Source organism: Xyrauchen texanus, chromosome 45, assembly GCF_025860055.1.
Source record: "Xyrauchen texanus isolate HMW12.3.18 chromosome 45, RBS_HiC_50CHRs, whole genome shotgun sequence".
Taxonomy (NCBI): Eukaryota; Metazoa; Chordata; class Actinopteri; order Cypriniformes; family Catostomidae; genus Xyrauchen; species Xyrauchen texanus.
In genome coordinates this window covers 26437593-26509681 of record NC_068320.1, presented here as the reverse complement: position 1 = coordinate 26509681, position 72089 = coordinate 26437593, and the positions used below count along the sequence as shown (strand labels likewise).

The 72089-nt window shown below is 40.1% G+C and overlaps 1 protein-coding gene across 2 annotated transcripts; it reads right to left on the bottom strand.

Moving 5' to 3' along the window:
• Window positions 1-15423: 15423 nt before the first annotated feature.
• On the bottom strand, window positions 15424-68799 carry LOC127637466 (potassium voltage-gated channel subfamily C member 2-like). Of its 2 annotated transcripts, XM_052118553.1 has the most exons (5): window positions 68035-68799; window positions 28903-29833; window positions 24630-24800; window positions 19677-19769; window positions 16785-16889 (listed from the first exon to the last, which is right to left on the bottom strand). In XM_052118553.1, exons 1-4 carry the CDS (start codon window positions 68590-68592, stop codon window positions 19708-19710), a joined length of 1722 nt encoding a protein of 573 aa, XP_051974513.1. In that variant the 5' UTR covers window positions 68593-68799; the 3' UTR covers window positions 16785-16889; window positions 19677-19707. The 2 variants fall into 2 exon arrangements, with proteins under 2 accessions (XP_051974512.1, XP_051974513.1); XM_052118552.1 differs by lacking the exon at window positions 19677-19769 and having other exon boundaries at window positions 15424-16889.
• Window positions 68800-72089: the final 3290 nt, after the last annotated feature.

Below are 72089 nucleotides of genomic sequence, written 5' to 3'. Positions count from 1 at the left end.
TGACTTATGACGGTGTGAAATAATTAATTATAGAAATATAGATATTAAATTTAAAGCTCCAATCTCCTCAGTCCTCCGAAGATCCCGAAAAAAAGTCAGTTGGTGCTTCAGTGACTACTTCGCTCAGAGAACCTGTCAATCACAGCTGTCAATCATGATGTCACAGCACCGTTTTTATAGCATCAAATAACTAAAATCAAACTTATTTTGAAAACAAACACTTGAAATGACATCAACGTGATAGAAACGACAGTAAATGACAGAAACTATCTTTGGAAAAAAGATATGTGAAGTGTAATTTAATTGTTTAGTTGGTCTCACGTCCCGTTGAATAACATGGGGAGGCGGGGTTTATGACCTATACTAGGACCAGTCACCAGGGGGTGATCGAGACGTTTTGGCTTCACTTTTGAGGGCTTGTGCGGCACACTTGGTATGTACATGTATCACAGGAGTTTTTCCTGCACCTCTCAAATTCTATATTGTGTTTAATTTAATTCTGTGCTGGAAATTACATTTTTAAATGTGCAATCAGTAATCTTTTCCTCATTAAAAGGTTTAACACCTAAAGACATGAATTATAATTTTGCAATATATGTAGGAAATCATGAGTACTCACATTAAAATGAAGACTCCAGTCATATCAGTAAACATATAAAAGCTGTTTAATTCTACACGGAGAGGGTCCACACATGGGGGCAGCCATGTTAGAATCACATGACTAGCCGAATCACTTAATCTCAGTAACCGTCCTGTTACTGGACACTTTCTCCATACCTGCCAACAGACTGCGTAATATGCATATAGGGATATTAAAATGGTTTATGGTTATTTGACTCTTTGATTAGATTATCACGGTTTGAATCATGTAATAGTATGTATTTTAATAATGGATTTTCATAGTTTAATATCGAAAGTCTGGGTCTGAGACAGTCAAATATATACATAAAAGGCATTTAAAAGTATCAACTGAAAGGAGGGAACGAGTTCCTGCGGCCTCCAGTTTATATACCTGCGATGATGCTGCATGGGCTGAAGCGGCAAGTGTCACCAGCCAATCTGGCTCCCATAGCATCAGCTCCTGACGCAGCGTCGAAGTTACCGACTTGAAATATATCTAATGATAAGAGTAAAATGTAGAAAAGTTCAATGAATATTTAGAGTGAACTTTAAAGGTTATCTTATAGTCAGTGCAAATGGAAAGTCAAAGGTTAACTCATGTGCGCTGAGATAAGAGTTCATGGAGTGATTGGTTTTGATTAGATATGTGTGATTAGATAGGTCTTATCTTGCATGCATTGGAAGGGTTTGTTACATGTCAAACATGCAAAACAAACAAACTCTCGACTCGAACACACACTGATCTTCATGGTGTCTGACAGTGGATTCTCCCTATCGAGTGTTCAGGTGCTGACAGGTGCTGAGGTGTGTGTCCTCTGGGGTTGGTTAAGACTTGGCAGGGTGCTGGTGGTATCCCCATCACCTTAATACAGCATGACACACACTTCAGGATGAGTTATGAGCTGAAATGTTTTACTGAAATGCTTGTTAAAATCCTTAAGCGCCTAAGTATGAACTCTGTTTGCACAGAGAAACGTGCAAGAGGTTTGGGCGCTATAAACTCATCTGCCTCCGATTCTCTCCGCCATAAAAGGTGTTAATGACAGCGAGAGAGGAGGCGGGGCTGATTGCATCATCCTTATGTGCGGCTCCTCTGTATTGGACTGTTAAAAATTGGGTTACCTGTTAGGATGGCATCAATAGAGGAGCTGAGAGGAGACCAACATAGTGACAATATATAGCTACATACTGACTTCAGTGAAGATCTGATGACCGATCAGAAGATTGGATATTTTATGCTAATAGTATGACTACTCATTAAACACACAAATCTCTCTCTGATATAAGAACAGGCCAGCATGACCTTGTAGCACCTAGTTTATAGGTCATAATATTTATTAATAATAATTTGTGTTTGCCTACCTAAATGTACATGTAAGATGGACATGTGCATTTTAATATTCTATGGATATGCAAATGCCGCTCATGAATATGCACAACCTGTTGCTAATAGCCTGAAAATGGAAAGCCGAGGGATGAAAGGGTGTCCTTGTGTGGACTCGTGACAAACACATTAAGAGTCATTTAACAGTGTTCTTTTCATGCACATTTGTATTTATATATTTATTTGTTGTCCTTTTACCAGATTAATCTTATGAAAAGACATCCGGGTCATATTTCACCCCCCAAATCAAGTTTCAAGTTTCTTTCTTGAGCCATTTTACCTGCAGAAATAGGTCAGTGATCTCAGACTGTCATTTGGCAGCACTCATCCAGTTTTACTTATTTTGTCACAGTGCCAAAAGTCGGGAAAGAATGGCATATAAAAGAGGGTACATAAATAAATAAATGTAAAAAATGCCCCTGTGTGTTTACCTCCCTGTGTCAGTGTGATGGATGCAGGTCTCGTGTGAAGACCTCGCAGACGTCTGCTTGAGAATTCTGCGGGAAAGGATGAACACATATTTGCAGTCTGTGAGAGTACAGTCAATGAACGGCTGCTGTTATTTCTCTCTTTGAATCTCACACATCTACAGCGAGCAGGAGAGCCAGTTAAAGTATTCAAGAAGCTCTTCTAAAACTCTCACATGTTGAGAGAGCAGAAGTGAGTTCTGCTCTTTACTGTAACAGACATTAGTAAATGTAGAGATGATGCGAGTTCTGTTCTTAAACCTAGTGAGCTGCCTACCTAGACAGCATTTTAAGTCATCATAAGCACGCTCCCCCAAAATATGAAGCGAAGATGTTTTATTGAAAAATGAACCCCACAATTATGCAACAGAGTCGCAATTGGGAAAAAAAAACAGTTGCAATTCTGAGTTATAAACTCACAATTCTGAGAAATAAAGTTGCAATTGCAAGATATAAATGCGCAATTAATGAGAAATGAAGTTGCACATATGAAAAATAAAGTTGCAATATAAAATCACAATTATGAAAACTAAATCGCAACTGCGAGATATAGACGCATGTAAAGCGGACCAAGGAAGGGACGGAAACAGACGTCAGCTTAAGGGGTAAGCTTTATTTTCTGTCAATTAATTTAATTTTCTTCACACACACACGTATTCCGTGTTGTCAGCCTCTCGATGCTCTGTGGCTGCTGGCTTTTATCCGCTCTCCTCACGCTACTGCAATTAGAGACAGGTGTTAGACATAATTTAGCTCAGGTGTGAGCGCCCTTACCGCTTTTCTCTCCCGGACGGGCGCTTGACCACGACCCCACAGCCACAACGCACGAAATAATGTCGCGAGAAATAATATATGCTGTATTCTCTTTATCTTTATGTAAAGATAACAGGCACAGAAATAAACATCAAATCATATTCTGATGGATGATTGGAAAGATAGACAGACAGACGGACGGATACTGTAGACACACAGACAGACGGACGGATACTGTAGATAGACAGACAGACAGACAGACAGACAGACGGACGGATACTGTAGACAGACAGACGGATACTGTAGATAGACAGACAGACAGACAGACAGACGGACAGTCGAACGGATACTGTAGATAGACAGACAGAAAGACAGACAGACAGACAGATGGAAGGGCAGACCGACGGATACTGTAGCTAAACAGACAGACAGACAGACGGATACTGTAGATAGACAGACAGACAGACAGACGGACGGATACTGTAGACAGACAGACGGATACTGTAGATAGATAGACAGAAAGACAGACAGACAGACGGAAGGACAGACGGACGGATACTGTAAATAAACAGACAGACGGACGGATACTGTAGATAAACAGACAGACAGACGGACGGATACTGTAGATAGACAGACAGATAGACGGATACTGTAGACAGACAGACGGATGGACGGATACTGTAGACAGACAGACAGAAATACGGGTGGATACTGTAGACAGAGAGAGACAGACAGACAGACAGATGGACGGACAGACAGACGGATACTGTAGATAAACAGACAGACAGACGGACGGATACTGTAGATAGACAGACAGAAAGACAGACAGACAGACAGACGGATACTGTAGACAGACAGACGGACAGACAGACGGATACGGTAGATAGAGAGACAGACAGACGGACGGATACTGTAGACAGACAGACAGATGGACAGACAGACAGATACTGTAGATAGAGAGACAGACAGACAGACGGACGGATACTGTAGACAGACAGACAGATGGACAGACGGACAGATACTGTAGATAGAGAGACAGACAGACGGACAGACAGATCGGACAGATACTGTAGATAGAGAGACAGACAGACAGACGGACGGATACTGTAGACAGACAGACAGATGGACAGATGGACAGATACTGTAGATAGAGAGACAGACAGACGGACGGACGGACGGACGGACAGATACTATATATAGATCTATCCATCCATTTATTAGAGAGTAATGCTTTGGTGTTCATCTTGACTGAAGGGTTTTTCATGGAGAAACTGAGCATCTATAGGCCTGAAGCTACTATTCGACATTTATATATCTCTTTCTCTTTTTCTCATTCTTTCTCTCCCTTTCTCTCTCTCTCCCTCTCTCTCTCTCTCTCTCTCTCTCTCTCTCTCTCACACTTTCTTTCACTGCTGTAGGTGATTGTGGTGAGATAGGATCTTAAATAGCACTTAGTTCAGGATTTGCCAAGACTGTGAAAAGAAAACGCTGGCTGAAACTCTCAAGCTGTGATTAGATACACTTTTATCCACTGGCCAGAGACTCAACAGCTGTCAATGGTACTAAAAATGCAATATCTCCCATCTGTATCAGCCAACCTTATATTAAACACATTAATTTAGATTCAGTCAGGCTTAAATGTGACTTTTGGCCAACCCGGCATCTCAGGGAGACCGTTTTGTCCCGTTTTGATGCCCAGAAGTCGTTTCACAGGCAAGATATTCAAGCTTATGTTGAAATATCTCTGTTTTTATTTGAATAACGTCTAGCGTGATGGTGGCAGGGACGAGGAGGTCATGTGTGCAGCCCACTGTGTAATTGCACCTGGAATAATAAAGCGATAAATGCTGATAAAACGAATGAATCTGCGCAATCAGAGCAGCTGAACAAAGCTAAGTCGTTACCCAGAAGGCTGGTCATGGCAGAGAACAAACGGCACAAATTTCTACCCAATCTAAATACAGATTCAGTCCACTTCGAGTCCACCAAAAGACTTCCAGAAAGGAAGGACGTCCCTCTAAAATCCTTAATGAACAGTGGGGATTTCTTTAAGACTGCAAGGGAAGCTCAGCTTCCCCTATAATGTCAAAAAAATAATGGTCAAATATGTACTATTGTGTAAACAATTTATTGACTAAAAATGCGTTAGAACACGTTCATCTCGAAGACGAGTTCGTTCAGAATCAGCTACATTACATATAGCAGGTCGGCTGACTCGATTTACTTCTCATACATTCCCGTAGCGTCAGTGCATTTCCCTGTTGAAGCCGAGCGTCCATTGACTTCAATGGGGCTGCTCTGAACAGTTTTTTCAGTGCTCCGAAAATAGACGGTCATTGGATAAATGCTGCGATTATGTCCCGCCCACGGACGCTCGGCGTCTCTGGGGGTGAATGAGGAGTGGGCTGGCCCGGACTCCGGGCTTCCGCGTGATGATTGGAGGATCTGTCGAAAGACTGCATCTCCTTTTGATTGACAGCGAATCTGTACTATAAGAAGTCACTGAAGCTATTTCACGCTCAGTCCCATCGCGGATTTCTCAAGTGTAGTCGAAAGACAAACTGCTGCAACCTATTTCTTTATATTTGTTTGGCGAAATTGCTAGTCAATTTGCATAATACATTTCACACAATTATACACCACATTCCTTGTTTCAGTTTTACCAAGTTTAATATATTTTGTTTTAGAGCCGTTCGCTCGTTCGTTCGTTCGTTCATTCATTCATTCATACAGTAGGCTAGGCTAGCGTCGTACGGGTGAAACTGCGCACGATGGCAGACGGTGCTAATATTGTCGACCTGATTTTGGCAAAGCCATTTGAAAGTCTTCCTTACGAGGAAAAAATTAGAATTAAACAGCAGGGCAGATCAACACCTAAGATTGATTTAGTGCAAAAAATAGGGTAAATAAGTTTATAATGTAGGCCGAAAATGAGCTTCCCCTCTTTGAAAGACCAGCAGCCGCCACTGTTAATGAATGACCTTGGAATGGGCCTGTAAGCCGATTGGCCACTTGACTTTCATGTGGTTTGTGTGTTGACTTCAGGATTCAGTATTTCATTTCAACATTTCAGACTGTTTACTACAAAACATTGGGGTTAATGAACTGCTGTAAAATCTATTTAAACTGGAACGATTAAATACATTCTTTAGTGATGTCATAATCAGGTATAATGGAGCAGATTAGCTGGCTTTTCATCACCTAATTCAAACAATACAACTGTCATAATGACATAAACACATTAGCAGCTTGATGCTAGTTTACGTCTTCATGCAATTTTCTATCTTCTGAAAACACAGCCAGTAAACATCAGTTGCCTGCAGTGGTCAGCGCACAGACAGATGGCTAACTGACAGACTGCTAATGTGGCCGGTGTTTTCAGCTACTCGAGATGGAGCATAAACAAGCAGAGCCATTTTGAGATCAACAGAAGGTTTGGACAGATTTGATTCTCTCTCTGTTTTCTGAGACTTGTCTGGGAAACGTTCAGCTGCTGACAGATACGAGCTCACCAAATCTGTTACATGACAGACAGATTTTAGACCTGACGTCCTCTGGCACAATCTCTGAAAATGATACATGCCTCTTCACTGTACTCTTACTGGTCACCTGTTTAAAGGGATAGTTATCATAGGAAGCTACAGTATCAAAGCATCTATCCCGACACTGGGTTGAATTTTAAGATTTAAGTCGCAACTACGACTTTATATCTGGATATTCCAACTTTTTATCTTGTAACTTCGTAACTGCGACTTTATATCTGGCAATTCCGACTTTTTAACTTGTAACTTCGTAACTGCGACATTATATCTGGCAATTCCGACTTTTTATCTCGCAACTACGACTTTATATCTGGCAATTCCGACTTTTTATCTCGTAACTTCGTAACTGCAACATTATATCTGGCAATTCGACTTTTATCTCGACTACGACTTTATATCTGAAATTCGACTTTTATCTCAGAATCGTAACTGCAACATTATATCTGGCAATTCCGACTTTTTATCTCGCAACTACGACTTTATAACTGGCAATTCCAACTTTTTATCTTGTAACTTCGTAACTGCGACATTATATCTGGCAATTCCGACTTTTTATCTCGCAACTACGACTTTATAACTGGCAATTCCGACTTTTTATCTCGTAACTGAGACTTTATATCTGGATATTCCGACTTTTTATCTCGCAACTGCGACTTTATATCTGGCAATTCCGACTTTTTATCTCGTAACTGCGACTTTATATCTGGCAATTCCGACTTTTTATCTCGCAACTACGACTTTATATCTGGCAATTCCGACTTTTTATCTCGCAACTGCGACTTTATATCTGGCAATTCCGACTTTTTATCTCGCAACTACGACTTTATATCTGGCAATTCCGACTTTTTATCTCGCAACTGCGACTTTATATCTGGCAATTCCGACTTTTCATCTCACAACTGCGACTTTATATCTGGCAATTCCGACTTTTTAACTTGTAACTTCGTAACTGCGACATTATATCTGGCAATTCCGACTTTTTATCTCGTAACTGCGACTTTACATCTGGCAATTCTGACTTTTTATCTCGCAACTGCGACTTTATATCTGGCAATTCTGACTTTTTATCTCGTAACTGCGACTTTATATCTGGCAATTCTGACTTTTTATCTCGCAACTACGACTTTATATCTGGCAATTCCGACTTTTTATCTCGCAACTAAGACTTTATAGCTGGCAATTCCGACTTTTATCTCGCAACTACGACTTTATATCTGGCAATTCTGACTTTTTATCTCGCAACTGCGACTTTATATCTGGCAATTCTGACTTTTATCTCGCAACTGCGACTTTATATCTGGCAATTCCGACTTTTATCTCGCAACTGCGACTTTATATCTGGCAATTCCGACTTTTATCTCGCAACTGCGACTTTATATCTGGCAATTCTGACTTTTTATCTCGCAACTACGACTTTATATCTGGATATTCCGACTTTTTATCTCGCAACTACGACTTTATATCTGGCAATTCCGACTTTTCATCTCGCAACTGCGACTTTATATCTGGCAATTCCGACTTTTTATCTTGTAACTACGACTTTATATCTGGCAATTCCGACTTTTTATCACGCAACTACGACTTTATATCTGGCAATTCCGACTTTTTATCTCGTAACTGCGACTTTATATCTGGATATTCCGACTTTTTATCTCGCAACTACGACTTTATATCTGGCAATTCTTTATTATTCGTGACTTTATTATTCATAATTGCAACTTTAAACAGTATAGTCGCAATTGCGAGTTTATATCTTGCAATTACTAAAAATTAAGTTGCTATTGTGAGATATAAAGTCAGATTTCCCTTTTTATTTTAAAAATAAAGGCAGCACACTAAACAGAATTCACCAAACTAAATGAATGAAAGAAGGTAGGCGCATAAACATTCAAGTCTCAGCATTGTAAGCAAATATTTCCGCAAGACTATTTAGCCTTAATGCACAATTAATAAGCCACATTAACCATGGTGCTGTTATCTCCCCATTGCATACTGGCGCTCAATTACAGATTGATTTCCACACGGCTCACCGTATAATCCAAGGACCTGGAGTTATAGTGTCATTAAAAGGGTTATATCACTATTAAAGTGGGAAATTAGATTTCGTCCTCAGGCTAATGCTATTGATCAATTGTATCTCAATATGGTTCCTCATGTGGAGATGTATAATGTGGTTTTATTACATTAATTACATTTCTTTATAATATCCATAAAGCACTGCATAGAATGGATAATGGCCATTATTTTCTGTGCATTTTATTTTGTTCTTATTTTTATTCGATGTCTGAAACCCTCGAAAGTTTAACATTTCTTTGGGATTTAACATCTGTTTCAGTGTCTGTTTGATTACAGTAATTAAAGTGCCTATGAAAGTGTCACTTTACAAAAGACACTGTGATTACACTGCATGCATCACAGAGCTCATAAAGAAGAGAATTGTAAAGAATAAAATGTTATATCGGTAACACGTATGAATATAGCCCATGTATGTTCTTGTTTGAATATGCAGAAGTGCAAATGAGATTTGAGAGCTTGAGCGGTGGGGAAGATTTTCAGTGAATAATGACAGAAGTTTCTGCATGTTTCTCACACAAGAACCACGAGAACCGGCTTGACAATATATATATAATAGTTTAATATAAAACTGAAACAAATAGACAAACACACACACAGGTGTCGGACAGCTGCCCGTAACTCTCTCTCTCTCTGTCGCACTGCCGTCTTCGGTCGGCCTTTATCCCTCTCGAGGGCTAATTAGCCTGATTAGGGACCGGGTGTGCGGAATCACGACCCGGCTCCGCCCTCCACCCACCACATTCCTCCTTCGTTCTCTCAGGTCATACATGACGTACCCCCCCCCCATTCCCTGGGGAGGGGCATATGCCGGCAGGTCATCCCCGTCTACCTGGATGAGGGAAGGGACAAGGGCGTAACGGTGATCGTGCCAAATTTACCAAAAAAAATGTTAAAAAGAGAGGGAAAAGGCCAACACGGAGAGGCAGTGGAGGAAAAAAAAACGTTCTTGTCGGTTCTCCGATACGGCATAGCTTGGTCCTCGGCCACTCCTCCCCCCTGTAATGGATGACAGCCGTGCCTCCCCGGGAGGATCGGAGGCGGTCCTCCGGCCCCTGGTGGACGGAAAGCACTGCCGCATTCCGGTGCATTGAAGGGGTCTCCCCCGCTCCAGGTGGTCGGCCAGGAGCCCCTCCCCACTCACGGTCAGCGTTCTCAGACCTCGCTGCATTTCAGCGGCCGGTAGGTGTCTCCTCCGCCCCTGGTGGACGGTAGTGGCAAGGAGTCTACTACGGCACATCCCTCCTCCTTCCTGAGTTTCGGCACCAGTGTAATGGGATTAATGGAAAGGAGGCCGCGAGAACCGGCTTGACAATATATATATAATAGTTTAATATAAAACTGAAACAAAAAGACACACACACACAGGTGTCGGGCAGCTGCCCGTAACTCTCTCTCTTTGTCGCACTGCCGTCTCCAGTCGGCATGTATCCCTCTCGAGGGCTAATTAGCCTGATTAGGGGCCGGATGTGCAGAATCACCCACCTGCCACAATGAGTAGAAAATGCAGTGTGTACGTCAACAAACCCTATAGCCCTGAAATGACTGTATAAATTACTATTTAAACAACGTATGTAGAACTATATAAATGCACTGTCCAAGGCTAAATCTGATTACTACTCAAACATAATTGGAGATAGCAATGGGAATTCCAGGTCCCTTTTCTTGGTGGTAAACAATATTCTGCAACCACCTGATTCTTTGACATGATTCAGTGTATTCCACTGACTTATGTGATCGTCTTTTGACTTTTTTTGCATCTAAGGTTGGAAATGTAAATCAGCAATTAGGCCTACTTACTGGTACTCTTCACAATAACTCCTGTCAATCTATCACTCACACACCTCCACACTCTGTTTTCTCAAACTTTACACTACCAACTACTTCAGAGATAGTGGGTCTGATAGGTAAATCTAAATCTTCGACTTGTCAGTTAGACCCTCTACCTACTCCTTTAGTGAAAGCTTGTTTACCAGCCCTGTCGCCACTGATTACTAAAATTGTTCATGCTTCACTTGTTTCTGGTTCTGTATCTCCACATCTTAAATCTGCTATTATTACTCCCACACTTAAGAAACCTGGGGGTGATCCATTTAATTTTGATAATTTTCATCCAATTTCAAATTTACCATTTATCTCTAAGGTAGTGGAAAAGTGTATTGCAATTCAAATTCATGAACATCTTTCTAATAACAACTTGTATGAACAATTTCAATCTGGATTTCGTCCCCACCATAGCACTGAGACTGCTCTTGTCAGAATAACCAGTGATCTATTGTTGGCAGCTGACTCTGGGCTTTTATCCATACTTGTCCTTCTAGACTTGAGCGCTGCCTTTGATACTGTCTCACATAAGATACTTCTTGACAGATTAACTTCTATTGGTATTACTGGCACTGCACTGTCTTGGTTTAGGTCATATCTATCTGGACGCAGTCAGCGTATTCAATTAAAAGGTTTTCGATCAAGAACATCTACAGTCACCACTGGTGTTCCCCAGGGTTCTGTCTTGGGCCCGCTTCTTTTCATTATTTATATGCTCCCTCTTGGTTATATTTTGAGGAAATACGGGATTAATTTCCACTGTTATGACACCCAACTTTACCTGTCTGCCAAACCCACTGGTTCATTTCCACCACCATTCTTGTCCAGCTGTTTAGCTGAAATTAAAGATTGACTTTCAGCTAACTTCTTGAAGGTAAATGGCAACAAAACTGAGGCTTTGCTTGTTGGCACTAGATCTGTTTTGTCTAAATCGAACTGTCTTTCTTTGTACATTGACAATACTGCAATCTGTCCTTCTTCACAGGTTAAAAGTTTGGGTGTCATCATGGATAGCACACTATCCTTTGAAGCTCAAATTAATAATATCACGCGGATTGCATACTTCCACTTACGTAATATTAACCGCCTCCGTCCCTTTCTTTCAAATAATAATACTGCTGTTCTTATTCACGCACTGGTCACTTCACGTATAGACTACTGTAATGCTCTTTTCACAGGTGTTTCCTCTAAATTGCTACATAAGCTTCAGTTGGTTCAGAATTCTGCAGCTCGTGTTCTATCTAGAACACCTTCTACTAAGCACATTTCTCCAGTTCTTCAGCAATTACACTGGCTTCCAGTAAAGTATAGAGTTGAATTCAAGATCCTGCTACTTACTTATAAGGCACTTCATAATACACCCCAATACCTTACACTCCTTCACGTGCTCTCAGATCTTCATCTTCAATTTCTCTTGTGTTACCAAGGATTCGACTAACTACCATGGGTGCCAGATCCTTTAGTTATGCTGCCCCCCGCCTATGGAACTCTCTTCCCCTTGATATTTGCAATAGCGACTGCTTGTTGACTTTTAAACGCATCTTAAGACATATCTTTTTATACAAGCTTTCTTATAACATTTTGTATTGAGTTTTTAATGCACTTTATCTGTACGTGGCTTGTTTGTTGTGTGTATTGTCCTATGCAGTGACCTGTATATTGCTTGTGAGGTGACCTTGGGTGTTATGAAAGGCGCCATTAAATAAAATGCATTATTATTATTATTATAAAAACTATAAGTGTCACATTTCTGCCAAAAATGGACCCCATTGTCCTCAGTTGTAAGTGTCTCGACATTATGCAAGAAATGCTGTTGATTGAGCTTAACTTGTATTGAACCCGGAATATTCCTTTATTATGCTACACCTCAGTCCTAAACAACACAAAAGCTGTCGATAAACACTCAAAAAGGATTGAGCTTTTGAGAGTGCTGTTTAAAGAGACTCACATTAAAAATGTGTAGAGTCAGGAAGGCGTCTGTGTTTCTAATATAAACACATCAATGTGTCATCCATTGAGAAATGTGAATCGAGACTGATATTGCACAACAATTCGCAGTCTCGCTAAATTGTCAATTGAAGCATGCATATCTGTTTTCCATTTGCGAGCAATAAAATGGCATAGTACAACATCCCACACACACACACACACACACACACACACACGCTGCACTCACTTCACCCTCTCTGAATGGCTGTATTTGGTTTGGAGGGTAATTGAGCTTTTTTTATGAGTGTGCTGTTTAAACTTCACTTTACACACACACAAACACACCGTCAGCCTGCACTGAATGAGATATGTGTCCTTAAAGCACCCTTTAGAAGAGGCTGTGTACAGAGCTGTCAAAGTATCCCGTTGCATTTCTGTCAGAATCCACTTGAATTCTCCTCAGCATTAAAGTTCCAGTAAAACCTACAGTGCATTAGAGGTTTGTGGCTTTAAGTCCATGTCTACTAGCTTTGAGGTCATCCTTGTGTTCTCCTAAAAGCTGATAAGCACGGGGCAATCCGTGAAGAGTGTGTTCATAGGATGAATGTGTGTGATGTGGATGTCAGGAATAGATTTGTAGAGTAATCTGTTGAAGCTTAGTGAGGTGCAGAACAATGCCCATCTGAGGTGGGCAGTCTTACTCCCGACATGCGGGCAAAGACAAGATATCCTCCACGGAAGACCATCTGACACGCAGTGAAAATTGGAAGGCAACCACACCCGACATGTGGGCAACCAACAGATACATGATACAGGAAGAACTAGGCAGAGAGAGTGAGGTAAGTTACTCAACATCAAACAATCTAGCAAAGATGCTGAGAACATGAAGGGCTTAAGAAGGGAGTGAATTAGAGGGGAACAGGTGTTGCTCAGTGGCATGATCAGCAAAGAAGTATTTGAAGATATTTGATGAACACATTTTAAGTATTATTTGAATTATCACTCCATGTGTCTGGAAGTGTTTTGTCCATCAGACGCATCAAAATACCCAAATAAACGTCATTAATTTTACACATAAGCGCCATAAAAATAGTTTACGTTTCATGAAATGCATTTGTACGAGGCTTCAAAAAAAAAGCATGTTTGCTTTAGCGATAACTTTGAGGCCATTTCTGTGCCGCTGATTCCCAAACATAATTCCCTAATATTCCCTACCACACAAGGATGGCGTTCGGAAAATGGAGAATTTACGTGAATTTACGGGAACCTCTCCATATTTCTAGAAACATCCATAAGAAATGCAAGAGACATCAAATAAAAGAGTTAGCTTGGATGTTATCCAAAAGTAATCATATTAAATTACCCCAAAAATATAGTCTGCGAAAATATGTTACTGATTGCAATTTTCGGCATGTAATCATTACCAGATTACAATTCCGAAGTAATCTGCCCAGCACCGATTATCAACAAAAACAAAATTATTTTACTCAAACTCATGCAACAATTATCCTAAAGTTTATAGCATCATGTGTTTCTCTCTTGATATGCAAGAGTCAGTGATTGTGCAGATGCAGTGCTCCGTTCACATGTGTGTGTGTGTGTGTGTAGATCAGACAGAAGTTCAAACAGAAGAGCACAGAGACCCTATGATGTAATATTCATACTCTTTAGTTCAGCCGTCTCAGAAGCGGGTTTGTGCACAGACCGAGATGTTATGGATACAGCAACTCCCAGGTCGTTATGGATACAAGCTCATGGGAGGTCTGCGGCCTAAAAAACTCAAACTTACCCAATGTGACAGAGGAGGACCTACATATTGAGACCTACATCGAGCTGCATCATTGCATCTAAATTTTTGCACAAATACATATAACCTACATTTCTATTCATTGACACATCTACCCATATGCCAGACAGATCTCTAATATCTCAGAGGATCTCTGTGACTATAATGAGGTTAAATGGAGAGTAATCTCACATATGTCTCCTCACTAGGTTCACAAGAGAGCTCAATAACTTTGATCAAATTGCCAAGATATCAAAGTCTGCAGCCAAATGTCAGAGGTCATGAGAAACGGTGTTTTTAAGCAAAGAAAAGAAAGCTTGTGTTTTTTTGTTTACAAGGTTCATTTATCTGACTGTGTCACATTGCATTGAACTGTACAGATTCTTCAGACGTCGTCTTTACATTATGACCACGGGTCTTTGCATGCACTACAAAAAGGCTGACAAATGACTCCACAATACATTTTCAAAACTCGCAGCACTGATACATGAACACAGTCTGCACAGAGTGGACGTACAAATACACCGCTGGACTACAGTTACTGACAATGTACTTCTCAAAGGACACAAATATACAAGATCTAAATTTAAAAATATATACCTTTACATTGTCATTTATATTTGAAACAGTGCCCTGACTTCATAAAGCAGCAGATAATATTAACATATAGAAGAGTAATGTTCTCTTAATTTCTGTGGGTGGAGGGAAAACACACTCACACACACACACACACACACATACACACACACACTCACACACACACAGACACCCCCACACACACACTCACAGACACACACACACCCCCACACACACACACATTCACAGTTACACTCACACACACTCACAGACACCCCCCCACACACACTCACAGACACACACACACACACTCACAGACACACACACACACACACACACACTCACAGACACCCACACACACACACACTCACAGACACCCACACACACATACACACTCACAGACACCCCCCCCCCACACACACACACACACACACACTCAAAGACACACACACACTCACAGACACTCAAACACACTCACAAACACACTCACAAACACACACACACTCACAGACACACACACACACACACACACACTCACACTCACACACACACACACTCACAGACACACAAACACACACACACACGCCGATGTGACAGTTCTAATCTCTCTATGGCTGAAGGTACAGAAGGGCTCTAATTAGAGTGAACGTGTCGTCAGCGCAGAGCTGCAGCACGTGTGTGTTTGTGAAGCTGCGCTGCGCGTCTGTCACGCACTGATCTCAAATCACAGTGTGAATCGGTGCAGCTTTTGTGTCACATCATTATTGCACATCACATCTGACTGTTGCACTAGGCGGATTTTCCAGGAAACGGGGATGACAGAGAGAGAATAGCAATTAATCAATGTTTAAAGACCCCACCAAATCTAAATGAGTTTTCTCTACCTGAACATTGGCAGCCCATATTTATAATGCATTATAATGTCTCTATTATTTAGATGTATTAGGACACATTATAAATGCAGTAACATGCATGATTAATGCCTTTACAACGCATTATAAACATGGGCTTCATAGAACGTGTCACCCAAATATTAAGTAGGCAATAATGACATGTTCATAAAGGAATATTAGCTTAATACTTACTGAGCCAGCGTTATGTCACCATGACAACAACAAAGAGATTTTCACACTAAAATCATGTTAACGTGCATATCGTTTACATCTTGTGGACGATCCTGGTGTATAGGAACTCGTTTCAAACAGGTCACAATGCAAACGAAATGTTACTGGCCTTTGAAATGCCTGGTGCCAACTTCCTCTTTTCACAGGAAGTGCATCAACACAGGAAAGAAAACTTCATTGAATCATTCATGGGGTCTTTAAATGTACCATTTCAAATCAACAACCCTCAATATACACCCATCCACACACACAACAGAGACGGCGATGAATCCTTCAGAGATACTATAAGAAATAAAAGCATTAATGGCTGAATGTCACATTTATTAAACCGGTTTACTCTCTCTCTACTCTGTTGGTACACTAATACTTCATTTAAAACACTTTGTGCCTCTACACATCATTAAAACACTTATTGCAACAACAGAGGCCTCGGGAGGGGGTTGGAAGGGGTGTTGCTACCTGACACACAGGGGAAGCCACAGGTGGGACGTGTGCGCTCTTTCTACAGATGCAACATTTAAATGGAGAGCTGACATCAATTATGTTTTAAGCAGGAAACATTTCATTATCCATAACTTGATTTAATGCCACCCGGCTTTAGTCCTCTTCTACAGGGAATAAACCGGAGATTCCAAAGGCTGTGAGCAATCCGATCAAACCAGATGTCCATAAGAGAACTGTCCAATCACAGGCTTATTCTGTTCCACACCGTCCAATCCATTTCATCGAATCCATCCGAGTCTCTGCTGGCCCCGCCTTCCCCGTCTCTGGCCGATATAAACTGTACGTCAGCCAGCGGTGACACGGGAACTGCAAACGCAATAACATCCTGTGCATCAGTATTGAAAAACAGCTTTTGAACAATGTCACATATACAGACAAAATATAACATTGGTTAACCGGTTCATCTCACGAAAACCAGATTTAACCCCCCTCCCATCCCCCAAAGTGTAAATGAATAATAATAATAATAATAAAATAACTTTTAAGAAACATTAAGAATTGGCCCTCCTCCCCGAAATGTCAATTGCTTAATGTAATGTAATAAATATACATTATATACATAAATATATAATAAAATGCCATTAGTAAAGTACAATAGTATTATAGATGGAAATCATGACTGTATCAGAGTTTTGGGCTTGTTTATATTATAAAAATGGGACGATTAATTGGTTATCAGCCTTTCCCCCCACCTTAGTTTTCAAAATCGGCAAAATCCACTATCGGCCTCTATTGTATATACTGAATACATATATACAATACATGTATACACAGGGGCGGCTGGGGTTCAGGTGGTAGAGCGGGTCGCCACTAATCGCAGGTTTGGCGGTTTGATTCCCGGCCCACATGACTCCACATGCCGAAGTGTCCTTGGGAAAGACACTGAACACCAAGTTGCCAGCTAGCGCCTTGCATGGCAGCTCTGCCATCATTTGTGTGTGAGTATGAGTATGAGTGTGAGTGTGTGTGTGTGTGTGTGTGTGAATGGGTGAATGAGTCACAGTGTAAAGCACTTTGAATACCTCTAAGGTTAAAAAGGTGCTATATAAGTGCAGACCATTTATATATAAATAAATACATTTTTGTAAAGTAAAAATGTCATCATGACCATAATGCATATATATATATATATATATATATATATATATATATATATATATATATATATATATATATATGTATGTATGTATGTATGTATGTGTGTGTGTATATATATATTAGGGCTGTCGATTTAACATGTTAATTCAGTGGGATTAATTATATTAAAAATAACACGTTAAAAAATGTATGCAATTAATCGCAATGCCCCGGATCGTAATGCAAACTTGTAGTACCACCTGTTTACTCCAGAGGGCAGTAAGTGAAACTTCAGCTGTGTGGCAATGCACAGTTTACACAGTGAAGAAAACAACATTCAGCAGCAACAACACAAACATGATGGAGCGCAAATCCGAACTAAGAGATCTCAAGATGTTTTCTAAGTATTAAACTATATTTAACTTGACACAGTGACCTAAAACATTTATGTTTATGATGCAACACACCCGAGACGCTACACAAGCATGTCTGACGCAGGTGTAGATTGACGGTCCTTAAACAAGCCCTCATAATAAATCTCCAACTGATTGACAAATTCACTTGTGTAATCACCGCTGGTGGAATGACCTGCCTAATTATATATAATGTCTATATATATATATATTTTAGATATATTTAACGATAACTATGTATGATTATTTCATCATTATATATTGAGTTATTGTTATATGAGGGGCTTTCTCTGCAAATATTTGTATATGCCGTTAAATGCGATTGATTAATTGGGACACCATGTAATTAATTTGATTAAACCTTTTAATCGATTGACAGCCCTAATATATATATATATATATATATACATTTATATGTAAACACAATAGTATTTGTTGTACTACCTTTAATTTACGCTGATATTATCAAAAAATACAAATCCTGTCTGAATACAGTTAAAGATGATTTATGCAGATTTTATTACCTTTAATTAAAACGAAATATTTTGTGATATTATTTTAACTAGATTTAATACAAATTAGAGGGAAATGTGCTTAACAATAAACAATACGTTTACAGCATTTATTCATCTTGTTTAATGTTAATTTCATCATATAGAAACACATTTTTAAAAATCAAAAGTTGCATACTGGATGTTAACCTGCAGCACTATGAACTAAAAATTAACAAAGATGAATTAAATGCTGTAAATATTGTTTATATTAGTTCATGATACCTAATGCATTAGCTAATGTTAAAGAATGTAACCTTATTGTAAAGTGTGAGCAATATTTCTACATCCCATACATGCATTTACCCTTTACAGCCAAACATACAGTGAGGAAATAGCATCTCACAAACATAAACATACAGTGCAGGGTGTGGACACAGAAGTGTTAAATGAAGTTTACGCCGAAGAAGATGTGTGACAAAAATCTCCCTATACCAGTTGCTTAGCAACCGCCCCTGTTTCCAGATTCCCTCACATGATGCTTAGGACAAATATATGAGTTGTATCTCTATTAAAACCCCAGCATAAATACCATTAGCTAAAAACATACTGATACACAATGCATTACAGTTCACAGTTTACAGAGGATGCAGATGAATGACTCAGGTGAGCGGAGTTGTTTGTCTGTAGATAATAATGAATGATGGATTGTCTCATCTCAGAGCACGTATTCAACTATGACTATGATTATGTCTGTAAGCATGAATAGAAACGTATGACTACAACAGAGTGAGTCAAAAGTCAACATGAAATTCAAATAACCCTATTTAATTTCTTAATGTATGTTCCTGGTGTTCCTTGGCTCCAATATCATGCCCACTTTCCACCATCCAATCAACTGCTAATGGGTCAAATCAAGTCCCGCTGTACATTTCTCTCAAATATCCTGTTTTATACTGAAAATGCATCATATTATCAAAGTTAAACAGGTTGCAAATGGCATTTCGTGTTGACTTTAAACATCTTCATCTGAATCGTGCTACCACTGATTACGGTTTGAACAAACAGAGTCATTCCCTCTCCCCAGTGACATCACACAGCACGAGTTTTACCTGTAAGTCTCACGTGGGCCGTCCCCTCCCCTTAAGACAGAACATTCGCCTCTGCTCGGCTGAACCCCATGAACAAAACCTCTGAGCAGTTATCTGTGTGTATACAACCAGCGTCATGATGCCGTTTCAGTACGTGCCAAGAGAGAGGGGTGGAAGCAGACGACAGTCATGCATTAAACGTGTTCTCCATGAGTTCGGTCAGAGCCACAATGCACACACGTTTATAATCCAGATCGGCTCATGCACACATGAACAGCTATAGCAGCAAGGTAGCAACATGGCAGATCCATTAAAAACAAACATTCACCCAATAAACTGTAATAATGAGAAATCCACATTAATATGTTGCTGTATACGAGGTTAAAGGTGCTGTAAGCGATTTTAGCCATTCTTGATGTTCGATAAGCTGTGCCGTAGGATTAGCCACGCCCCCTTTCCAAAACCCCACACTCCAAAGATACCAAATCAGCTTTATTGACACCGACATGAGCAAAACAGTTGCCAAAAATAACAGCCGCAAAATAGCGCCCTCTACTGACAACTGTTATGAGCAACATGGAATTAAAATGGCATTATGCCTCAATATTTATGAGAACGCACAAAATGATTGACAGGGCGAAAGCGTCATTGTCAGCGGACCGCAGAGACTTTTTGGTTTGCTGTTTACAGGGTCTAGAGCTGTCACAGAGGCAGGTGAGATATCTAAGCACACTTATACGTAATAAAGATACGTAATATCTTTCGGGGAGTAGTAACATACAGGATAAGCGGTTGACGATGGATGGATGGATAGATGGAGTAGTAACATTTTTTGCATCCCGTTCCATGATGAAATCGCTTACAGCTCCTTTAAAGTATAGCCTCCCCACCATAGGCAGGGTCTTTACAATACATTTGGTTATATGATAAAGTGGATTGACGGCACAGGGAAACGGGAGCGGGATGTAGAGCAACGTCACTAGAGCGAGACGCAGAATGTTACCCGCCAAGCTTTGGGATTTCTCACGGCCTTCAGACGTAACATTAAGAGACACACAAAACACACAAAGGTGTCTTAGGGGACACGGTCACATTGACAGGGATGGATTACAGTCCGGGCCAATGGGGCCAGTGCCCAGGGGCCCTTGACAACCAGGGGCCCCTGACTGCCCAGGGGGGCCCTGGGCTGCGAGCCAGTTTGGCAATCCCCCCGCTTGAAAACCCATCAACCCTTGGTGACCCTTGGAGATAATTGGCCCCGGGGCCTTTGCAAGTCATAATCCATCCCTGCACATGACTGTTAGCGAAAACTGGCATAGCGTTACAATTTCCATGCACACATACGGTACATCAGGCAATATCACATTCACTAGTGTCCAGCGATCAGAATGCGAAATATTTATAAATGAGTCTAGAACAGTTATTCTATAAGTTTATATTGGTTTATCCATCTGTACATCATTTAACAGTTTAAGTAAAATCGACATGGGATGTTCGTGTCATTTTGATCACTGAACACATTGTGTAATTGTGTGCTCAGAAATAAAAAAAATAAAAAAAATGGCTAAATTGTAATATCACTTTGCAATCACATTGATCAATACAAGAGAAGGGCATTTTAATCTTCTAAACAAATGAACTATGATAACGACTACCTCAGGGAACTAAACCACAGCAGCTCTAATCATGATAATGATGATAATGACACTGAAATGAATGTATCAAAGTATTTGATAAAGGCCGGACTGGATGGAAACACCAACTAAAACTGTACAAAAGTTGCAGCCTTTTTTTCTTTTACTTTTTTTGTATAAACAACATTTTGCGATGTATTGATCATGAATGGAGTTACTACTACTACTTTTAATGTACTATGAATTGGGCAGCCTGGTCTCATGAACATTATGTGACCATGGCAACATTTCTGAAAAACAAAATGACGTGCTTTATTACACGTTTGCCTGCAGATTCCCAGTGAAATGTCCAGAAAGGGGCACCAAAAGCGAGTGAAATGTTGTCGTAATCTGATGAGGATTTTACGGTGATATTAGATGGCGGTTTTAATGAGTAAAACACACTTCCTTTATCTAAAACTTTAACCTAAACTTAAACAATAATGCTAATGTTTCCCAACCACTGTGCCGCACACTAGTGTGCCGTGAAAGATTGTCAGATGTGCCGTGGAACATTATCAGATTCCAATTTTATTTTCATTCAATAAATGCATGAAAAAAGAATAATACTAATAATTTCAGGGATCCAAACTCCTCACCTTTTGGAGAAATTTGCCATTTTGAAACCATGATCGGTCACTTTTGTGATTGTGTAACGTGTAAAGGGTCATCACATGACTCGCGTCAGCACTGCAGAATACATTGAAATCTATGAAGGGAGTGATATTTATACGTGTAAATGGTCATCACATGACTCGTGTCAGCTCTGCAGAATACATTGAAGTCTATGAAGTGAGTGATATTTATACGAGTAAAGGGTCATCACATGACTCGTGTCAGCTCTGCAGAATACATTGAAGTCTATGAAGTGAGTGATATTTATACGTGTAAATGGTCATCACATGACTCGCGTCAGCTCTGCAGAATACATTGAAGTCTATGAAGGGAGTGATATTTATACGAGTAAAGGGTCATCACATGACTCGTGTCAGCTCTGCAGAATACATTGAAGTCTATGAAGTGAGTGATATTTATACGTGTAAAGGGTCATCACATGACTCGTGTCAGCGCTGCAGAATACATTGAAGTCTATGAAGTGAGTGATATTTATACGTGTAAAGGGTCATCACATGACTCGTGTCAGCGCTGCAGAATACACTGAAGTCTATGAAGTGAGTGATATTTATACGTGTAAAGGGTCATCACATGACTCGTGTCAGCCTGCAGAATACACTGAAGTCTATGAAGTGAGTGATATTTATACGTGTAAAGGGTCATCACATGACTCGTGTCAGCGCTGCAGAATACACTGAAGTCTATGAAGTGAGTGATATTTATACGCGTAAAGGGTCATCACATGACTCCCGTCAGTGCTGCAGAATACATTGAAGTCTATGAAGTGAGTGATATTTATACGTGTAAAGGGTCATCACATGACTCGCGTCAGTGCTGCAGAATACATTGAAGTCTATGAAGTGAGTGATATTTATATGAGTAAAGGGTCATCACATGACTCGCGTCAGCGCTGCAGAATACATTGAAGTCTATGAAGTTAGTGATATTTATACGTGTAAATGGTCATCACATGACTCGCGTCAGCGCTGCAGAATACATTGAAGTCTATGAAGTGAGTGATATGCAGAATACACTGACGTCTATGAAGTGAGTGATATTTATACAAGTAAAGGGTCATCACATGATTCGTGTCAGCACTGCAGAATACATTGAAGTCTATGAAGTGAGTGATATTTATACGTGTAAATGGTCATCACATGACTCGTGTCAGCGCTGCAGAATATTACCTTACCACAAAATCCAATGACAATCACCTCAGCATCAGTCTCCCTTGATGCGTTTGATTACGCACAGATGAGCACCCAGTTTAAGTCGATGCGGACCAGGAGGAAGGTTTGAGTTGTCGATTGAGTTCTGTTCAGTTCATATTTATTCGTGTTTGTTTTATGTAATATTGCGTTGTTCATATGACGATGGTCAGGCTATGTGGGATAGTGGTGTGCCGTGGAATTTTTTAGTTGTAAAAAGTGTGCCGTGGCAGAAAAAAGGTTGGGAAACACGGCGATAATGTCCTAAAAGCAAATGAGAAATGAAAAACATATTTTCTGAAGTGTATCAATACGTCATCTCGTATTGCTTTAATGACACTCTCATTTCACGTGTCAGCTTGCGTTCTTCACTCTATCAGGTGAGCTAACGCAGAAGCTAATCACAATAGATTAAAATTGAATGTTATGTAATTAAATGCAGTTATAGTAGCGTTCATGAGACTAGGTTGGATTTGGGACATGCTGATTCTAATCTTGCATACTATTTAGAATGGAAAATGTGGACACCGCATCTTTTAAAGCTATGTGATATTACCCAAAAAGTCATAGATTAGCATGTGGAAAACCAATAAGTGTGTTTTAGCTATTGTTGGCCTTCTATGCACTTTAGCGCTGGCTACATCAGCCAGCGACAGAGCTTGACCTTATAAACACAACCTGCTGGGTGACTGTACGGCCTCTGTGCCCTTGAGCGGGGTCACATTTTCGTGTGCCAGTGGGGTGATTAGCCTAGCATGTGTGTGTCAAACAGTATGTGGCCGTGGGCGCTAAATCAACATCTGTCTTGTTATGGTGTCCAACTGGTTAAGTAGTCAAGGGTTGTGGTAGGAGTTTGGTCTTTAGGGGACACATGTTTAGAGAATTACAGAATATCATGAAGCCCTTTGCAACTAACAATAATCAAATATACAATATAGTCTCATTAATATCTTCTGAACAGTTTAAGTTGTCTTCATTTCCATCCAAAAGTGAATGCTGATGACAATGGAAGATGATGATGTTCGCTAACTGATCGGTTACTACAGTATAATTTGACGTAGCTTAGTTTGTTGATGCTTTGAATGAATTAATGAGATGAGGTTTGAGTTTTAGGAAGTGTGATTGGTTGTTTTGGCACTTGAATGGTCATTACAGGATCTGACTGGATGTGTATGCAGTAGGGGTGTAATGGTTGGCAAATGTAACCATATAGTAATCAATATTACTATATTGTAGTAACCATGAATGTATGGTTAATGTAGTAAAACTGTGCTGATTGTTTGTACAGTAAGTGTTTGTAACCAAAGTATTCTTACTTTGGATTTGGCAGTAGTATTTGTTTCCTGAAGATAGCAAGAACCAAACCGTATCGAAACCGTGGCCCTAAAACCATGATACAAACTGAACCGTGAGCAATTGGAACCATTACACCCCTTGTATGCAGAATGGAGGGCTCTGATTGGACGTGGGGAATATACCTGTTTTATGCCTAGCTGCATCTGCTGTGCAAGTATAATCGCTGGCGGCCAACAGGAAGCACGTCCCTTCGGTATGACGGTCTTGTTCACGCATGCTGGAATGACGCACGGGTAGGTGTTCCTCTGGAGACATTGTGATGTCACTTCCTGCGCTGCAGTCTGCAGACAACACTGGGGAGGAAGTGAAGAGAGTGAGTGAAGAACATTGTCTTGTATAGGTCTTTAAGCGGTGTGAGGTAACATAATACTTAAAATCAACCAAATACAGTGGGAGTCGATTCTTACCTAAAAATGTACACTTATAAAAACTAATTCCAAAAATAATAAACAAATTGACAATATATTGAATCTGCAAGTTTTTGTGGTTATAAGGAAAAATAATATCAAAACCGTTAATACATTAGTCATATACCAATTTTTTCCTGAGAATTATTTGCTCAAATCCTTCCAGATATATCGCGCTATATCGCGAAAAACGTTTATGCTTAAAACGTGATACTGTGCAAACGTCAGGCATGTGAGGTATCATCTGAAAGCTTAGAATGTGAAATTTACAGAGATAACCATCACTTCTGCATTTATGTTACTTAAAATAACAAAACAAGGCCTCAAAACATTCGCGTTGAAAATTAGCGCCCTCTAGAGGTATTGGGGTAGAAATATTTATATGAAAATAAAAGTCCTTCACATAGCTCATAAATGGACATGTCATATATCAAATGAAAGCTCTCACTCTCAGGAAGGTGTCTGTACAGTTTTTTTTTTATTTGTTGCCCTAATACCACAGTTCAAAAGATTTCCAAAAGAATCACAAAGTGGATGTGGCTGTGGCTCAGGTGGTAGAGCGGGTTGTTCACTAATCGCAGGGTTTGATTCCTGGCCCACACGACTCCACATGCCGAAGTGTCCTTGGGCAAGACACCGAACTCCAAGTTGCTCCCAGTGGTAGGCTAGCACCTTGCATGGCAGCTCTGCCATCATTGGTGTATGAATGTGAGTGTGAATGGGTGATTGGAACACAGTGTAAAGCACTTTGGTAACTTCTAAGGTTAAAAAATAAAGCACTATATAAGTGCAGACGATTTACCATTTACCAAAGTGAAATATGATTTCTGTAAATCATCAAATACAATCATCAAAGTCTCTTTTATGCTCCAATCACTGCTGTTGTATATCTGATTTTACTAAAAATGAGCAATTTTTTACTTCTCTATGAGCTTGCTTGGCTGAGTAATCCAATGATATATCTTAGATGTCCAGAACAAAGGAAAAGCATGCAAAACAAATAATAATTTTAGTGACTATTGATGATCAAATGTTATATATCATCGGGGGAGGATCTGAGCTTTCTAATGACACCTAGACTGATCTTATAGTCCACTCAGAGGCCGAGATATTCAAAGAAACAACAAGGGTGTTGCTTAAACTGAAAATTAGATTGAATGTCTATGGACGAGCACATCTGTGAGGGATGAAAAGCGTTAGAACGCCAACAACTTTTCAGATCTGTATATTGTGATGGAGAAAAAAAAACATTTCTAGTGCTTGCTGCCATCTAGTGGAATAAAATGAGACTTTTTTTTTTTATTTGGGCGGTTCTCTGAAAAATTAGAGGCATTTTTTGGCAATTTGTCCAAGTTATGTGTGAATGATGAGCTTTTAAATTTGAGTGTGAAATATTACGGTCGGCAACCCAAAAATGCACCAGAGTTTAAGGGCTTAAGCGACTCGATAAAAGAAGCTGTAGCTAAATCAGAGATTAGATGGCTACAACTTGCTGCAGCTCAGTAAATTCATCACTCTTCCTAAATTATTATGCTTGTAGCACAATAAGTAGTACATTGTAGTACATTGCTTGGAGTATGCTACATGTAGGCTGACATCTTAAACCGTATTATTAATCATATTTAAGTGCCTCACTGTAACCCAGATTTGTGTTTTTTTGTTTTTAGAGAAAAGAAGGGGCAAGTCAAAATGAATTATTGTGGTATTATTGTGGTTCGATTGAGCATAACTTGTATTGAACCCAGAATATTCATTTAACAACCAATACAGACAGCAAGAGTTCTGGGAATTGTGCTTGTTTATATGGAAATGCTGAATATGGAAGCTGTTGGTGTAAACGTTCATTAAACATTTTAACGTATTTGAAAGTCTCTATTGTGTTTAATAGAATTCTGTGGTGGAAATTACATTTGAATGTTTATAAAAATAAAAACAGACTCCTTTGTCTCGCTAAGGCTAATTTCATAGCTAACATTTTATGTATACTAAATATACACAATTCAGTAATATTTTCACACTTTTGGCATCATTTGTCAAAATTACAGCTTGATTGGAAATGACGCCCAAGAAAATATTATACTCTCATGTGATATTTCCCGATTTTTATTTGTTTTGTCTCATATTTCATCTCAAGCACGCTCGTTGACACTTTTGTCCACTTTGTTAACAAGTACATTAACTTTTGAAAGAACTTTATAGGGGGAAATTGTTTGTTGTTGAAGAAATGATGTCACAAATGTCAGACAGTTGTAATTTAATTAATATAATTTTTGCACAATAAATATTATGTTTCATGTCTATTTCACTCTTTGTGTAGATTATGTTTAGTTTTAAACATGCTATAATGTGTATTTTGTTTTTAATTCATAGTTTAACCCTTTAAGCTCTGAAAGCGTTTTTAAAGATTTCCTTTTCAGTGGTTTACCTTAAATTAAAGACTTATTTACATTTACATTTATGCATTTGGCAGATGCTTTTATCCAAAGCGACTTACAGTGCACTTATTACAGAGACAATCCCCCCGGAGCAACCTGGAGTTAAGTGCCTTACTCAAGGACACAATGGTGGTGGCTGTGGGGATTGAACCAGCAACCTCCTGATTACCAGTTATGTGCTTTAGCCTACTACGCCACCACCACTACAGCTTGAATTTTTTTGTGGCTTGACAAAAAAAACGAAAACTAAACAAAAAACAAGGAGGGTCAAGTGTTTAGTAGCATTGTGTAAAAACCTTTCACATTTTTTAATGATATAGATTATGATACATTTTGAGACTCTGAAACTGCTGAAATTTAAAAATAAATAAAAAAATCACACAAAAAAAAAAACACTGAGCCCAAATATTTCCTATATATTATATATCTCTGGGTGTAAATAAGGTAGCTTGAAAAAAAGCACTGCTTTTGTTTTGTTCCCAATCATGTCAACTGTATCTGAGAAAGTTTTTGTGTTGATACGACAAAGCAATCAAAAGTTAGAACATTACAAACATCATTTATCAGTGTCCAAAAACATCTCCAAACAAATAAAACATAATAAAAGTACATAAGAACTAATTACACATGCAAACACAACAATGACTAAAGGTTTGCATAGCATACAGACATGATTTTAGCAATGAGATTTCACAGAATGAGTTTCATTCTGTGCCATTTGAGTCATCATTGAGTATGTGTCGTGTATTTGGCGCCATCTCCTGGTGGCCATATGTAACATTGTGCTTCATGTGGATCATCTAATGATCTATACATCTGATTATCTTGTGTGGGGGCTTGTTTGACAGATAATCACCTCCTCTAAGTAATGATATGTGATATTTTATGTTCCATTTATTTTTCGTGAAGTTATAAGCTGCATAAAAGCAACACCAACATAATTGTCAAAGACATATATTTGGCTATTACTCGCTATATTTTTGTCTGTGAGTAAGAAAAATAGGGTGGTTGTGTTCTTCTCTTTGAGAGCTTTACAACAACATATGACACATGGCTATTTGTTTTTTTTAATGTTTTTACTGATTGCAATTAAAAGTATGTATAGTGCAAATTTTGTTTATACATTTTCAAAAAGTAACACTTCTTATCTGTCTGCAAAGTTTGAAGCACTTGTTCAGTTTTGGTCATAATGTGTGCATGCATTGTAAAGTACAGCTTCTAAGCTTTCAAACAATATTTATTTTACATTGGTCAAGTCTGTATTTATTAATATTTTGATAATTTGTAACAATTCATTTGAATTAATATTAAATAATGAGTTACTATTAATTCAAATTCATTGTTACAAATTGTATTTTACAAACAAATGAGGAAAGTGTGGTTAAAATTGTCCAATTCAGTTTTAATGTGACCTTCATATAACAAATAGAAAAAAGTTTAAATCTGTTAGTTGTCTCTGCACATTAGACTAGGAATAATAGAAAGCATTTTAACATCCAAAAAATAAACTAAAGCCCACACAAATTTATAAAAAATAAAAAAGTAATTCTCACCTGAGCGACGACGCTCTAGTCCTCTGCTCTGGCCCAGGCAGAGTTCTCCCTGTGTGCTGTTACAGGCTGTACTGAGTTCAGTTTTGCAGTATGAGGGTGATCCCGTCTGCACAGCCTGTGGGATGTGTTTCTTTCTCTTCTTGGGAAGCTTCTGTTTGGCCATGGCTAGAGAGTAGTACATGCCAAAGTTATTCACAATGACAGGCACTGGCATGGCTATCGTCAGCACGCCCGCGAGGGCGCACAGTGCGCCAACCAACATGCCAGACCATGTCTGAGGGTACATGTCTCCATAACCCAAAGTCGTCATGGTGACCACTGCCCACCAGAAGCCGATGGGGATGTTCTTGAACATGGTATGGTGGCTGGCCGTCGGGTCGTTCGGACTGGCCCCGATCCGCTCGGCGTAGTAGATCATGGTGGCAAAGATGAGGACTCCTAGTGCGAGGAAGATGATGAGAAGTAGAAACTCATTGGTGCTGGCACGTAGGGTGTGTCCTAGTACTCGCAGACCCACAAAGTGACGTGTCAACTTAAATATTCGCAATATACGAACAAACCGTACCACACGCAAGAACCCCAGAACATCTTTTGCCGCTTTGGAGGACAGTCCGCTCAAGCCCACCTCCAAGTAGAATGGTAGAATTGCCACAAAGTCAATTATGTTCAAGACACTTTTCACAAACTCCAGCTTGTCAGGACTGAACGTTACGCGCACCAGGAACTCGAAGGTGAACCATAGAACGCAAACTCCCTCGACATAGGTAAGCGCTGGATCCGTTTTGATCTCGTATTGTTGGCTCAGATCCGTGAAATTGTCATTCCGAAAGACGTCCGTTTTGTTGATGATGGTGTTGAAGGCCTCATGGGTCTCCAGACAAAAGGTTGTGATGGAAACCAGGATGAAGAACAAAGAGGCAAATGCAATAAACTGGAAAGAGAAAGAGAGAAAGAGTGAGTGAAAGTAAACCTTTTACACAAGAGCATTTTCACACAATGCCTCCCACAGACACTATATTTTAGAGGTCCATTCTTGTTTAGTTTGAATGGCGCCAGCATCCATTAGCAACTATTTGTAGCATGCAAGCTCTCAAACTGTTTTTCAATGGCCATTTGTCCTTGCTTTTATTTGTCGTGTCTTAAACGGCAGTGTTTTCATGGACACAGTGAAGTGAACGTGTTGAATATCTCAGTGAAAGCTTACTCACGTTACCAAGCACTGATGGGGAAGCTGCTTTGAAACTCTAGCTATAAGTTACTCAAATGTAGTTTAACTATAGTAAAGCTACCCAACAATCTAGTAATAAAAATGACCAAACTGTATTAAAGCTATTTAGAGTATCTGGCAAAAAACAATTAGGATCTCAATTTGAGTGATAGCACTGAACAGCACCTTAGACCTATTTACAGTATCCACCCATTGACAAATGCACAGAATTTACACTAAATGCTGCCCACAAACAAATGTGAAAAGTTTACAATTAATACAAATAATTTACATTAAATATGGCCAAAACAAATATTAAATACTCAGAATTTAGTCTAAATATGGTCAACAGATAAATACAGAATGATTACACTAAATGCACAGAATGTACTTTAAATACACAATTTAGTCTAAATACAAAGAATTTACACTAAATACCAGCAACAGAAAGATGCACAATGCTTACACTAAATACACAGAATTTGAAATAAATACCACCAACAAACAAATACACAAAGCTTACACTAAATACACAGAATTTGAAATAAATACCACCAACAAACAAATACACAAAGCTTACACTAAATACACAGAATTTGAAATAAATACCACCAACAAACAAATACACAAAGCTTACAATAAATACACAGAATTTGAAATAAATACCACCAACAAACAAATACACAAAGCTTACAATAAATACACAGAATTTGAAATAAATACCACCAACAAACAAATACACAAAGCTTACAATAAATACACAGAATTTGAAATAAATACCACCAACAAACAAATACACAAAGCTTACAATAAATACACAGAATTTGAAATAAATACCACCAACAGACAAACACACAAAGCTTACAATAATTACACAGAATTTGAAATAAATACCACCAACAAACAAACACACAAAGCTTACAATAAATACACAGAATTTGAAATAAATACCCCAACAGACAAACACACAAAGCTTACATTAAATACAAAGAATTTGAAATAAATACCCCAACAGACAAACACACAAAGCTTACATTAAATACAAAGAATTTGAAATAAATACCCCAACAGACAAACACACAAAGCTTACATTAAATACAAAGAATTTGAAATAAATACCACCAACAAACAAACACACAAAGCTTACAATAAATACACAGAATTTGAAATAAATACCCCAACAGACAAACACACAAAGCTTACATTAAATACAAAGAATTTGAAATAAATACCCCCAACAGACAAATACACAATGCTTACAATAAATACACAGAATTTGAAATAAATACCCCAACAGACAAACACACAAAGCTTACACTAAATACACAGAATTTGAAATAAATACCACCAACAGACAAATACACAAAGCTTACACTAAATACACAGAATTTGAAATAAATACCCCCAACAGACAAATGCACAATGCTTACACTAAATACACAGAATTTGAAATAAATACCACCAACAGACAAATACACAAAGCTTACAATAAATACACAGAATTTGAAATAAATACCACCAACAGACAAATACACAAAGCTTACATTAAATACACAGAATTTGATATAAATACCACCAACAGACAAACAAACAAAGCTTACACTAAATACACAGAATTTGAAATAAATACCACCAACAGACAAACACACAAAGCTTACAATAAATACACAGAATTTGAAATAAATACCACCAACAGACAAATACACAAAGCTTACATTAAATACACAGAATTTGATATAAATACCACCAACAGACAAACAAACAAAGCTTACACTAAATACACAGAATTTGAAATAAATACCACCAACAGACAAATACACAAAGCTTACATTAAATACACAGAATTTGAAATAAATACCACCAACAGACAAATACACAAAGCTTACATTAAATACACAGAATTTGATATAAATACCACCAACAGACAAATACACAAAGCTTACACTAAATTTGAAATAAATACCACCAACAGACAAATACACAAAGCTTACATTAAATACACAGAATTTGAAATAAATACCACCAACAAACAAATAAACAAAGCTTACATTAAATACACAGAATTTGAAATAAATACCCCAACAGACAAACACACAAAGCTTACACTAAATACACATAATTTGATATAAATACCACCAACAGACAAATACACAAAGCTTACACTAAATACACAGAATTAGATATAAATACCACCAACAGACAAATACACAAAGCTTACATTAAATACACAGAATTTGATATAAATACCACCAACAGACAAACACACAAAGCTTACAGTAAATACACAGAATTTGATATAAATACCACCAACAGACAAACACACAAAGCTTACATTAAATACACAGAATTTGATATAAATACCACCAACAGACAAATACACAAAGCTTACACTAAATACACAGAATTTGATATAAATACCACCAACAGACAAACACACAAAGCTTACATTAAATACACAGAATTTGAAATAAATACCCCAACAGACAAACACACAAAGCTTACACTAAATACACAGAATTTGATATAAATACCACCAACAGACAAATACACAAAGCTTACATTAAATACACATAATTTGATATAAATACCACCAACAGACAAACACACAAAGCTTACATTAAATACACATAATTTGATATAAATACCACCAACAGACAAATACACAAAGCTTACACTAAATACACAGAATTTGATATAAATACCACCAACAGACAAACACACAAAGCTTACATTAAATACACAGAATTTGAAATAAATACCCCAACAGACAAACACACAAAGCTTACACTAAATACACAGAATTTGATATAAATACCACCAACAGACAAATACACAAAGCTTACATTAAATACACATAATTTGATATAAATACCACCAACAGACAAACACACAAAGCTTACATTAAATACACATAATTTGAAATAAATACCACCAACAGACAAATACACAAAGCTTACACTAAATACAAAGAATTAGATATAAATACCACCAACAGACAAATACACAAAGCTTACATTAAATACACAGAATTTGATATAAATACCACCAACAGACAAATACACAAAGCTTACATTAAATACACAGAATTTGAAATAAATACCACCAACAGACAAATACACAAAGCTTACAATAAATACACAGAATTTGAAATAAATACCACCAACAGACAAACACACAAAGCTTACACTAAATACACAGAATTTGAAATAAATACCACCAACAGACAAATACACAAAGCTTACATTAAATACACAGAATTTGATATAAATACCACCAACAGACAAATACACAAAGCTTACACTAAATACACAGAATTTGATATAAATACCACCAACAGACAAATACACAAATCTTACACTAAATACACAGAATTTGATATAAATACCACCAACAGACAAATACACAAATCTTACACTAAATACACAGAATTTGATATAAATACCACCAACAGACAAATACACAAAGCTTACACTAAATACTCAGAATTTGAAATAAATACCACCAAACGACACATACAAAAATGTACACTAAATGCAACCTACAGACAAATACACTATATACACAGAATTTAAAATAAATTGAAGCTGGGAAATATAATGACGTTTAAATAACATTTTGTCACACTGCACACTACTCATAAGAAAAAAGTAGCTTGTTATTGGCAGAGCTAGGTTACAATGAAAACAGCTTATTTAACGAACAACGGTCACGCTGCTAACAGATGCAGTTAGGCTAGTTTATTACTCCTCAACACTGATGCAGAGATACTGTGAGGGACACCAAAACAAACAGTTTAGCCTTTAAGTATCTTGACTGCTCATTGCTGTGTAATATTCTATGCCAATGAAGTATGGCTGCACGATTTGGACAAAAAGTCAAATTGCAATAAACTGCGATTATGATCATGTAATGTTTTTCACACGTTCAACTGTCAAAAGGCTACTGGTGTTTTCACACTCGAGTCCTCTTAAATGAACCAAACTGAGACCTTTTTTTAATTAATCCACAAACAAATAAATATGTAAACAGTGAAACAAACCAAAAACAAATTTTCTTCTTCACTTTCAAGTTGTACCCTTCCACCGTGTACCTGTTTTTGTCCATATTGCGATAGGGTCTCAGCCCACTAATCATCATCATACGTTTTTGAAACCCAGTCAAATTGAATATTAAGGATACACTCCAGTCAGGATTTTAACATCCGATTCCGATCTCTGAGGCTTAATATCAAACTGAAATAGAACTGATAAACAATTGGTGTAATAAAACTTAATGTGAAATTTTTGGTTATTTTCTTATTATCTTTCATTTAATAATGCATTATATTATAGTATATAGTTTAGCATTTTTCTAATGTTGGTAATATTAGTTCTATCGGGAAGACACGCAGGCTTGAGGGAAGTTTAAGATGCCATTTATTTGATAAATGTAAAACAGAAAGTAATGTCTCTCTCTTTGGCGTAGGTCCCGTCCGGCGGTCCAGGGGAGTTGTACCCGGAACCGTCATGTCCTGCCGGAGATAGGAGGCAGGGGCGAGGAGTCTACCCCCGTGCAGGACAGGGCTCAACTGGTGGTGGTGGGGTGGTGGAGGTTGCCGTGTTAGCACACCGAAACAGCAATGTGATAGATTGTGAGCAGACTTATAAAGCAACAGCTTACATGCGATTGGCTGGGAATTACCCAGCTAATGTTGCGATGATGTGCAGCTGCTAGTCTTCCCGCTAGAACTACGCTGCGCTTCCATTTCCGATTTCACTTGTTGCAGCTGGGAGTGTAATAAGGGCTGCACGCTCTCGTGAGGTAAAAAATGACTGGCGAATAGAGGAAGAGTGCATGTTTCTGGACTAATGTGCTCCAATTAATGCTGTTTACTCAGCAATCATTTAATAAAGATGTTATGAATTATACCCCATCTTGTATTCTGTGTTATTAATATGATACCCGTGCCTGGCGGAGACCGAGATGCTGCTACCGCAGATACAACTTCATGCAGGATGCCACGGTTTAGTGTGAATAAAGCAAAGAACCACTCTGAAAACATTGCAATAATGCTCTAACTTAACATATAGACTGGACAGAGCAGCTCAAATACACTTTGAAGCTAGCAGACTATTTATTTAGCGATTTAACAATCGCACGAGGTCATATCGCTATTTCTATTTTATTTCGATTAACTGTGCAGCCCTACAATAAAGGATGGCCAATGATTGAGTCAGACTTCATAGTAGCTGCATTCAGCCCACACAACAGCACTCAAGCCCTGTCTGTCAACTCATGATTTTAATGTTGACACACTTATTTAGAAAGCACAACTCAAAACAGACGCCACAGGCCATCATTCAATGACAAACATAACACACTCTGGCATTACAGCAGAGCTAAAATTACTCCGTTATGGTACAGTAGTTATCATACATCTCAACCTTTACGATTGTGGAAAAGTGCATTTTAATCAGTCTTGAACATTCTGTCAAATTAATACACTGGTTAGAGAGAATAGCTAAAGGCAATAACTGTCGCTTCCGAATGTGAAAAGACATCCGCACAGGACGGAGTCTGTCCCCTCTAGATAACGTCTCAAAGGGCCCCGTCTAACGCATTTACTCGCTCTTTGTTTTAATGTCCTAATGAGGCTGTAACTCCTCTGGAGGGTTATAATCACCACAAAGATAATAGAAACTATCAGGACTAAAGTATTAAGGGATCAAACAATGGAAACAACATCCAAGCACACTATAATAGGGTCTTTGTTTAGGTCTACCGAGCGTGCAGTACACTTTTAAGTAGTGTCTAATGATCTTGTCATCCACCGCAGGCTTTAAAAGTCTCCCATGAACACAACGCTGGTAGTATGGCTAATGTAGGGTTTATTAGGTGTGGGGTCTCAGACCATAACCATAGTAACCTTGCTTTTTTTTATTGAGTTATGACATCATTACTCAGCTTCACTTGACTTTGTTTTTGCGGTGAACTATGCCTGTAAGGGAATGAGTCATGTGTATTTGGATGGAAGCTGTCAGCAGTATTGATGTTGGGAGGCTTTCTGTGGTGTTAAGTAGGATTTATACCCCTTATTTAAGTCTGTGGAAAATAGATCAAAAGTGCACTATCCTTGCACTCCCCAAAGTGTGTGTTAGAAGTGCCATAGATAGTGCTGTCGTATTGACAGGCAGTCATTCTAAAAAAAGAAGTTCAGCGTTTTACTCAAAGCTGCTTATAAATGTTAAAAAAGTTGCACATATGTAGCTAAAACGGGCGTTATGAATTTGGCTGCGTGTGTTTGTGAGTATGTTTGGCAGTGATTGAAGGTCACCTGTGGATGAATCTCTTAGGACCCCCAGAACTTAACATATGGCACACAGCACAGTCTCCCTGGCAACAGTATCAGGAAAGCTCCACGGCAACAAGACCCACCACACACACACACACACACACACACACACACACGTGCATGCACACTTTCTCACAGATCATAATCAAATTGACCCTCTAAAAACGCCAAATGAGAATAAATTTGCTTTGTGAGTAAATTACATGGTGCTTCTGACTTATAACATTTTATTAAGAATTGCAACATAGTTTCATCAATGAGGATTTAGGCAACATGATGCTGTGACCTGCATTGTTTGCAGCAAATAATAAAAGCAGGATTTCAATGTCAGTGTTAAAAGCACAAGAAAATACATTTGAACTGTATATTACTATGAGTGGTGCTTGCCTGTGCATAGGTGTTGCTATTTGGTTATCATTCATATCTGTAGCACAAACACTGCAGGACGAGTCACACTCCAAACTTTAATACTTGGGGTTCAAGGTGTGCTCAAGGCCCAAACCCTAAATGCAAGCATTAGCAATAGCGATGTTTGCCTTTATGCAACAAATTAATAAAATAAAGATGAATCGTCGTTTCATGGCTGGTAAGAGATATTCACGAAGTGTAATTTTTCTAAATTCGCTTGCCATTGTCAGCTGTTGATTTTGGAACTTTAGGTCGCGCGTACACAGATTTTCATCTTTTGTGGGAGCTCCCGACCGCTTCTTTCCTGATGGAACAAATCGCGTGGAAATCGATGGTGCTCATGTGAGAAGTATAACAAGTGGAGCTGAGCGGCTTATGACCTACTGATCATTTTAAAACATGTCGAAAAAATTTGGGGACTCTCAGCTTAAATTCGTGAGATGTCTGCTGCTGAACGAGCCGATTTGAGAATGTGACTGAAGGTCACCAATCAGGAGAAACAAACTAGTTTAACTTTGACAAGAGCAGCGAGCCCTGTACGATGTTTCATGCAATGTCTTCATGTTTTACAGGGGATCGCGCAAGAGCTACGGCTGTCAGGCGAGTTATGCTTATACAGTAGATAAATGTCATAAACAGTAGGTGATGTAATAACACGAGTATTCCTGTGATTGCATCATCATTTTGTAATGTTGTGATGTGTACAAAAGTGTCTTAATTTGCACCATGTATGCCGGTCCTTTGGGACCATTCAGACTAAAGTTCCAGAAACCAGGTGTCTCGAGACGCTCTTTTAAAAACATCATGGTTACTCCTGAGGGAGGGAACGAGTTTCTTTTGGGATCTTTGAGATCTTTGTACAACCGCTCGTCTCCGAGCGGTTCCCTTTATACCGTATGTCCGGGGGCGGGACATGCAAAATCTGTCTGCCAATTTCAGAGGTACGCGTGGCTCCCAAGGAAGACCCCTTGTGTCACTTCATTCGACACAACGTCGAGTGAGTGACAAGGGGAATTGCTGTTCTGAATTGCTGGTCTATAAAACACTGAAAACGTCAAAGATGTCCATTTAGCGTATGTCTACATCAGGGCTGGACTGGGAAGAGAAATCGGCTGGGATCTTACATGCTTATTGAGCCAACATTTTTATTTTGGTTTGCATATCGCGGCGCCGTTTTGTGGTCCGTTTTGTATAACGCGACCGCACATTTTAGCTTGACCTGGCAAATTCAGTATGTTTCGCGGCCGACCCACCGGCACGCTCCGTTCTAAATCCTCTCCATTCTGCCCCTGAACGGCCCCAAAGTGCGTCGGCCCACCGGGAAAATGCCCTGTATGCCAGATTACCAGTCCAGCCCTGGTCTACAAAGAAAAACAATGGAAAAAGAACAACAAATAGAGAAGAACGCAGGTGTCTCGAGACGCACGTTTAAAAGTTGACGTTCTTTATATGAAACAATGTCTAAAATCCATGGCATTCCTGCCCAAGACACTGAAAAAACAGTGAGGCATGATGAAGCGGTCAAAGCCGTCCATCTAGTGCATGTCTACATAGAAAAACAATGTAAAGAGAGCAAAGCAGGTGTCTTAAGACGCACTTTTAAAAGTTGCCGCTCTTTTTTTACCAGCAGAAGCTGCAAAACAGTGCAAGATGCAATAAAACAGCTAGATGCTTTGCAACGGTCAATGATGTCCGTCTAGTGCATGTCTATATAGAAAAACAACTGATAAAGTGCAACGAATAGAAAAGAACGCAGGTTTCTCGAGACGGTCTTGAAAGTTGACGCTCTTTTTACTATACACGCGTCTAAAAAACACGGTGCTCCTGCGCAAGATGCTGTAAAACAGCTGGATGGTCAAAGATGTCAATGGTCAAAGATGTCCGTCTAGTGCATGTCTATATAGAAAAACAATGAAAAAGAGTGCAGTCGGATGCAAAAACGTGTTCCGTGTGAACAGCCCCTGTAGCTACAAAAGCTACACAAGCTCATATTCAAAGGTGATGGTGAAATAAAACGCCAATCAAATTGCATTCGACTGCGCCAACATAAACCCCAAATGCACAGAGTTAAAAATACAGATGAAATCTGACATCTAGTTGCACGGTTATCTCATGTACACCCTGTCATGTCTGATTTTACACCCCAATCAAGTGTTGTCCTCACTTATATTTGGAATCCATTATGCGGTTTCATTGCCGAGTCTCCGAGACGATGCTTAAATCTTGTGATTCACCATCCCTCAAATATTATCACTGACAGCCACTCCGACACGCCGACTAATCTGACGAGAGAAGTTCATGCTCTTATGAGCAGTCCGGGCGTCTGTCCTTTGGCGACGAAATGATGAATGTCACTTGAAGGGTAGAGGCATTTTAGAGCCGCTAATGTCTTTTAGTACAATTCTGCTCTGAGGTTTGGTTTCAGAGATGTGTGCGTGAGTGTTTTGTTAATGAATCACATCTACAGGTGTGTGTACGAGTCTCACTTCAATGGTAGGAGCAGGGAGTCATTTCACACTCGCACTCTCCGCGTGGATGAACTTATGTAGGTCAATCTCACACACACAAAAAGAGTCTGTGGCTCCGTTCCGAAACAAGTGAGCTGCCTTGCTGTCTACTGCCTACATAAGCTCACCTCTAATGCAGAAACCAAAGTCTATAATAGCCAGAGAGAGCCGTCCGATTGCATTCCCATACATCTCAATGGCTGTTGCTTGGCTGGTGTATGCATCTGGAGTGCGCCTACGATGCCTTAAATGGCAGCTCGCTAGTTTTGGAACAGATCCTGCATGTGTGTTAGCATCTAAGTGTGCAATTTGGTTGGGTTTTTTCTCTTTAGTGCATTATAAATGGTCTCCTCCTCTCTCCAGAAGAGTTCCTGTTTAATTCATTTCCTGCTCTTTCAGTGCAGCACGGCAGGTTTTAGACAGTCGACTGGGGTTGGAGAGATGCGGCAGCGCCCGTCTGAACTCAAAGTGAGATCAAAGCATCATATAAAGTTTTCAGAGCTGTCTTTAAAATGAGAGCATGTTAAATGCATTTCTCTCTTTGACCGGTTGTGCGTCTCTTCTTAGTGTTTCCAGCACGCAGAGATCATCGCCATCATGCTGAGAATTTAATTGTGTGATGGAGCCGACGGGCAAAAGAGGGAGCGAACAGCAAACGGAGGCACTTGGGTTTAACACAAACAAAAAAAGAGTGAGATATAAGGACTAACATGCTACAATAACATAGTGCTCAGTGATATAGCAAATATTAACACATTTACATGTATTCATTTGGTGGATGCTTTTATCCAAAGCGACTTACAAAAGAGGAAAACATAAACAAATCATCTTAAGGAGACACAGTGGTACAAAAGTGCCATATTACAAAGTTTCAGGGCGACTGGGCTTAACTCAACCATAATATTCCTGTGGCAGGGCGGAGGGCCAATCAAGCCTGAGAGGGATAAAGGCGACCGGAGACGGCAGTGCGACAGAGAGAGAGTTACAGGCAGCTGCCAGACACCTGTGTGTGTGTGTATTTGTCTTTTTGGTTAAGTTGACCATGAATTTATCATTTATATTGTCAAGCCAGTTCTCACCTCCTCCTTTCCATTGAACTGTGTTACGCTGGTGATGAAACACGGGAAGGAGGAGGGATGCGCCGTAGTAGAGTCCTCGCCACTACCATCCACCCCAACGGACCAGCCGTGGCCATCTGCCAGGGGACGGAGGAGCCCAGCCACCTGAGAGCGGAGGAACAGCCGCTGACCACCAGGGGAGGAGGGGCTCTTAACCGACCGCCTGGAGCAGTCAGGGCCGCTGCCAGGGGTGGAGGAGACCCCTTCCATCCACTGGAATATGGCGGAGAATAGCGTCTGCCAGGGGCTGGAGGAAGGCCTCCGATCCGCCCGGGGAGGTGCGGCTGTCATCAGCTAAAGGGTGGAGGAGTGGCCGAGGACCAAGCTATGGCATATCGGAGAACTGGTGAGTAAATTATGATTTTTTTTCTTCTTTAAACGTTATGTTTACTGTTCAGTCAGTTCCTGCCTCCTCCTCATCCGTCCTTTATACTATTAACAGTGCTGACAAAACCTGGGAGGGAGGAGGGATGCGCTGTCGTGGAGTCCTCGCCGCTGCCATCCTTGGGACGGAGGGGTCTCTGCCGGCTGCTGACAGCCGGAGGTTCCACGGCTGTATGCCGAGAAGGGGAGGAGCCAGAGGACTCGAGGGACCAGAGGACTCGCTGCCATCTGCTGGGGGAGGCGTGAACTAGCGTCCGCCAGAGGGCGTAGGAGCGATTGAAGACCGGGAGACAGCACGTCCGGGAGCCGGAGAGCAAATTCTTCTCTCTCTCCTATCTCTCTCTCTCTCTCTCTCTCTCTCTCTCTCTCTCGTGTGTGTCTTCACTCTCCCTTTCCCTCTCCACCTGTCTCTCCCCCAGTTTCACAGGAGGCAGGGTGGGTGCCCCCCCAACTGGCGGGAGTTAGTCAGACTGGTGGTGCCCAGGCCTAAATCGGGCATGGGGATGAGTGTGATGAGGAGGAGGTTGTAGCCAGGCTGTGACAGAGCACAGCTGGTGCAGAATCAGCAGATCAGTGGCAGAGAGAGATAAAGGGTGGAGAGAGAGAGAGAGAGAGAGAGAGAGAGAGAGAGAGAGAGAGAGATGCACACAAATCTTTCAAATGGAAAAAAAGGTTTGCTGTCCTTTTCTGCATATTGCGGCACCATTTTGTGGTCCGTTCTGCATAACGTGGCGGCTCATTTGAGCTTATCGCGGCCCATTCGCCACGTTTCGCGGCCGACACACCGGCCCGCTCGGTCCTGTACGGCCCTGATCGTCCAGCCCTGACTGGGACAAAACCCGCTATTTACCGGCTTACAGAAACCCTGCTGCATACTTCTTCACATACTATTTTTTTTTAAATAGCAGGCAGTATACAATGTGCAGTAACCATAGTATTATATATACACCATAGCCATTATCAATAGAATCTACTAGATCCGCTAAAATCTGTCCTGTAGTCCGTCTTCTCTTTCTCAAACGCCCCAAATATGTCTCTCAGCAAGTCTGATAGATCTGTTCTCATGGTTGTGTGGTCATACAGTATCAGCCATCTGTTTATCTGTTAGTTCTCCTTCTGCTAAACGCTGGTGACGTCTTCAGCCCGGTGCTTCCTACTGTACAGTCAGAACACTCCACTACAACAACATGACATCTCTAATGTGAGGCCTGTCTACACACACAAACAAGCACCCACTGGTGTCTCTGCAGGTAGTGGCAGATGCCTTGATCATGTGTGTGTTCCCGCGGCAGGATTCCTGCACTAATGACACACACATATGCGTGCCATGAAATGCCATATGAAAGACAGCCGTGAAAAACCTTCAATACTGCAAAACAAACACATGAATAGAAAACTAAATGGCTAGCCCCATTAGCAGACACCCAATATGTTCCCACAGAAGTCCACAGTTAAAAGCCCAACATTCATCTCAAATTTGTGACTCGAGTGTGACTGTTGTGTGCATTTTACATTTCCCTGAATCTACTGATGATCATCGTCCCATGTGTGTCAAACATGTTGAGTGATCCAAACATCATCTGCAGCCTGAAACGGAACTTATGATCAGATTTTAGGAGTGAACGCACTTAACTGCATAGAGAGCTATAGGATGCTCCCTTGCTCCCTATTTAGTGAATGACTTAACCTCCAGTGTGCTGTCTGTCTGCACTGGTCTCAGAACAGTTATAGGAGAGATATAGGATGCACCCTTGCTCCCTATTTAGTGCATGACTTAACCTCCAGTGTGCTGTCTGTCTGCACTGGTCTCAGAACAGTTATAGGAGAGCTATAGGATGCTCCCTTGCTCCCTATTTAGGGAATGACTTAACCTCCAGTGTGCTGTCTGTCTGCACTGGTCTCAGAACAGTTATAGGATGCTCCCTTGCTCCCTATTTAGTGAATGACTTAACCTCCAGTGTGCTGTCTGTCTGCACTGGTCTCAGAACAGTTATAGGAGAGCTATAGGATGCTCCCTTGCTCCCTATTTAGTGCATGACTTAACCTCCAGTGTGCTGTCTGTCTGCAGTGGTCTCAGAACAGTTATAGGAGAGATATAGGATGCTCCCTTGCTCCCTATTTAGGGAATGACTTAACCTCCAGTGTGCTGTCTGTCTGCACTGGTCTCAGAATAGTTATAGGAGAGCTATAGGATGCTCCCTTGCTCCCTATTTAGTGCATAACTTAACCTCCAGTGTGCTGTCTGTCTGCACTGATCTCAGAACAGTGTGAAATGCACCTTATTTTCATCCTAACTGCATATAAAGCCTCTGAAAGACACATTTGTTTCTCTCAATGTGCTAATGCACAGTAAATCTAGTGCTTTTGTACACATCAGTGTACATTGTGTTTAGCGGTGTGGCGTTATGCAATAAATCACTCGATTTAAAAAATAGCATATCGGATTAAACTAGGGACTCTTCACTTTTGACTCAAACAGGTTTCAATGTAAATACATAATTAGGTTTCTTACCAGATGTAGTTTAGTTGGCGTTTCTTCCAAAGACGAACTCCGCTGTGATCAGCGCCATGTTGTTTTGTCACATGACTCATTGAAAGTTTAACCCAGTCTCCTGAACTGAGATCAGTCAGTTTAAATTATATGAAATTGTCCGTGGCGTCCACGCATGTGTAAGACCCCATGAAGTAGTTTGACAACAGCAGAAATGCAGTGTTGCTGTATTTAAAACGAACCCTAACTCCAATTTGCCATTGCATTGGATGACTGTGTCATTGACAGGAAAGTTACTTTCATCTCATTAATCAAAGTCTCCATCAGTCTCAGAGCTCAGAGGATGCTTGATTGGTTGATTTAAACCCTCTGTAATCAGTGTGCAATTAATGTGCTCACTAACTGATTTTCATTACTGTGGTTTATTTTGGGGCAGCACGTCGTCACATGACCTCATCACAATACATGTAATAGCCGCACAGTTATCATCTTAGAAATAAATACAATTATTTTACATTCAAGTTAAATTTAGTGTAAAAATGTCAACTTTCGATTGTAAAATAGAGATGTTAAAACGTGTAAGTAAATAGGATGATTTCATGTTGGGTTTTAAACACAGATAACCTCTCTGTGGGTCTTTGTACGTTACAAAAATGGTGCACTAGCCAATCCGCTCCTCACAAAGACTCATTGAGTTTCTACTTATATTGGGGCACCATGGTAACCGCACCCCATCTCTCTCTCTCTCTCACTCTCTCTGTCGCTTGTTTTCTTTGTCATCGGCAACGAGGACAAGTGCGGAGAAGACAAGCGGAACGAGAAGAGTTCAGCAGAGAAAAACAAGTTTGTGTTTGGCACCGAAACGCAGGGATTTCCCTCCACATTCACCGACAGACAGCACACAAACACACACACATACACTCACACACACACACACACACACACATACACTCACACACACACACACACATACACTCACACACACACACACACACACATACACTCACACACACACACAGGCGGATGTTACAGACGCACAACTACACAATAAAAGGTCATCCGTTGTGTGTCTGGGATGAAAGCCGGGAGTAAAAACACAGTAGACATGGAAATAACAACAGACGTAGAGGAACTGACATTGAATGCATATGACATACAAACACTCTGCATATGACAAAGAGATTTACTCTTCTCTACATCTCTCTGTCTCCATCTGTCTCTCTCTCTCTCAATGTTCCTCGGCACTGACATGCTGTCCTGCTCGCTCGGGGAAGCCGGTTAAACAGAACGCGCTCGGCACAACGCCAACAGCCTACATAAAAATAGAAAATCAAACGTGTCCAAGCCTTCTCCTCTCATCTCAATAATTCAGGGTAACTTCAGCACTCGCGAGGGATGTGAAAAGACTCACTGACATCACACTCTTGTCAGAACTGCTCTCTTGAGAAGATGTGAGATTGGGATGCAGAATGTGTGTCTCTTACAGTATATGTGCTTATACTAAATACCAAAATATACAAACACTGAGAAGAAGAGTCTGTCATGATTAAAGGCCCGATATACATCCAGTGAAGTTTCGTTCTTCGTTCAGGGGTAAAAAGAAGTTCTAGCAGCTGAGCAACGGTATAATGTTTGGGAACATTCAGACACCCGGCACACCACTGTGGGAGGCGTTTAGAGGAACATTTATATGTGCGGACGCTACATGCAAAACTTTCAAAATGTGTTATCAATGACGTTATGCCTCATTCTATGTGTAGAATTCACATGAGGTCAGTAAAAGTGCTGATGATTTGAAGTAATATATACGCTGTAGAAAATGTGTCATTTGTCTTGTTTGCATTTTTTAAATTATGACGCTAATGCGGTAACACCCTATATGCGGGGCTGGACTGGTAATCTGGCATGCCAGGCTTTTTCCCGGTGGGCCGATGCACTTTGGGGCCGATCAGGGGTGGACTGGCCATTGGTGGGTCGGCAGTGAAATGTGCCGAAACGGCCGCGACAAGCAAAAATGACCCGCCGCGTTACACAGAACGGACCACAAAACGGCGGCACGATATGCAGAAAAGGACAGCGAACTGGCCATCGGTGGGTCAGGAGTGAAACGTGCTGAATGGGCCGGGACAAGCAAAAATGACCCGCCGCGCTACGCAGAACGGACCACAAAACAGCAGCACGATATGCAGAAAAGGACAGCAAACTAGCCATCGGTGGGTCGGCAGTGAAACATGCCGAAAGGGCTGCGACAAGCAAAAATTACCCGCCGCGTTACGCAGAACGGACCACAAAACAGCAGCATGAGTGAATAGGCACTAGAGAGTATTTCAGTAGATTTGATTACTCATTAAATAAAAAATAAATGCACGACATGGTCTTGGAATATGTCAACAAAGTAGTAGGTGGAGCTTCGGGTCACACCTACCGATGATGTGGACCAATGGCAGTAAGAAGGCGTTTAGCAGCCGGTTAGAAGTTTGCCCAGGTGAGCCTTTACAAACCACCCAAATGAATGCAAAACGCCTTCTTTTTGGCCAGATTTTGTTCTATATGACATAATTCCCGTTCATTTTTCGAATTTCGTATGAAGTGTATCGGGGCCTCATAATGGCCCAAACTTGTATGAAAATGATTTTTTTTCACTGGAACACAAAAGGAGATATTTCGAAGAAAGTTCACACAAGGTTATCAGCGTATCAACGGTAAAATATCTCTCTACTCGACTGATACACGAAATGAACACTGGGAGGCGCTATAACAACAATAATTGTATTCACTAGTATAATCTCTAGTAAAACGGCAGATTATCAGTTCATAAACACTTACTTTTTTCTCTTTTCCTCACACACTGCTATCGTATGTCATCTAAACACTTGCTATAGTGCATGACTTATTTTAAAGTTTGCATTACATAAACTACATTTACAAGCTTGTTCGAAAGCGATCAAATTGTGTGGTTGCTCAACTGATACAGCGTTGCACTTGCGATGCAAAGGATTGGGATAAGAGTCCCGAAGAGGACACGAGATGACAAGCGAGGCGTCATAGAAGCACCAAAAAAATAAATATCGTAATTGCATCATCTCATTTGCTTTTATGACCCTATCGGTTAGGTTTAGGTTTAAAGTTTAAGGTAGGGAGGTCAGTTTTGTTGATTTAAAACTCAAAATAGCACCTCATCTGTTTGGGAGAACATTTAACTCTCTTTTAGCGCCACACAGTGGACATTTCACCTCAGAACTGCCGAGATACCTGGAAGAAGCCACGTAATGTCATTTTGCTAAAATGTCGCCACAGTAACGTAACAGGCTGCACATACTTGAGAAGCAAAATTGCAAAAATTGCAACTTTGTCGTCACAAAAGTTGCAAGATCTTAAGACTTATTTTTGTATATATTTATTTGTGCTTGTCCCACAAGAAAACACACAAATACTACTGTATGTAGTCTTAATATCTTGTGCAGTTTACCAAAAAATGTGATTATTTTTAGCTTACTTAGTCGTATGACTTGCTTTCTTCTGTGGAACACAAAGGGAGATGTTAGGCAGAATGTTAGTCTCAGTCACCATTCACTTTCATTGCATCTTCTTCTTCCACACAATGGAAGGCAATGGTGACTGACACTAACATTCTGCCTAAAATCTCCCTTTGTGTTCCACAGAAGAAAGCAAGTCACACAGGTTTGGAACAACATGAGGGTGAGTAAATGTTCTTTAAAATGAACTGTCACTTTAAATAAGTAAATTCATCTTGTTTTAAGTATTTAAGATATTGTATTAAGTCAAAATGTGCTTTGCAATGTACAAAGAAAACAATGAAATAGCATCAGACGCCTCTGCTCAGCTAATACTTTGACGCAAAGTTGTGACTGCATTTTTAGAGATTTCAACTTTGCTTCAATCACCGCGCAACTCCATCTCTACGTCACTCTTTTCAGAAGGCTTTTGTCGTCAGTTCTTATCTGGGTGCATTGTCATCTTCTCTCTCTTTGTTTGGCTTTGGTCCTCACAAGGAGCCAAGGCTAGAGATTCAGCAGTTGCTATGGTGACTGCATTACGCAAGTTGTCATAGAGATAGACAAGGGACAGGTGACGAGGACAGGTGTGACAGCGTGTTGCAGATGTTCCTAAAGGCGACTCGCACGGCAGCGAGCCGCAGATCTGACCTTCTGATGTGTTCAAGTGCACACAAATAAGATCTCTTGTATCTCCTAGGCAGCAATGAGATTTGGGAGAGCAAATAGAGGGTCTCCTATTTCTCATATGTCTCCTCTGAGTCTTTCAAGACCTCGGTCTGCAATCAAAAGTCAATATGAATATGAATTTGCTACGGCATGTAGGTATCACACATTTTTTTGTTCCCCTCCCTCATCCAGGTAGACGGGGATGACCTGCCAGCAGACGGGGTGGAAGGCACGCCCCTCCCCAGGGAAAGGGGGGTTGTACTTCATGCCGGGGAGAACGAGGGAAGAATGTGGCAGGGTGGAGGGCGGAGCCTGGTCGTGATTCCGCACATCCGGCCCCTAATCAGGCTAATTAGGATAAAGGCCGAATGAACTTTAATTAGGACAGCAGTGCCGAACAGAGAGTGTTAAGGGCAGCTGACACCTGTGTGTTTGTCTTTTTGTTTCAGTTTTATATTAAACTATTATTTATATTGTCAAGCCGGTTCTTGCGTCCTCCTTTCCATTAATCCCATTAAAAATTACTTCCAACACTTAAAACTACAGAAACCCTGAACTGTAAGGTGAAAAAAAAATGTTTTGCATAAGTAAGCAACTAGTAAGCATAAGCAAAAGATTTCATATTACTGATACTTGCACCTGCTGGCCAAGGTTGATACCACATGCTAATTGTTAGCAAGCAAGAAAAGATATTGGGAATTCGTTTTTTCCTCAAACAGAGAGAAATATTCCAGAGGGAAAAATTCTAGGACAATAGTTCAACCATCGCACGAGTGTCTTCCTTTGATCAAAAGCCTGTTGGCTTTTTCTTACAAGTCACTTCATCATTTCGGCATTGGAGGCGTGGTGTATCGGGGTGTTGGTTCCAGCGGCTTCAGCGAGTGTGTGTGTGTGTGTGTGTGTGTGTGTGTGTGTTCTTGCCATGAGGGAACAGATGAATAATGAATGCTGCTGTTTTAGCACAGATTGGGGGTAATTTGGCTACATGGATATAGATGGTGTGGCAGGTCCACCATTCTCCCGTCATTTCTTTCCCACCCGCTCCAGACACAATTCCTAATAGATGGGAGTGTGTGTGTGTGTGTGTGTGTGTGTGTGTGTGTGTGTGTGTGTGTGTGTGTGTGTCAGGGGTGAGAGCAGTGGAGTGTGAAGGGGAACGTGTGTTGTAGAAACATTATAGGGTGAATAAATAATTGTTTGGTCAGAGCAGAGAAAATTGAAGCGTTAAAATACAGTTTTTATATCACATAATATAACAACAACATAGCAGACAAACACAAAACACACACAATCCACAAGCAGGCCTAAAAGAATGAATGAGAGATGATTCGGGAAGCATGTGAGAACAGCAGCAGTCTCGAAGTCAGACAGACAGACAGACAGACAGACTCCCTGCGGGCTTCTTTCAATTAAGTTTTGAATCACAGATGCCCTTGCCCTGGCCCTCTAAATTTCACCCCCTGTAATCAAACTGCACGCGTCTCGCACACACTCTCAAACCCCTTGCGAGTTCAGGAGAGATTCTCAGAATAACAGAGAAATGAATCGACCCGAAGATATCGCTCATCGTTCCAAACCCACACAAGGTCAGAGGCTGGGACTGAGAGAACAGAGGAAGATTATGTGCAACATTCAAGACTCTTTCTCTCTCGCTCACATGCTCGCAGCTTCACCGATAGATAACGTGTATTAAAGGAATAATACAGCCAAATAAATACTCTGTCACCATTTACTTAGGCCAGTGGTTCTCCACTTTTTTGGTCACGCCCCCTTTGAACCAAGCACAAAGGGAACACCGCGGTCGTGTTTGGGCTTTGACATTGGCCTCCTCTCGTCTCTAGGTTCCAACGGCACTAGTTTGACCTATACATGGTTGTGATTGGTTAATATACCAAAGCCCCTTTCAAGGCAAGTCAGTCCACTCGGTGGTCATCTTTGGAACGCTCCCGGTCAGGCTGGGCAGTTATTTTCTACATAAACAATAAAGTACAGCTCCTATCATGTATGGTAATGTGCATGCGTGTTCTTGAGTTGATTGACAGGCGATGTCTTTATCTAAAAGGTGATTAGCACTTTTAACTTTAAGGGGTGCGTTCCAATTTGTCCCATTTTAATACCAGTGGTCCGTCTTTTCGAAACTGTTCACTGCCACTATGGGACGCTTCACCTGGTGATTCACGCGTGCGGTAGTGCAGCGGTTAGCGCTCTGCGCTACGAACCTGGCGACCCGAGTTCGATTCCCGCTCATGACCAACACCAGTGACGATTATCTGAACTGGTCCTGGGCCTCCCCTAGGTCGACTCAGCCTAAAATAAGTACCTGGTGTGGTGTGTAAAAACATCGGCACTGGGGAGACAAAGGCAGTCGGGCGTGGTACTGGCCACCCACCCCCTCGTGTACCGTTCCGGCCTTCATAGGTGCTCGCTAACAGCACTTGCCCCTACAGTCTGTTCAGGCTAAATGGGGGATCTTTGTGTGTGTTTGTTTGTTTGTGTGGGTGAGTTGTTTGTGTGTGTGTTTTAGTATGTTTGTTTGTTTGTGTGTGTGTGAGTTGTTTGTGTGTGTGTGTGTTTGTTAGTGTGTGTGTTTGAGTTTGTGTATTTTTATTTGTGTGAGTGTGTGTGTGTGTGTTTGAGTTTGTGTATTTTTGTTTGTTTGTGTGTGTGTGTGTTTGTTTGTTTGTGTGTTTGTGTGAGTGTGTGTGCATATGTTTGTGTGTGTTTGTGTTTTGTGTGTGTGTTTGTTTGTGTGTGTGTGTGTGTGTGTGTGCACGGGTTTGTGTGTGCTCGTGTGTGTTTGTTTGTGTTAACAAGGAAGAGATTTCTGCCCAGTCCTGCCCCCTCAACGCTCATAGCTACAGTACAGAGGTCAGAAGAGCAAATCCACACAACCTCTCTCAGGTGTAACGGATTAAAATATACGGACGGCATTTTGGAAAACCATCAGAGATGTGTAGTGTATACAGCTGGCTCTGTTTCAAAGCCTAGAGAGATGCCTTGCTATCTACAGCCTACATAGGTACAATCCTAACCAAGACACCTAACCATCAGTGACTTACATAGGCAGTGTGTGTGTGTGTGTGTGTGGTGAAGTGAGTTTGTGTACATAATGACGGTTAATGCATGCCAGCGGGCACACTGTGTGTGTGTGTGTGTGTGTGTGTGTGTGTGTGTGAGAGAGAGAGAGAGAGAGAGATTAATGCCAAATCAATGTGATCTCATTCTGTCACTTATGGCAAAGTTTTATGACAGAAAAAGGAATTAATCGTTCATTTCATCCCAATAAAAATCTCAATCTGTAATTCAGACAAATAGTAGCCTCCCATCAGTATTCCAAGCAGCCTATGGATGGGTGACATCTGAACAATATCTCTTTGACAATATTCAATATATTTCTCAGTATTTATTTATTTATTTGCTCTTAACAGTTTCAGAGGAAGAACTATTATTTCAACCAATCAGCCATTGATGCCAAGCACTTAAAAACAATTAATGAATGTTTTCCACTTAATTAACACATGGAAGAATGACATTTCATAATTTGTATTAATATGCACTAATAAAACAATTCATAATAATAAACATAATAATATATAAAGCAACATTTACCTACATCTTATTGTACCAAATCATTGTAATATATGAAAAATGCTTTTATAAACTCAATCGTTTAAAATGAGTATTCGTAACTTCAAATTACAATGTAATCTCAACACAAAAAGTGTGTGTAGAAAGAACCTCGTTGAACTGTGTAAACCCAACAAAATGAGAAATGTCAATTTAACTAAGAATAAAATGTAATTTTATGTAGTTTATGTTAGAGGTCAACCCTTAAATTTGGATTGAATGACGGATGAATCGGGACTGATGGTTGCGTATCAGCTATCAGAAAAAAATCAACAACGATAGTTTCCTATTTTTTTTATTTTATTAATTCCTCCATAGCCGTTGCTGGAGGGTTCTCCAGTCTGACCTCCTTGGGTCTACAGTATAACGGCACCCTCTAGAGGTTAAATTAAAACAATCACTGACTCAGAGGGGAGTTTGTTGTGCAACATGACTAGGTTATGCAGAGACACGGAGGCTTCATCGACTAAAATACACATTGTTATTATTAATTTCATGGTATAATAAATCAATTATTTAAGGCCACCAAAGACAATTTGATAGTTAATTTGTTTATAACTTATCGCTGCACTGGGGAACTTCATTGCCGACAAGATGGAGAGGATGCTGACATGACATGAGAGGATCGAAAATCAAGGAAACAAAATGAGCGATTTCAGCCGTTCTACTTCCACGAGACTGAGCCGTTGGATTAGCCACGCCCCCTCTTTCCAAAACCACATGCTCCAAAGATACCAAATGAGCTTTATGGAGACCGACATCACAGAGAAACGGTTGTTAAAAACAACAGCAGCAAAACAGCGCCCTCTACTGGCAACGGTTATGAACAACATGGCATAAAAATGGCATTAAGCCTCAATAATTCGCTGCAACCACAATACTATGAGAACGCATGAAATTATTGACAGGTCAAAAACTGTTTATTGTTTACAGAGTCGAGAGCATTTACAAAGACCGGTGAGATATCTCACATCACATTTTTGAAATTTTGAAACAGAGACCCTCCCCTCCAAATCCGAACACAAGCGGTCCCATGAGAGATGCATTTAAGTGACCAGGTGTAAACAGCGATGTGTCTCACCTGACCTCATGTGATCGGATCATCCATGATACCAAAAAACCCTGGATTCTGGCAAAGGGGCCATTTTAATCCTTTTAGACCTCAGTGCGCCAATTGACACTACTGATGTCTTGAGAGGGTGGTGGGCATCCAGGAAGTTGCATTCAACTTCCTGTATACTGATAATCACTTCTCATCCTCAACACTGATCACATGTGGCGTCCCGCAAGGCTCCATGTTGGGTCCTTTGCTTTTTTTTACCTGGACTTTGAAATAGTGATTCATGCTCTTATTACATCCCAGCTGGACTACTGCAACGCCTTACATGTGGGTCTGTCTAAGTCTTCATTTTCACGTCTGCAAGTAGTCCAAAATGCCCAAACGGGTAGTAAGAAAAGAGAGCATATCACCCCTGTTCTCGCTTCCCTACATTGGCTTCCAGTTAGTTACAGAGTTAAATTTAAGGTTCTCCTGTATGTTTATAAGGCCTTGCATGATCATTGCTGATCTACTTCAACCTCATTTCGCACCTACTGTAGGTCTTTGATCATCAAATCAGTTACTCCTGGTGTAAATGGGGTCATTGAATATATATTTATGTATTGATTTGGGGTTAAATATGACCAGGTTTTGTGAGAATCACCCAAACATGTATGAATCATCACACAAACAAATCGTTGAAATGTTTTGAACCAATTCACCTGAATGGTTAGATGTTTGTGCATGGGTGTTTATGGGGCTCTGTAGCGCCCCCTTTAAAATGGGTGAGTAAGACTGCCTCTGTAGCACCCCCATTTTCACCTACAGTCACCAAAATTGGCCTAAAAAAAACTCACCTAAATGGACCATTTGAAATGATTTATATAAATTGATGTAACCATTTCTAACACCATATTTGCTTAAGTTTAAATCACAGATGCTATTAAAACATCTGTCTTAACACTCACATATACCCACAAGTCACAGCACAAGGAAGGATTGCAAAATTAGTCTAATGACACGCTCTTTAGGAAGCTTAATTGCCAAATTAATCAACGTAATATTAACTATTAATTTCACATCACCAGGAAAATCATTGAGAATACACTGAGACTATTTGGTATATCGCCCAGCCCTAATTACAAGCAGCTTCAAAGTCAGACCGCTAGACAAAATCAGTATACTTCCTGTGAATCATATTTATACAGTGTCTGTTATTAGCGTGCTGTTAGCTTAGAGATAAGACGTGACGGCAGAGGAGGCTAAGGCCGTGAGGTTAGCAGGTTTAAAATGAGAGCAGCCTTTTAGAAACGTTTAGGAAGTGTTAATGTTTCCCAGGGTAATAGCAGCTCTAAACCGCGTCATTTACTGACAGCTCACACACTGACCTATAATGATGGAATAGAAACCACCAGTGTGTGTGCGACATGTGAGACCTAGCTTTAAAATTAGCATTACAATGATCCTAGTAAATACAACATAAACTGAGCCCATGACCATTTATTGTCAGACAATAAGTGAGCATTGAAAAAATAGGGTAAATATAAGCTCTGTTGCAAAACATAGTAAGCTGCCATGCTGTCTACAGGCCACAATACAATAGAGTTACATCAGAAAACACTGCAAATAAATTTATTTCAAAGGGGACGCTATATCAAAATTGCATTTTGCATCAAAAGTTAATCAATACGTGCTTTTATAAAAGAATAAGCTTCACATGTATGCCTTTAAACCCTCCAAAAATTGTTCCCATTCACTGCAGTTGTCTCACTGTATCTTTGCTTCATTTGTGGTAATCAACATTATGCCACAAATTCTGTCAATCAAGCTTAACTTGTAATGAACCTGGCATATTCCTTTAAAGGTGCTTCAAGCGATTTAAGCCGCTCTACTTCCACGAGCCAGAGCCGTTGAATTAGCCACGCCCCCCTCTTTCCAAAACCCCAAACTCCAAAGATAACAAATGAGCTTTATTGACACTGACACGAGCAGAAACGGTTAATAAAAACAACAGCAGCAAAACAGCACCCTCAACTGGCAACTGTTATGAACAACATGTCTTAAAAATGGCATTAAGCCTCAAAAATTCGCCGCAACTACAATATAATGAGAATGTGCAAAATGATTGACAGGTTGAAAGCAACATTGTCTACGGTTGGACACATTTTTGTTTGCTGTTTACAGAGTCTAAAGCTGTAACAGAGACCGGTGAGATATCTCGAAACACTTTTTCCAGTAATATCTCTCCGGGAGTAGGACAAATTTTTGCATATTTCCATGAGAAAAAAATCGCTTACAGCACCTTTAATTTCCTTACTTAATTTACTATAATTAGTATTACTCAAAAGCAGTTTTGTAACATTTTTATCTTACAATAATATTGTTTAAATATAGCCGCAAGCAGCAATGATGGGGCCAAGCACAACTGGTCCATTTCCACCCGGTGGCTTTCGGAAAACAATGCAAGGTGGACATATGCATTTGGCATTATTCTAAACAATTTTGACGCAATTTGGGTAAATGCAAGAGGACTATTTGAAAGTCTGTTGTAAGAGCCACACTTCCTGGTGCCAGGTGGTGGCGCTATGACCATGACCCAAAAGAGTCAAATCCATGTGATTAGCCCCCAAGACTAAATATACATCTCAATTTAGATCTAAATCACACAATGAACACAGAAGATACAAGACACTTCCTGTTTCCCATTTTTCACAATTAATTGAATGCCTCACCATGGCAACACCATTCGAAATATCAAAAATCTGTTCAATATTTAGCATCTTCAATGTCTTGGTATAATGTTGTCTAAATGTGGTGACTCCTAGGAGGAGTATTTAAAAGTTCAGAGACTGCAATATTTAAAAAAAACAAATCCAAGATGGCTGACTTCTGGTTGGGCGGACCTAATGACTATAATAATAAAAGTTGTCCGGCTTAATGAGAACTATATATGTACCCATGTACCCATTTTGGTGACTGTAGGTGAAAATGGGGGTGCTACAGAGGCAGTCTTACTCACTGATTTTAAAGGGGACTTTGTAGAGCGGAGTCTGAGCGGGGCCGGGCTGGAACGACACAAGCCCGGTCCTAAATCAGCCTGATGGGGCGCGCAGGGGATAAAGGCAGCCGGTGACGACAGTTCGAGAGAGAGAGAATTAAGGGCAGCTGCCCTGTATGTGTTTGTGTGTGTGTGTGTGTGTGTGTGTGTGTGGGACGGAGTAGCCCGATCGCCTGGAGTGATGGAGTCGCTGCCAGGGGCGGAGGAGTGTCCCCACGTGCCGCCAGAAAAGCAGAGGGGCGTACTGTCCGCTGTCGGTCGGACGTTTGACTCCGGTCCGCCCAGGGAGGTGTGGCTGTCGTCCGCCTGAGAGTGTGGACGAGTGATCTGGGACAATGCGATGGCGGATCAGAGAACTTGTGAGTGAGCTTCTTCTCTCTCTCTCTCTCTCTCTCTCTCTCTCTCTCTGTGTTGGCCTTTCCCTCACCTATTTTGACTCCTACCAGGTCGAGGAAGGCAGGGATGACCAGCCGGCAGATGGGGTGCAAGCCCCCCACCCCCGGACTCATCACAGACGATTAACTAGATTGTTTTTGACTATCTTATTTTACTCTGAAATGAAGAATGAAGGACGAAATAGCATTCCAGGCACACAGAGAATCCGTGTTAAACAGACAGACAGGTTGTCTAATAGACCAGAGACATCAGGCTCTCTATCAGCTAGACATCTCATCGTTTTGAGTGTCATTCAGATGAGATCTTTCCCACATGGCTGAAGTGACTACTACTAGAGCTGTAGTTAAACCTGAACTAGCAGCCGAGCGCAGTGCAGCTCAACAGCATAATTGCGGCAGCCAATTGAGTACGACAGCAAAGAGGCCTTCACTTAATAGAGTATATTTACTCTATTTACGAGAGAGTGAAGGGCTTAAATGTCACCGTTCAACATATGACTCATTCTACACGTAAACCATATGATGACTATTAACATTTATTATTATGTAATACACATGTTATTACTATATTATTACAGGTCACAATAGTCTAAAGCACTAGAAAGTTCATATTTATTCAGTCAATATACCTTGAGTAACACCAAATAGATCAAATGGCATCACATTCATAAAACAATATTGCATACCATTGTAGAAGTGCCTTGAATGTGAAAAATGTGGGGAGAAACGTGTAACATTAAACAGTCACTTGAAGGTAGCTTCGCAGCTTTGTGGGACAAAGATGAGCGGTTTGCAGCAAAGTAAAGTTGATTCAGCGTCTGACAGAAAAGGACATATTTTTTTACAAATCTCATGAGCTGTGATCTTGCAGATTAAATTGAATGCAATGAGATAAACAAAGTGTATCACAAAATAATTGTACTCCTGAGCTGCACAGAAAACGGTGCATACAGTGAAGTCCGATTCATGAGAATGACTCTTTTGAACCAGTTCTTTAAATGAACAGTTTCAAAAACTCATGAGTTACCGGCTTGAATCAGTCTGATAAAATCTTCACTGAATGATTCACTGAATCAGTAAGAGCAGTTACTGAATCAAGCTTTGAATCATCCTGAACTGAAGTTATCATTACTTTTATAAATGATTGTATACTTAAGATTTTTGAAACTTAAATTACATTACTGGCAGGTTGTTCACATGAGTAGAAAAAAACATTTGCAACAGTAATTAAGTTTTGTATTCAATTATATATATATATATATATATATATATATGCTCAAAAAACATATGCAAGGTATGCAATGCAAAGGGACGTCATATATAGTGAGCACCAGCGGCTAGCTAAAAGTGGTGCAACCCTCCCCTCGCCACCCCATATATATATATATATATATATACAGTTGAAGTCAGAAGTTTACATTCACTTAGGTTGAAGTCATTAAAACACATTTTTTAACCAATGCACAGATTTAATATTAGCAAACTATAGTTTTGGCAAGTCTTTTAGGACATCTACTTTGTGCATGACATGAGTAATTTTTCCAACAATTGTTTACAGACTGATTGTTTCACTTTTAATTGACTATAATCACAATTCTAGTGGGTCAGAAGTTTACATACACTAAGTTACCTGTGCCTATAAACAGCTTGGAAAATTCCAGAAAATGATGTCAAGCTTTTAGACAGTTAGTTTCTGATTAGGTGTACCTGTGGGTCTTTGCTTAACATCATGGGAAAATCAAAAGAAATCAGCCAAGACCTCAGAAAAACAATTGTGGACCTCCACGAGTCTGGTTCATCCTTGAGAGTAATTTGCAAGCACCTGAAGGCACCAAGTTCATCTGTACAAACTAAAGTACACAAGTATAAACCTCATGGGACCACACAGCCATCATACCGCTCAGGAAAGAGACTCATTCTGTCTCCTAGAGATGAACGTAGTTTGGTGCGAAAAGTGCAAATCAATCCCAGAACAGCAGCAACGGACTTTGTGAAGAGGCTGGAGGAAACAGGTAGACGAGTATCTAGATCCACAGTAAAACGAGTCCTATATCGACATCACCTGAAAGGCTGCCCAGCAAGGAAGATGCCACTGCTCCAAAACCACCATAAACAAGCCAGACTACAGATTGCAAGTGCACATGGGGATAAAGATTTAACGTTTTAGAGAAATGTCCTCTGGTCTGATGAAACAAAAATGTAACTGATTGGTCATAATGACCATCGTTATGTTTGGAGGAATAAGGGTGAGGGTTGCAAGCCGAAGAACACCATCCCAACCGTGAAGCATGGGGGCGGCAGCAGCTGCAGGAGGGACTGGTGCACTTCACAAAATAGATGGCATCATGAGGAAGGAAACTTATGTGGATATATTGTAGCAACATCTCAAGGCATCAGACAGGAAGGTAAAGCTCGGTCGCAAATGGGTTTTCCAAATGGACAATGACCCCAAGCATACCTCCAGTTGTGGCAAAATGGCTTAAGGACGACAAAGTCACAAAGTAAGAATCACATGACCAGCTGAACACCACTCACTTAATTTAAGTAACCGTCCAGTTATTCAACACTTTCAGCCATTGATTAAAGTAATCATGGCTGACTAAGATCCTACATTTCTACAACTGAAACTGAAAACTACTGATTTTAAATGATGCTGCATCCAAACCACTAGGTGTCAGTGTAAGATGACACAAAGACAAAAGTTACCAAGTGCACCTTTAACCTTGTGCGCCCCCGCGTACACATGCATGTATTCATTTCATTTAAACCGAATGATCTCAGTTCAGGAGACTCTGTGCTTTCAGTAAAAGGTTAAACTTTTGATGCAATGAGTCATGTGACAAAAAAACATGGCACAGATCACAGCGGAGTTTGTCTTCGGGAGAACACCAACAAAACTACATCTGGTAAAAAACATATTATTTCAGTGCATTGTTCCCTATATTTACTCCAAAAGAGGCTTTATATGGAGTTAGGATGAAAATAAGCTGCATTTCAAACTGTTCTGAGATCAGTGCAGACAGACAGCACACTGGAGGTTAAGTCATTCCCTAAATAGGGAGCAAGGGAGCATCCTATGGCTCTCCTATAACTGTTCTGAGACCAGTGCAGACAGACAGCACACTGGAGGTTAAGTCATTCCCTAAATAGGGAGCAAGGGAGCATCCTATGGCTCTCCTATAACTGTTCTGAGACCAGTGCAGACAGACAGCACACTGGAGGTTAAGTCATTCCCTAAATAGGGAGCAAGGGAGCATCCTATAGCTCTCTATGCAGTTAAGTGCATTCACTCCTAAAATCTGATCATAAGTTCAGTTTCAGGCTGCAGATGAGGTTTGACACACATGGGACAATGATAATCAGTACCTCTGTCCACTTTGCGCTTTTTGGCATGTTTATTAGGTGCTACTAGTTACAAATAAAAAAGGGAACTGGAAAATGCACACAGCAGTCGTGGTAGGGTTATATTTTAATACATTTACTTTCCTTGAATCTTTGAAAGTGACTAATATCTCATTTTGTGTTCCACAGAAAAGATGGAAGTTCGGAACAGCATGAGGGTGAGTAAATAATGACAGAATATTCACTTTTGGGGCGAGCTACCCCTTTAAGACAACTGACAGTCGATCAATGCAAGAACCAGACCAGAGATGCTAGAGAGAACAAAGAAGATGATATGCAATAATCCTGATAAAAGAGAGCACAAATGGAGAAAATGAGACCGAGAGAGGCACGTACGGCACACAAAAATAGCACAAGGAAGAAAGACAAAATTAACAGAGAGGTTAGTACACTGAGACATTGAGCTGGTAACCGGAGTGTGATCTCCAGTGAGTTTGAATCGGGCACACACTACCCTTGAGCTCAACACAGCTGTCTCAGTGTGTGTGTGTGTGTGTGTGTGTGTGTGTGTGTGTGTGTGTGTGTGTGTGTGTGTGTGTGTGTGTGTGTTCTTGATGAAGACAGCATCCTATTTTAGCTTTAAACAGGCTATTTGTACACCTGAAGACAGTTTAGAAAAGTACACACTCTCTCTGCTTTTCCAAGTCTTTCTTGTATCTGTTATTTCATAAAAAGTACACTAAAGACCTCTCTATAACCTCCCATGAGGACGAGCATGAAAACCAGGATAAAGAGATCTGATGCTGTATTTTTAGTCACTTTGTGGAGAGTAAACATACTAGGATGCGCAGGAACAGTTGACAACTGACAATGAGAACACAAACCTGATGGTAAAGCAGATATATTTAAAGATAAAAGCATTGGGAAAGGTTGGATTCTCAAGGCATATCAAAAACTTCCAGAAAAACACAAATGAATGTCCATCATGTGTCAACACTGTAATACCCAACATTATTAATAGTGTTTACAGCCACTGGCATGTCAACATTTTTCACAACATCACATCGATGGCATACAACACCAAAATAAAGTTTGATTTGACATTTTAAAAGCGTTTAGTGAGAAAAGCGTGTGTTGTGTAATTGGGCCGGTGGTCTGAACAGCTTCATTAAGCTTGTGTTGCTTGTTTGAAGCGGCTCAGTGGAGGAGTTGAAAGCAGCGTGTTGAGATACAGGGAAACACAGCCATGCAATTATCACAGCACAAAAGACAGTTCTGCATTTCACACAGGCAAAATGAGCACACTAATGCGTGCATGTGTGTGTGTGTGCACAGATTCAACCAAGCTTAACATGAAAGCGTGACCCTCCCTCGTCCACCAGTTCATGTAACTATCATTGTTGGGGAGGAATTAAATGTAGTGATTTTACTAACTTAAAGAGATATTCCGGGTTCGGTACAAGTTAAGCTCAATCAGCTGCATTGTGGCATAATGTTGATTACCACAAAAAAATAATTTTGACTCATCAACTCGTTTTATTTTAAAAAAAGAAGCAGAAATCTGTTCCAGTGAGTCACTTACAATGGAAGTGAATGGGGCGAATCCATAAACATTAAAATACTCGCTGTTTCAACGGTACAGATACAAGAATGTGACCGGGCGGGGCCGGGTCGTGATTATACACACCTGGTCCCTTATCGGGCTAATTGAGTCTCGGAGAGGGATAAAGGCCGATTAAGGGACCGGGTGTGTATAATCACGACCCGGCCCCGCCCTGTCACAATGATGTAAACAATATGTGTGTTAACATGATTTTACTGTGTAAAGTTAAAGCCAATTTTAAAACATTGCCATGACGATGTCAACAAACCCTTGAATTACTGTAAAAAAAATTATGATTTAACCCTTTAAGCTCTGAAGGTTTTTAAAGATTTCCTGTTTCAGTGGCATACCCAAAATTAAAGGCTTATAACTCGACAAAATACAAACAAACAAGCATGGAAGGTCAAGTGTTTGGTATCATTGTGAAGAAAACTTTTCGATTTGTTTAATGATATAGATGATGATGCATTCTGAGACTCTCAGCCTAAGAAACTGCTGAAAAATTAAGCCAAATTTAATTTTTTTAAAATTATTTTTCATATTTGACATTATTTATCTCTGGGTGTAAATAACGTGTCTTCAAAAAACTGTTTTGTTCCCAATCGTGTCAACTGTATCTGAGAAAGATTACTCAACTTGCAATGAGTTAGAACATTACAAACGTAATTATTCATTAGTCTCCAAAAATGTCTCCAAGTGTCCAAAAGCCTCACCAAACAAATAAAACATAATAATTGTACATAAGAATTAATTACACATGCAAACACAACAATGACTAAAGGTTTGCATAGCATGCAGACATGATTTTAGTCATGAGATTTCACAGAATGAGTTTCATTCTGTGCCATTCGAGTTATCATTGAGTCTGTGTCATGTATTTGGCGCCATCTCCTGGTGGTCATATGTAACATTGTGCTTCATGTGGATTATCTAATGATCTATACATCTGATTACCTTGTGTGTGGACTCGTTTGTAATTAGCCAAATTGTACTTTTTCTTATTGTTGTTATTTGACATGATATATCTCTGGGTGTAAATAAGGTGGCTCTGAATAAACTGTTTTTGTTTTGTTCCCAATCATGTCAACTGTATCTGAGAAACTTTTTGTGTTGATTCGACGAAACAAATCAAAAATTATAACATTACAAACATCATTTATCAGTGTCCAAAAACATCTCCATACAAAAAAAACATAATAATTGTACATAAGAACTAATTACACATGCAAACACAACAATGACTAAAGGTTTGTATAGCATGCAGACATGATTTTAGTCATGAGATTTCACAGAATGAGTTTCATTCTGTGTCATTTGAGTCATCATTGAGTCTGTGTCGTATATTTGGCGCCATCTCCTGGTGGCCATATGTAACATTGTGCTTCATGTGGATCATCTAATGATCTATACGTCTGATTACCTTGTGTGGGGGGTTATAACAGGGCCTATATTATTATACACAATATAGAATTTAAGATGTGCTGTAAATTGCACTATGGTGGGAATTTTCATGACATTCAGAATTTTGTTTTTTTTACAAAATTGACACAAGCCTCCTGTGATGCATGTACATACACTGTTGCACTTTGAATGTAGACAAATGAAATACTAAATACTAACTAAAGTGTGAAAAAGTTTTTAACCAGACGTTACTTTAAAAATTCCACAGTGCTAAAAGTGCCTTAAGTTGAAGAAACACCCTTATAAAAATTCTGGTCTTTTCTAGTTTTATTGGTATTAAGTGTAAATGTATTTGTTTAAATGGCATTTAAAGGTCGTCACCATAATTGAGATCCCTGTTGGTTTTGTGCCAGACGAATAGCGCGATTGCAAAACACATATCAAGATACAGTGCATTTAAAAAGATATCGTTGCGCCCAATAGCTTCAATGTAGTTAGCGACTTTTGAAATTTACTTGTAGTGTATTTAACTGCTTTTTCAAAAGTGTATCTGATGTGTAACTTGTAGCCTTTGAGTCATCTTGGCTGGATGGCCACTTTTAGTGAGAGTACCTATAGTACTAAATCATCTCCATTTAGAGACAATTTATCTAACTGTACAGATGAATATCTAAGCTCTTCAAGTTAACTTTATTATCAGCTTTATGCAAAGCAACAATTCTTGATCGTAGATCTTCTGAGATCTCTTTTTTTGCGAGGCATGGTCCTAAACATGTAAACATCTAAACATGTTTGAGTGCTTTTTATAAGTCAAAGTAGCGCTAACCCACACCTACAATTTCATTTTATTAACTGGATGCCAGGTTTGCAAACTCCAATTAGCTTTTGTTGACGTCAGTAGCCTAGGGGTTCACATACTTTTTCCAACCTACACTGTGAATGTTTGAATGATGTACTCAATATGTACAAGAACAACACAATCATTTGTATTATTGTAACTTAGATGAAGATCAAACCAGATTTAAGACAAATTTATACATACATTTACATTCATGCATTTGGCAGACACTTTTATCCAAAGCGACTTACAGTGCACTTATTACAGGGACAATCCCCCCGGAGCAACCTGGAGTTAAGTGCCTTACTCAAGGACACAATGGTGGTGGCTGTGGGGATCGAACCAGCAACCTTCTGATTACCAGTTATGTGCTTTAGCCCACTATGCCACCACCACTCCATCAACAATGCCCATAGGAACATGATGCCATTGTATAAAATCAATAAGCCTATGAGGCCAAGCATTACTGTGATTTGACCACGGTTAAGGGTGTTTTAATGTTCAAGAGCACAGTTTAACTGTGGTAAAATCACTGAAACACACTGACACTCGTGGCTTACTGCTTTATGTGATACTTCTGCTCACAAACATTATTATATCGTACCATACGGATACCAACAACCCACGAAAGGGGCCACTGACTGAACATACACTCAACCCAATGAGATAATCAACGCCTATAAGTGATCTAAAGAACATCTAAACTGACTGACAGCAAAGTTGACGCTGAAAGACATCGGCAGCCGACATCACCATTTGGCTGATCTGTGCCCACATAAATACACATATTCTGTATGACAGTGTTATTTCTCCCAGTGCATGAATCATCCACACACAAACTCAAACAATATGTCATCCACACACATCTACACATTTAATTTTAAAATGTGCCAGAGGAAATGATCAGACCAACAAGGCACATGCATGCTCTGAAAACAGGTTTGTGCTCGAGTGAATTCCTGAAATCTGTTGCTGCTGCTCTGAATGAACACGGGCGGCCAATGAGCGATAAGGTCACCATGGAAACGGTCTCCGCGCTGCATCTTCAGACGTGCGCCAGTGTTAACTCTTAAGTAGCAACAGCACGCTTGGCATCAAAACAAACGCAACACACACACATCTTCAACAGAAAAAAAGAAGCTGAAGGCGTCATGGGAGCACAATTAGACAAACTAGAAACTGTGAGGTGAATTCTGAGCAGCGGCGCAACCAAGGATGGGCAAATTAGACCCTGGCCCACCCGGAACATAAGAGATTACTCTATGAACTCACATGTTTATAAAATAGTTAAAAAAATGCATAAATTCTGATTTCTGAAAGTGTGAAAGAACCGCTTGAATGTGCCGCCTCTCTGTTGTTAAGGAAAATTTGGTTAGAAAAATAATAATATTAATAATTTGGGCGAATAATTGGCCAATGCATTTTTATTGAGGCCAACCCAAAAGTAATGTCCAGGCTACGCCCATGATTCTGAGAAATGTCTTCTGGCTGAAATATTTATCCATAATAACAATGCAACACATAATCAAACCCTATTTATGGACTTTCCGAAATGCAGTGAGTATTTTTATGTTTGTTCTCAAGGACAAGCTTCTCCTCGTTAAAAATAGAGAGCAGACAAAGCCTGAGATTAGATGTCTAGAGCAACAATTAATTATTGATTAGATCAACAGTCCTGACGAGCACATCGTCTCCTTGTTCGGTCCATCACTGCAGGGAAAAATCAATCAGATTCTCATCCAACTCCTGAACAGTTAACCCATTTCTACTGATCAAAAGACCCCTGAAATAAATCTCACGGGACCAAACCAGTTTAACATCAAACTTTGCATATAGCGATTAAATTAGCATTATTATATTGATATAGCCTTTATAGCCAATTAAGTCTCGTCCAACAGTCGTAGACGGTACATGCTTTTTGCTTTTTGGACTTATAAAATGTCATGTGGTGTAACCATTAAGTAAAAGCTATTAAAATACTTTACTTGTTGGGCCTGGGTACCTCGGCGAGTATTGGCGCCAGGGTTGGACTGGGAAGAGAAATCGACAACTGGCCCAAAAGTTGTTGAGCGGGGTTGGAGGGGGAGGGTTGTAAAACAACGGGGTGTTCGCTGTCCTTTTCTGCATATCGCGTTGCAGTTTTGTGGTCCATTCGGCATACCGCGGCAGCTCTTTTTAGCTTATCGCGGCCCATTCGGCACATTTGCGGCCGACCCACCAGCCCACTCGGTTCTCCCAATGGCCAGTCCGCCCCTGATCTGCCCCAAAGTGCGTCGGCCCACCGGGAAAATGCCCGGTTGTAAAACAACGGGGTGTTCGCTGTCCTTTTCTGCATATCGCGTTGCCATTTTGTGGTCCATTCTGCATACCGCGGCGGCTCTATTTTGCTTATCGTGGCCCATTCAGCACATTTGCGGCCAACCCACCAGCCCGCTCGGTTCTCACGATGGCCAATCCGCCCCTGATCTGCCCCAAAGTACACCTTCCCACCGGGAAAATGCCTGGTATGCCAGATTACCAGTCCAGCCCTGATTGACGCTGACTATCACCCCTGAGTCGCGAGTTAAAATCCAGGGTGTGCTGAGTGACTCCAGTCAGGTCTCCTGAGCAACCAAATTGGCCCGGTTGCTAGGGAGGGTAGAGTCACATGGGGTAACCTCCTCGTGGTGGTGATTAGTGGTTCTCGCTCTCAATGGGGCGTGTGGTGAGTTGTGTGTGGATCGTGGAGAGTAGCATGAGCCTCCACATGCTGTGAGTCTCCGCGGTGTCATGCACAACGAGTCACGTGATAAGATGCGCGGATTGACGTCTCAGAAGCGGAGAAACTGAGACTTGTCCTCCACCACACGGATTGAGGCGAGTAATCGCGCCACCACGAGGACCTACTAAGTAGTGAGAATTGGGCGTTCCAAAATTGGGGAGAACACACCAGATGACTTTGTTTGATGGACAAAAGTGTTTCTTTCAAATATGAATCATATTTTAAAACGAAATTATTTCACTACTTACGTTTTAAGAAATAATAATGAAAGATTATTCTGCACTACTCATGCCAACATTTAATTTCCCATCAATTTCAGCTTTTAATGAGACTGGGTTTTTTGTTAGTCTCCGGATGGTTTCACCACATGATATTTTTGACATTAAGCCACAGAAAAAAATTTTAATGACTGAAACTTGTTCATCATAGAAGCATTTTATCATATATTTTTAAATAATTTAATAGACCAAAAATACAATAATAACGGGTGTCCCGTCATCACCCCAGCGAATAGCTCTGATGAACTTAAATTAGAAATAAAAGCCACACAGGTGCCAAACATCATCAGTTGCCATCGCAATAACCTACATGTAATATGGGCAAAATAAACAACATTGCTTAGAAACCGTCTTTACGTTTCATTTTTGCTCCTGTAGCAGCTCCAAGGTCATGGGCTTGATACCCATTTGTACTGATGTACATCTAAAGCTTGAATGCGTTTCAAGTCCAAATGAATGAATGCAAATCTTTGCCACAATGCAACTGAATCTCCCTGCAGCAATCTCAGTTATTCATATTTACCATCCCATCATTCAGTGAAGTATTTTTCCAACTAATTCAAACAAACTTGAATAATGTTTTTGAGGTGTGTGTTGGTGTGACAGAAGTGTGGGAGGACTGTTATTCTCGTCCTTAATCACACGTCATTTACAGTTAGATTGTTTTAATGGAGGATAAAACGTCTTAATTATGGAGCTGATCAAACATCCTCTCGTGTCTCTGTCCGGATATCATGGGTCACAACTCACATTTACCCATGATGCAGAGTTTGTCTTCATTTAATAGCTTTGAAGCATAGAGACAGATTTAGATGATCATGACTATTCTGACCCATCTCCAAAACCATTCTGGTTTTAAGGGTACACTGCCTGGCCAAAAAATAAATAAATAAATAAATAAAAAGTTGCATTCTCTAATATTTCGTCGGACCGCCTTTAGCTTTGATTACAGCACGCATTTGTCATGGCATAGTTTCGACAACCTTATGCAACGTCACAACATTTATTTCCATCCAGAGTTGCGTTCATTTTTGGCCGAGATCTTGTATTGACGACGGGAGAGTCGAACCTCTCCGTCAAGTCTTCTCCAGCACATCCCAAAGACTTTCAGTGGGGTTAAGGTCAGGACTCTGTGTGAAAATGACTCCTCGTGCTCCCTGAACCACTCTTTCACAATCAGAGTCCCGTGAATCTCGGCATTGTCCTGGAATATGCCCGTGCCATCAGGGAAGAAGAAATCCATTAATGGGATAACCTGGTCATTCAGTACATTCAGGTAGTCAGCTGAGCACATTTTATTGCTGCATAACGTTGCTGAGCCTCGACCTGACCAATTGAAGCAACCCAGATCATAACTCCGCCTCCAGAGGCTTGTACTAATGGGTACTATGCATGACGGGTGCATCATGCGCTTCTCTTCTTACCCTGATGAGCCCATCACTTTAGTATAGGGTAAATCTGGACTTGTCAGGACACGTGACCTTTTCCCATCGCTCCACAGTCCATCTCCAATGCTCCCTAGCAAATTGAAGTCATTTTTTCCGATTAGCCTCACTAACAAGTGTCTGTCTGTGGCCACACAGCAGTTTAGTCCCAATCCTGTAAGATCTCGTAACATTGTGCGTGTATAACTATTACTTATACTATTAAACGCAGCCGTGAGTTCAACTGTCGATTATTTAGGATGTGACTTCACCAAGAGTTTTAGTGCTCTTAAGTATCTGCTTATTTAAATCCACACATCAACTTACTGCTTGTTTGTTTTTGTTTTTTGGGCCAGGCAGTGTGGCTAACAACATATTCATGCATGTACAACCGCCTAAATAATAGGTTTTAAAACATTGTGCATGCCTAATTTATCTTTGATATTTTTAACTCTCTATCCTGATCATATATCTGACACCGCTTTCCAATATTTCGCACTTGTATTTGATTTAGCCTTAGACGATCTTTATATGCTCTTATCATCTCCAAAACACATCGGATCATTACGCGCGTGTTTAGATGTTTGCACGAGCACTTCAACACAAAACAGACTCATCTTCATGCATGCACGAGGTTTGATGTTCTTGTTATGTTTTTTCAGCACTGAAAACTTCGAGTAAACGCGTCAAGGAGACGCGCGTAACCGTTTGGCCACTCCGCGCGCTGCGCTCTTACCCGCGCGGCTCTGGAGGAGTACGGGTCCTCGAACAGGTTCCAGATCACCGGCTGCCACTTTCTCCACCTGCTGACGGTCCCGTCGGCGTATATCACGTCTTCGATGCCCAGCCGCTTCCCGATATCGTCCTCGTCGTCGTTGTCAACGTTCATCTCGAACACGTCCAGCGCCTCCTCGGCATCCCGGTGCTGTCGGTAGGTCATCCAGCAGCACGGCTCCACGTCCGTCTCATCGATGCCCCAGAAGGACAGCTCCTCCTCGAAGAGCGGACCACACACGTCCGCCGGGCAGTGCAGCTTCCCGGTGCGGTAGTAGTTGAGCACGTAGGCGAAGACGCCCGGGTGCCGGTCGAAGAAGTACTCGTTGTTGCGCGCGTTGTACTCAATGAAGCCCGGGACTTGTTGCAGCTGCTCCAGAACCGACTCGAGGTGCGGCGACTTGGAGGCGAGAAGGGCCAGACGCGTGCCCGGCAGGGTCTTCAGTGTGGTCCGATAGGTTTCGTGCCTCGTGCCCCCGACGTTGAGGATTATCCTCTCGTGCTCGTCGAACTTGCCCATCGCTCAGGGTGAGACATGACGCGCGGGGAGTAATGTTACCCGAGTGTGCTCTGGCGATGCTGCTGGAGGACTCCAAGAGTTCCACGAGAGCCTCATTGAACCGAAAGCTTCACTTTATTCCCGCCGTGTGAGAGAGACGTGCCTCAGACGCGCGACTCTAGACTCATCCATCATCATCATCATCATCATCACCTGCAGCTCGAGCCATAAGAGAGCATCTCTCTCTCTCTCTCTCTCTCTCAAAAGGACACACCCATTCCCTTCAATTAAATTCGGCAAACGCATATAAATATTATGTCATTTGATTGTTGTGCTGTGACGTACTTCATGCGTCTCAACAGGTCATGTTCAATTGGGCATCTGAATCTGAAAATACATTTTATACGGGTCATATATACAAAGTTCAGCACATTTATGTTAATGACAAATTTACTCTATTTATTGATAAGTAGTAATAATAATAATAATAATAATAATATAAAAGGAACTACATTTATTTTTTTACTCACTAGTTATTGTAAAGTATAGTGGTGGAGTATTCTGTGCGTTGAGTAAAAGTTGTTACATGTACTAATGAGTGTCCAAAGACGAGATCCACACGACCGGTATGACATTTAAAACTCTAATTTACGTCTACATTTAATTCTAATCACGTGTAGGACAGATGAGGTAAAGCCGCACATGCGCTCATTTACAGACGTTGTTTACAGAAATGCCGTCTTTCTTAAAGAGACAGTTCCGGTTTTAACGCGGTTTCAATAACTCAATTTAAATACTTGTAAAGAGTAAAAAATTATGTTATTAAACAATGAACATGTAACAAAATAATATATGTAATATATTATCATATTTATTGATTGAATACATAATTTGTTTATTTATAAAAGCTAAAATGTAACCAAAATGATGAAAAACTAATTCATATTTTCCAAATGTAACCTAGTTAGAAGGTACACTGTATAATTAACAGCATTAACTGGGAATTTCTTTCATATGTAAGCAAAAGGGACATTATAAATTAAATATACCCATATGAATCAATATTTATTGAATCCGAATCAAATCGGGGAATCTATATCAATGCTCAGCCCTAATAATAATAATCATAATTATAATAATATAAAAACAATGGAATTTATTTATTTTTAATTAAAAATAGCTTAATATTTGTAATTATTATTTTATTTATTACCTATAAATTATTATTATTTAATAAAAATATTAAATGTTAGTATTAAAATTATTAAAAAGGCCCAATATTAAACGTTTTTTTCATACAATACATATATATTTTATTTTTTATTTTATTTTTTGCATGAAAAAAACGTTTAATATTGGGCCAATATCATGTATTTTAATACTAACATTTAATCTTTTTATTAATAATAATAAATATTAATTTATAGGTAATAAATAAAATAATAATAACAATATTAAGCCATTAATATTGGTTTAATATATATATATAATATTATTATTATTTTATTTTATTTTTTTTAATTAGAAGTAAATCACCACTTACAAAGCTATTTCATCACATCACTTATCTGTGTTTGGGAGACCTGTGTAAATAAGGTTTTATGTTTTTTGTCACTACAGCATATATTGACAATGGCATTTACCGTCCTGCAAGTTCACAGATTTAAACCAGGATAACATCCAAAGTTATAGAAACATTAAGTTGTACAAAAGAATAGCATGGTTTGCACATTATGGGCATAGTACTGAAATTAGACAAAATAAAAATAGATCAATATACAGTAGAAAGTAGAAACATTCATTCAAGAAATTACGTTTTCTAAAATGCATATGATATTTACTTAACTGTGTAAATATGGGTTTTGCATTATCTAGGGCAGAGAGCCCATCACTGCCGGTCTCAATCTAATGGAGTGATTCATCATATCTGACTCACACATGCTCATTACAGGGTTCTCCCTCACTAAAATGGAAACTTGCCTCTCAATTTATCACAAGCAGGTGATGTAGCCAGTGGTTACAGATCTGGGCAGGTAACTGAAAGGTTGTATGTTAAAACCCCCAGAAGTTATTGGTGTTAGCGCTACCCTTGATTAACTAAACTTAACCACAGCTTCATTCACAGGAAATGGTTCCTATAATTGGTGTACTTTGTCACGCTGTCTGCTAAATGACAAATAGTAAACAGGGGTTTTAGTACTTTCAATTCAGACGTTTTATTGTAAATAAGAATTAAACAAATGATCGTACAGGAACTCAATATGTTCCAGTACCATGACATTAACACTACTGGCACTATTTCCAAATTACTGACGAGCACCATCTCCCATCACGTTCAAATGATTAATGGTGAGTGCATTTCAGAGGTTGCACTTTCCTCTTAAAGCACATTTTTACTAGGGTTCAGGTTCAGGTTGGGTCATGGTTAATAATATATGCATTCTAAAGGGGCAGGTCACCCAAAAATGGCATTTACCCTCATGCCATCCCAGATGTAATGACTGTTTTCTTGTGCAGAACACAAAGGAAGATTTTAAGAAGAATATCTCAGCTCTGTAGGTCCACACTATGTAAATAAATGGTGGCTACAACTCAAGGTCCAAAAAGCACATAAAGGCAGCATAAAAGTAACTCCAGTGGTTTAATCCATGTCTTCAGAAGCGCTATGATAGGTGTGGCTGAGAAACAGATCAATATTTAAGTCCTTTTTTTTACAATTAATCCTCCTCCCTGCCCTGTAGGTGGCGATATGCACGAAGAATGCAAATCGCCAAAAACAAAAGAAGAATGTGAAAGTGAAAGTGGAGATTTATAGAAAAAAAAGGACTAAAATATTGATCTGTTTCTCACCCAAACGTTTCACATCTCTTCTGAAGATGTGGATTAAACCACGGGAGTCGTATGGATTACTTTTATGCTACCTTTATGTGCTTTTTGGAGCTTCAAAGTTTTGGCCACCATTCACTTGCATTGTACGGACCAGCAGAGCTGAGATATTCTAATGAAAATCTTCATGTGTGTTCAGCAGAAAAAGATAGTCATAGACATCTGGGAGTAAATGATGAGAGAATTTTCATTTTTGGGTGATCTGTCCCTTTAACTGTATTACAGCATTTACCATTTTTGGCGCCACCCATTGGACATTTCACCCTGAAACTGAAGCTCACACGTGCCTATACGTTCAATGACACTTCCAGCTTTGGCCACCAGGGGCAGTGCTTACAATTTCGGTATACACAGTCCGATCTCAAAAACAAAACTTAGTAGTCGCTGAAGTCAAATTTATATCACTTTAAAATGACAGGAAAAAACGTTTAATGGCAGATAATGTAGTCAACACGAAGCAACATTCGCAAACCACTTTATCTACATAATGTGACACGTTTCCAATTTGTCAGGACTTGATTTTGTCCATCAGGACTGGATTTGGGAAAAGTGGTCTCTAGATGACAGGCAGTCGGAGGTGAGGAGATAAAGAGAGGGCTTTGTGATGTCATAATAAAGACCTGAAAAGAGCT

What these genes read in the sequence shown, in the direction of transcription:
- LOC127637466 (XM_052118552.1), bottom strand. Translation starts at nt 68,592, where the DNA reads ATGGGCAAGTTCGACGAGCACGAGAGGATAATCCTCAACGTCGGGGGC. An exon ending in ACTCCTCCAGAGCCGCGCGG is followed by an intron (nt 29,834 to 68,034) that starts GTAAGAGCGCAG and finishes TTCTCTTTCCAG; the next exon opens with TTTATTGCATTTGCCTCTTT. An exon ending in TGCAGCTAGGCATAAAACAG is followed by an intron (nt 16,890 to 24,629) that starts GTATATTCCCCA and finishes TTGCGTTTGCAG; the next exon opens with TTCCCGTGTCACCGCTGGCT.